Genomic DNA, 66,505 nt, shown 5'->3' with positions numbered 1-66,505 from the left:
ACCCCACCGAATCGAAGGAGATTCCCCTAGATTATAAATATATGTGAAACCGGAGCTAACCTTAAAAGACGCCTGTTGGTATAAGACATAATTTATCCTATACTTTCGGCGTTCACGGCAGACGACTTCTTATTCTTTTAATTTTTTGGTGATTTTAGTCAATGCACTTCGCATAACAATAGAAATAATCCCACCGTCCAATTTTTATGTCAGTGTTTTCAAGGAAACTTCCTACATGGCTATACCCAATAGAATTAGAGAACGTCGAAGTTATCTTACTCGACTGCAAACCTGAAGTATAAAATAGCCAAAGAATTAATATATCGGAGACCATTAATCTTGACCCCCCATTATGTACTGGGTTGACTAATCATATTCCAATCTGTCTCATTCGTGAATGTATACCAAGATACATTGTACTCCATGGTGCTGAATTGAAAGGGAAAGAACTTTCACTTTCATCCAAGTCCCAGAAAAAACAATATGACAAAGCATTTTGCAATTCTCATTTTTATGCTTAGCTTTCTCACCATCAGAACCAAATCGACCATTAAAACCAGCAGGCATCACTGTTCGAATTCGAGCACTTTCAGTTCGGAAAGCACCTACGAAGCCAACCTCAACCTTCTCCTTGCGTCCTGTCACGCCCCGAACCCCAACGGGTTCGTGACACCCCTTTGACGGTCGTATTGAACGCGACGTTCCAGGACTCGTCGCCGATCCAAACGAAACACCCAACGTCATACGCAAGCAGAAGCGAAATCTTAAACAACCCAGACAAAAGACAAAGACAGAGGGATAGCATAAAACAATAATTTCATAACAATGGAAATCAGTCAGACACTAGGCTCCTAGGGTTACATCCACCATCATCATAAAAAAGGGACCAGTGGTAGAATAGGCTAGCTAGCTGCACAAAAAGGGGCTCTACCAAAAAGCTTCTAAACCCGGCACTCAAATGCTCCTACGGTGCCTAATCTGAATCGAACCATGAAGACTCCGACTCCGTGTTAGAGTTGATTTCGATCAGCTCATCCTCGTGCTCGGACTCCATAGGCTCCTCCTCGGGTTCGGGCTCGGGCTCTGGTTCTTCAAATTCTTCCTCGAGCTCGAGGTTCGCAGGTGCTACGGGTTTTGGTACGGGCTCGGGGCTAGGGTTCTCCGGTGGATTGTCGGGGTCCGTCACCTCGCCATCGAGAGCATACTTGTCCTAGGGCTCCCAATTCACCGCATCCTCACTATCATGCTGTAGCCCCTCAAAACCACATATTGGCCTAGTAATCTCCAATCCGACACGATGAAACCAGGCCAAGTAAGTGTGGCGTTGCAAATCCTCTAAGCCTACATCTACCTGGAATGTAGTGAGGTGCCTAATATAAGTCTGATTGGGACCTACTGGATACTCGGTCTCCTCATGCACCGTATGCATAGGGACCCCAAAACGCCTAGCTGGCGGCATGCTCAAGGGCGGGGATCTGAAATGGTTGGCATTACAGCAATGAGAATAAATCTCAATAAACAGACGACTCAAACCCCACCTAGGCCAATGTGTACCCAGACAAGTCCCAACAACATAATTGAATTCATAAAACACACTTACCTCGCCTCACAACACACGTCACCTCTGCACGTTAGTCAAACACTATAGTGCAATAATAGCTCAAGAACATAACATAAACACTCGAGCGCCATATACACATACATTCACTCAATTTAACCAAACACATTTCGCATGTGTGTCCAACCAACTATCCATGACCCGCGTCAGCACGCCTCAGGTCCATTCTCACAGCCCGCGTCAACGTGCCTCAGGCCCAGCCCTCCGATCAATCTGGGCTTAGTCCCGCATAATCACGCCTCAGGACATTTCTCTCGACCCGCGTAACCACGCCTCAGGTCATTTCTTGCCTTTCTAGCCACACCCGCGTAATCACGCCTCAAGTTGGCAGCCCTCCGATCAATCCAGGCTTAGTCCCGCGTAACCACGCCTCAGGACATTTCTCTCGACCCGCGTAACCACGCCTCTGGTCATTTCTTGCCTTTCTAGCCACACCCGCGAAACCACGCCTCAAGTTGGCAGCCCTCCGATCAATCCGAGTTTAGTCCCGCGTAACCATGCCTCATGACATTTCTCTCGACCCGCGTAACCACGCCTCAGGTTGACAGCCCTCCGATCAAGCCGACATTCAAGTCGGCCACATTCGAACATCAATTTCACTCACAAACGCCACGACAAACCAGCCATTGAACCCACCATAATTCAGCCACTAATTAAGCCACACAATCACCACAATATAGTCCACAACCTACCACATTCTAATCACAACTCCATCCCTAACTTAGCCACTGATCCGACACTAATCAATCTCTAAACAAGTCTAATAATACCCAAAGTACTAAGTATGGATTAGGAAGTCACTTACCTAGGTCCAAAGCTAAGGGGGCCAAGCAAAAGCCAGCAAAGGCCTGTCCGAGCGGCGTCGAGCTCGGCGCGGCACGAGCACAGCAGCCGGCAAGGCGCTTGGCCACGGCCGGGCGCGGCCCTTGGCCACGGGTGAGGCGCTCGGCCACTGCGGGGCACTCGGCCGGGCGATGGGCGAAAAGCCGGACGAGCGAGCAAGCAAGCGGGCAAGCGGCTGGGACGGCTCGGGCACGGCTGGGCGAGCGACTGGGCGAGCTCGGCCATGGCCTGGGCAGTGGCCAGGTGAGTTGGGCGACTCGGCCACGAGCAAGGGCAGCGGCTGGGCTGCTCAGCCACGGCCGGGGCAGCGAGCTAGGTGAGCAGGGCAAGTGGCCGGCGATAGCCAGGCGAGCGGCGACTGCGGGGAGCTGGCGAGCGGCCGGGGGCAAGAGCGGCAGTCGGACGGCGGCCCTGCGAGCGACATACGGCGGTTGGACGCGCAGCGACGTCGGCGCACGGCGGAGGCGACTGGTCCGGACGGAGGGCAGAACTTGCTGGTGGCTTGGGCGGACCGGCGACGGGCGGTCTCGAGGCGACGGCAGACGAGCTGGCACGCGGCCATGCTGGCTGGCGACGGCGTCCAGTGGCTGGATGGCGGTGACGGCTGAGGTGGTGGCTGGTCGAGCGAGCAGCGGCACAAGGCGGGCGGCGAGTGGTGGTCGGCTGGTTGAGCGAGCAGAAGAAAGCAGAAGCAACCGCGAAGGAAAAGAAGAAGAAGAAGAAGAAGAAGAAAAGAAAAGGAGGAGAAAGAGAGAGAGTCTGCATGGGGGGAATGGGGGAGGGGACGTGCATAGCTAGGGGGAAGGGACGCGCGCGTAGGGGGACGCGGCAGAGAGAGAGAGAGTCAAACATTGCACTTGAGTGCAATCCAACGGCCCACGTTCAAATCCAAAATCGATCCGACGGTCCACGAAAAACCCTAATTTATAAATTGGGAAAAGGCCAAAATGCTAACTAAAACACACTATGAGTGAGGTCTACTAGTCTAAATCCGCACCCGATCCAAATTTCACTTTTCACCAATTCCGGGCAATATCGACGCTGGCCACAATAATATCGACACCGTCCAATTAAATTCGTCACGAAACTCCAAGAAATTCGACATCAAAGTTCGGGCTCTAAATAACGGCAAAATTCGATCGAGTGCGATTCTAGCGAAATCTCTAATTTAAAAAATAACCCAAGAGTGATCAGTTCCGGGTGAAATTTTACTATAGCACACTGACGAAATACACGTTTTATAAATCCCAAAAATAGGTCGAAATTCGGAATGTCACACGTCCCTTCCCTCTCACGCCAACTCGAGCGATGGATTCTTCAACAAGAGCAAAGGGAAGCCAAGCGACACCGATGCTGTGTACGGCAGCTTCCTGTGCAGGGGAGATGTCCCCATGGATGTGTGCGTGGAATGTGTGACAAATGCCAGTGTCAGTATCAAAGAGATTTGTCCTATGGCCAAAGTGTCTATCCTCTGGTTCGACGAGTGCATGTTACGGTATTCGGACCATGACTTCTTTTCAGCCACGGACAAAGCACCTCTTCTGAATGAGTATAATGCGGAGAATGTGAAAGAGCTCGCCGAGTTCATGAAGCTATTGAGCAAAACAATGGACCAGTTGGTAACTGCAGCCGCTGAACGACATCACAAGAAGTATGCTTACAAAGAGGCCGACCTCAAGTCAAGCCGCACTCCTCTATGTACATTTGTCCAGTGCAGGCCTGATATCTCGGCAGCTAACTGCGAGGATTGCCTCCAGAATGCAACTTCGAAACTCCTGACAATCCAAACCAGGAAAATCGGGGGCAGAGTCTTGCCCCCATGTTGCTTCGTCAGATTCGAGATGTACCCGTTCTACGAAAACCTCTCTAAAGGTAATGAACTCAATTTTTTTTACTAGTTATAACTCGTTTCTCTTTACTGTTTTGACCATGTTTGGTGGCACGTAAAACATTAATTGCCCATACCATATATTTGGTAGATGCTAAAGGTAATGCCAATATACTAATGAAGGCTTCAACTAATGAAACACAGTAGAAAAGAAAAGGCATTCTACATCAAGATTAGTAGTTGGGATAACCTCTGCAACTTTGGCGGTCGTGCTACCTTGCGTTGCTCTCTGCTTTACCCTCAAAAGAAAAAAGAACAAGAGAAACCATGACGAAGATCCTATTGGTAAGAAATGTCAAAGATCTACACCGCTTGCATCAGTCTTTTCACTTACAGTTTATTCGTATCGAAAAGTTGATGGCTTACTGCTACACACTAGGGAGTGAAATTTCGGAACTACATTGCCTGCAATTTGAAGTGTGCGCAATTGAAGCTGCCACAGCTTACTTCTCGAATCACAACAAATTAGGGGAAGGTGGGTTTGGTCCAGTTTACATGGTAAAAGTTTTAACATAGAGATATGACATATAGCACTACCTGGAGAGAATCTCTATTCATGTTCCGTCTTGACATTTTCATTCATGTTCTGTATTATGTAGGGAACACTTCCTTGTGGAAGAAAAATTGCAGCAAAACGGTTGTCTCAAAGCTCAAAACAAGGCGTGCAGGAATTCAAAAACAAAGTCGAATTGGCAGCCAAGCTTCAGCACAGAAACCTAGTGAGGCTATTAGGATTTGCCATGGAAAGAGAAGAAACGATACTGGTCTACGAGTACGTGCCTAATGGAAGCCTCGACCAGTTGCTCTTCGGTTCGCATCTCGCTCTTCATCTTCTTAAAAAATTACTTCGGTCCACTCAGTTTTGTTCCTTTTTTACAATCTTAGTCACCATCTAGAAACATGTCCCGGATTTAAGCAAAACTTTAGTAGTTACGTCTTGGGACATTCTTTAAACGAGTTGATGAAGGTTTCAAAAGAAAATTACATGTTACAATGACCACTTGTCAATTAGATTCATACATGAAGTAGAGCTTCTTCTGACACAAACATTTACAAAATCTGGCCAACACAGACCCTCGGCAAAGCATACAGTTGGATTGGTGTGCCCGCCACAAGATCATGGTTGGGGTGGGACGTGGTCTTCTTTACCTTCATGAAGATTCTCGGCTCCGAATTATCCATCGTGACCTCAAAGCTAGTGACATCCTTCTCGATGATGATATGAACCCGAAAATCTCGGACTTTGGTATGGCTAGGATTTTTTATGCTGAGCAGACTCAAGGAAGTACAAACAGATTCATCGGGACATAGTAAGTTCACATTCATATTACTTTGGTTCATAATAGGAACACCCCGCCAGATAATATGCAATAATTATGCTAACAGATTCGGCCTTCAATTAGATTTCCTAATGCATAGAGTATGTTGTGCCTTAACGTCTTGATCCTTAAGGAAACTATTCTCATTCACGAGAATCACAACTATGTCTTCCTCTTTGAACTGCTTTACAGTGGCTACATGTCTCCTGAATACGCAATGTATGGACAATTTTCAGTAAAATCCGATGTGTTCAGCTTCGGTGTGCTCATGCTAGAGATCATAACTGGCAAAACGAGTCAGTATTCTTACATATCAGATCACGATGCGGGCGTTCTAGACTATGTGAGTACAATTTGATCTTGCGATATCATTCACTTTTGGTAAATTAATGACGGTAACAACATATGTTCTAGGTTTGGGAACACTGGAGAATCGGAGCAGCTTTGGAAATTGTGGATCCGGCACTAAATAAATCTATCTCTGCAAGCGAAGTGATCAGATGTATTCACGGTGGCTTGCTTTGCATTCAGAACAATAGAGAAGCCCGACCTGCTATGGATACAATTGTTCTTATGCTCAGTAGTGCAGATTCCGTTAGCCTCCCCATGCCCGAGCAGCCTAAGTTCTTCATCCCAAGTGTGAAGCACAAGCAACAATCTCGAGATCGAAACTCAAATCAATCAAGCGAGAAGCTCAATAGCAGCAAGACAATGCCACAATGTTCGGTGATTACCAGTTGTCTAACTGATGTCGCTCCTCGATAGAAAGGGAAAAGGTCATGCAGCATCCTCGAAATTTACTGATCAATGTGCAATTCATGAGCCAAGAGGTCAGAAACGCATATCATACAAAGAATACAAACTCTCTTTTGCAAGGAACAAGATCTTTAAGCTAGAAATTACATAGTGTGTGGAAGTCCATCCTCAATGAGAGCAACCGGGACTATTTAGACAGTAACATTCGAAGAATAAAGTAGAGGACTCATTCTTCTGTCTTAAACTGTGAATGTTAGAGAAGCATACTTCTATCAACTCTTTAGTTTGGTATGGTTTATCTTCCTTTATTTATTCGAGACAATTGAAAGGATTGCACTTGTAAAAGCATAATTCTGTTATTCGTAATTAAAATAAGGATTTTTTTGTTCCATACTAGTAAATTTTATTAAGTACTAGCAAGTGTCAAGAACTGTCGATTAAAAAAGTTGATCGACAACTCTTTTTTCCAAATAACTTGTTAGGAATTTACTGACATTATTATGAAATTATCTAACTTTCTTTGGCAGTTTGGAAGAACCTAACTAGTACTGACATACCAATTTTTATTTGTATAGCTTACTAACACTTCAAATTTGTAACTCTTATATTAAATTGCCAACCTAAATTAGAATTACCTACCAACTTTTGATAGATTACGTTATCAACTAATTTTTAGTCGCCAACTCCTAGCTTACCAACATTAATATGGTTTTATCTTTAATTTACCATTTTTGTTGAGTAATTAACTTTATTTATCTTGATTAACAAACAACTTAAATTTACTAACTCTTTTTAGAGATTATCAATTTGAATTAATGTGACTTACTAACTTTGCTCCCATTAAGCTACCACGTACTATTGGGTTACCAACTCTTATTAAGTTGTTACTAACGTTTATTTATTTGGACAAATGCGCAAGAAATCCTACAATTTATCGAGAAAGTGCATTTAAATCCTAAAATTCCAAATAGTTAAAGCCCTAAAAATTGTCTAATAGTGCCACGAATGACCAACTTTAGCTCCGCTCAATTCTAGTGACGGAAAATTCTGAGGTGACATCCATTGAGGTCATGTGGCTGCTAGACGAAAAGGAACCTCGCTTTATGTCCTACTCTCACCATTGCCAAATCCAGCAGCCACAAGCACCCCGTAAAATGCTCGAACTCTTATCAACCGACGTTCCAATTTCGTCTTCTAAACGCCAACAAAAGTGTTGTCCCGTTCTCGAAACCGAATCCAGATCTCCCAAATTCGGCAAACTCTATGCATACCCATTTGGCTTCCCTTTACGACCCTGTTCTCTGATCCAAGATCCGAACTAAAAAAACCTCACACGGACCGAAACATTTCGCTTCGTCGCCCGACTTCAACTGGATCTCTATTCATCAATGCTGGAGGTGATTACTGTTCGTGGTTGGAGGTTCAATCAGAGGTATAAGTCATCTCTGGTGACTTAGTTATGCGTCAACATGGTCTACTGAGAGATTTTCTTGTCGACTCGTTTATGATCATTTTAGGAGATAACGTAGACCCTTGAACCGTTATAAAGGTTAGAATCAAGACACACGCTTTGTTGAATTGGATCACGATTGTCCCAGTGCAAGGCGTCAGGCCCACCACCATCACTAAATTTCCAATGGATTACGTTTTTTGACCTCGGTCGTTTGGTGATGCCCATGCATGCATGTGTTTCGCGCTCGCCGCCGTCATTTACTTTCTCGTTTTCCCGTTCGTGTTTACGTGTGTTGTCTTTTAGACGGAGGGGAGCCGCCGCTAAATTGGAACTTATGGTGAATCGTGGGCCCACCAATATATATTTTGGACTTTTCATTCGGCGCACCCATAATGTAAAAATACCGTTATACAAACAAAATGTTAAAATATGTTTCACGTTTGAGTACGAACGAAACCTTACCCGAGATAAAATTGTTATTTGTGGACGTACGAATATTTCATATTGGAGAAGGATTTCCTGATTTGTCTTGATATCAAATTGATGTGAAAAGAGATGTTGGCCAAGCAAATATAAAAGGGAAGCAAATCGGTCAAGAACAAATAAAAGGAAAGTCCAGCTTGGACTTGGATTGACCGAATTTGGGTTCTAAACATGTAAACATGGATCTCTTATTCCATGTTGACTCCGGCCTCTGAACCTTTTTTCTTCCTTTTCTGCTATTTATATATTCACATTATGGAGTCTTCAAAGGGCGCAAGTTGTCGATGAATGCCTTCAGAGAGAGTGCTTCTTCGTACGAGGATCTTTCTTCGTAGAATAGCATGCAAGATATAAGTGTTGAAATCAATTAAATTTTGTGGTAAGATATGTTAATTCCTTTGTGAGATTAAAATATTATTTCGTGAGTAATTTGGAACTAAATATTGCGTGAGTTATTGGGTGTAATTAGAGGCTATGAAATACCGAGAGTGTTTGAATGACTTGAGCGTGATTATAATCTCCGTTATATCGCTTGATCTATAATATAATTGTGTCCTGCTCTCCCCATGGACGTAAGTCTCTCAACCGAACCATGTAAATTTGGCGCTCGATTTATTATCTTGTTCTGTCTATTTTATTGTTCAGTCGCTTGCTTCCGCAACACAAAATAAGGTGCCGACGCGTATACAGTTTGTGATTTTGGTGAACAGATTCATTTCATGAGTAGATGAGAGTTTTCATTTCCTGACTCTTTGCATAAAAAAATATATTATGCTAGCAATTTACCATATAAATCTTATAATTTTCGCAGTTTACTTCTAAATAATTATTTCATGAGGAAAGACTTTTTGGCTCTACCATGTAACTAAAGCATTTGGGTTGATTGAGACAGATGACAATTTGAGAGGGGAGAAAATTAAGACCACCTCTCGAATTCCAAATCTCCTTAAGCCGCTCATTAAAGACTATTTGCCAAAAAGGTAGTCTGTTTGCCACTTTCTTATTTTTTAGAGCATTTCTTATCAATAAAGGTAATAACACCAATAATCCTTAAATTTTTGCTCATTGTTAAATGTAATTTCTAGACATTTTTTTTGCTTAATGTTGTCTATTGGTTCAATGTGATCCTTATGTTAAAACTATCGATAAATTTTGCTGAGGTGGACAAAATATTTCGTTAGTTTATGACTTATCATTATTTTTGTTCATTTTCATCCCCGTACTTTGCTTATTTGTTCAATTTTAGCCCATGAATTGCTTTCTTATTCTCTCTCTCTCTCTCTCTCTCTCTCTCTCTCTCTCTCTCTCTCTCTCTCTCTCTCTCAAGTGCGCTGTGTCAAAATTGGATTTAATTTCGATCAAATTGTTTATTAATTATGTCACAACAATTATAACCAAAGCATAAAAGTTAATTAAATGGATTACACAATGCATACCATTTTAAATATGAGTTCTTATATATAAAAATGATTACTTATGTTTACATGTTGTAAGTATCAATTCTAAATGTATCTAAACATGTCATGTAAATAAAAGGTACATTTTAGATTGTTTAAGTAAATGAGAACAAGCACGTTATAAATGGGTAAAAAGGTCAATTTATACTTGACATGTTTATTATTCATCATGATTAGGTTGTATACAAAGACATTGCCACATGTAGTGTGACGTCTTGTCGAGGGGTTGTGTCGAAAAATACTAATCCTATATAAGAGTCATCAAGGTTTATCTTGAAGAATATCGTGTCTCACCATGCTCAAGTGACGACTGTTAGAGAGAGGAACCAAAACATAACAGTTTAGAGATGAAATCGAACAAACAAATAAAATTTTAATACGAAATTGTCAATGGATTTCGTTAAATCTTTAATGGAAAGACCACGTTAACGACCTTTGAAAAAAATAGTTCAGATGACACAAAACTATGAGCAAAAGTTCAATGCTACTCATGTCATTAGCTTTTGCAAATGTAACGCTCCCACCTCGGGGTCATTAACGTGACGTCCCGTTCATTGTTATCTTTCTTTACACACAAGCGGAAGCATAATTTCGGGACAATCACATTCAGAACAACAGTGGAATTTAGACAAGCAGCATCATGAGCAAACCTTATATTTACAGTGCATGTAAACATATTTTAACAAGCCCTTCGGGCCATGGCAAACATCACATATTTCACACGCATATTCTAGAGGCTTATCCGTTCCTAGCCGACTGTGAATAGCAAAACTCGGCTTAGGTGATCCTATCCCCTCTACTTCATCTTCTCGCTTCTAACTCCATCCACATCTCCTCCCCGCTTCCCGTCCGCAAGGTCAATCTACACCCCACCCGTGGCATGCCTCGGAGCCAGCCTGCCCGCGCCGTAAAAAGGTCCATTGAACCCATGTAGGGGTCCAACCCATTCTCCGTCAGTGTAGCCATGCCATGCTACGTACGGGTGAGGCACCAAGTCCGTTAGGCCCTCATCGACTATCACATACATCGTGATCCGGCGGTAGGCTCGGCCTTCTTGGGCATCTATCACGGTGAGCACTTCGGCTCTCATTTCCACAGGGTTGCCGAACCGAGTCGGGGGAGACGCCATTCTTCGGACCTGAAAAGGAAACAACGGGGGATGAGTCGGGGAGACTCAGCAAGTAAACCTACTAATATCAAGCGAGGACGAGGGGATCGCCATTAACATAAGTCGGCTCTTACCGCACTCGCATCAATGGCAGATCAATAGCAAAGTTCATACAAAAGAACATCGCGCATGGCTATAACATGTGCACTTTACTAGCCAAATCTCGGTTCTATCTCAAGACAAACATGAAACATGAAACATGGTCAAATCAAGATAATGAACCAACTACAACCAACCAAACGACCGAGAAACGGTCCAAGCAAACCATGTCACAACGCATCACAACTTTATTTCTCGTTATTAGGAAGTTTATTTACTCAACGGTATAAAACAAGAACTAGAAAAGAACACGGGAGTCTCGGTGAATCTCGACTGATCTTCGTCACGTGTCTTGAGCTCGTGGAAGGTGGGATATCGATCTGTTCTTGGGCGTGAGCTTTCTTGTTTGGCCAAACAAAGAAGGGAAGATTCGGTGGGTCTCTCTTTCTTGGGCGTGAAACAACCAAACGAAGAAAGCGAGAAAGCGAAGGAGAGAAGGAGATGGCTGTGGTGTTTGGCGTGAGAAGAAAGGGAACTAAGTCTATTTATAGACAACCCAAACTTGCTCATCAAGTTGCTTTCCAACTTGCTCAAGAAGATACATGGCCATTAATGCATGTCATGATGATGGTGCCTCCAAAGTCCAACTAATTAAGGCTTGTCATCATGAATGGGGCTTCTAAGTCAAGGGCCAATTAATACTAGTCATGGTGAACCTTAATAAAGGAAGCTTGAAGGAGAAGCTTTGACCATGTCAAAGCCTTCTCTTCTCGTTTCTTCCCAACAAAACAAACACAGAGCCTATTTTGGCCTTCTAGAAATGTCGGTTCGGCTTACAATAACTCAGCACCACCGGGTTGCACAATAACAACTAATCGACATTTAAGCCGCAAACCCGCATCATAATCAATTCCATGATTTCCGAGGGTTTTCCGCGACAAAACACGTATAATAATCTCATTCAACCCGAGGTTCGGCGCGGGAATGTCCTCAAATATCACCAAAAGACATCAAGTTGAGATTCCAACATTCTTATATAAAAAATGATGAATCTTTGAAATCTGACCAAATCGGACAGTTTTGCACTGTTCACGAAATTGGACTTGAAAACATAGTAAATGGACTTCAAAAATTCTCAAATTTGAATATGTCATAAACAAGGCCTTAACAAACATTTTTCATGAAGAACACGAAATCTGAATCTTTCTGTACGCACAACTTTTTATAGCTCAAAAACAGACTAAAAACAATTCGCTGGAACATAATTCTTGTTTCTCAAAGTAAGTTCTTTCCAGAATCCAAATGATCTCGAAAAATTCCCAAATTTATATATTTTATAGAAAAAGAAGTTCTTAACAATTTTTGTGAATGAAACTTTTCCAAAATCGGCCCAGAAAAGCTTGTAGAAAATAAAAAAAGTGTGAACATCACCGAAATACCCATTCTTGGTAGTTTTACACGGTCCAAAAATTAGGCTGTCGTACTACTCATATCAAGTCCAAAAATTCTAAAATTAAAGTATGTAAAACTTCAAGATGTTTGGAGAAACTTTCAAGAAGGAAGTGTTTAGAAATTCGGATCACAAAAGTCTCCACAAAAATAACAAACGAAGGAGTACAAAGGATCCAAAATTGGATTTTCCAGAACAAGAGTAAAAATTGGTTCAAATTGAAAAACTACCAAACTTAAACTATAGCCATTTCTCAGGAATTGAAATTGAGGATGTTACAGCAAATATCTTCCTTATTTCTTTTTTTCTTTTCTTTTTTGGGTTGATTTGATGTTGGCAGGTCCCTTGCATTTGCACAGTTGTTTCTCTTTTTCCGTGGAATGATGCTTCGTCGGTGACTTTTGAAAGGAACCGAATCCAAATCTCCCAGATTCGGCAGAATCTATGCATACCTATTTGGCTTCCCTTTACGACCCTATTCTCAGATTCAAGATCCGAGTTCAAAAAACCTCACACGGACCGGAACATTTCGATTCGTCATCCAACTTCAATTAGATCTCTAATTCTCAATGCTGGAGGTGATTACTGTTCGTGATTGGAGGTTCAATCAGAGGTATAAGTCATCTCTGGAGACTTAGTTATGCGTCAACATGGTCTACTGTGAGATTCTCTTGTCGACTCGTTCATGATCATTTTAGGAGATAAGGTCGACCCTCGAACCGTTATAAAGGTTAGAATCAAGACACACGCTTTGTTGAATTGGGATCACGATTGTCCCAGTGCAAGGCTTCAGGCCCACCACCATCACTAAATTTCCAATGGATTACGTTTTTTGACCTCAATCGTTGGTGATGCACATGCGCACGTGTTTGGCGCTCCACGCCGTCATTTAGTTTCTCATTTTCCCGTTCGTGTTTACATGTTGTCTTTTGGACAGAGGGGAGTCGCTGCTAAATTGGAACTTATGGTGAATGGTGGGCCCACCAATATATATTGTGGACTTTTCATTCGGTGCATCGGCTATGTAAAAATACCGTTATACGAACAAAATGTTAAAATATGTTTCGCGTTTGAGTGCGAACGAAACCTGACCCGAGATAAAATTGTTATTTGTGGACGTACGAATATTTCATGTTGGAGAAGGATTTCCTAATTTGACTTGATAACAAATTGATGTGAAAAGAGATGTTGGCCAAGCAAATATAAAAGGGAAGCAAATCGGTCAAGAAAAAAAAAGAGGAAAGTCCAGCTTGGACTTGGAATGACCGAATTTGTGTTCTAAACATGTAAACATGAATTTCTTGTTCCATGTTGACTTCGGCCTCTGAACCTTTTTTCTTCCTTTTCTGCTATTTATATATATATTCACATTATGGAGTCTTCAAAGGGCGCAAGTTGTTGATGAATGCCTTCAGAGAGAGTGCTTCTTCGTACGAGGATCTTTCTTTGTAGAATAGCATGCTAAGATATAAGTGTTGAAATCAATTAAATCTTGTGGTAAGATATGTTAATTCTTTTGTGAGATTAAGAGATTATTTCGTGAGTAAATATGGGACTAAACATTGCGTGAGTTATTGAGTGTAATTGGAGGCTAGGAAACACCGAGAGTGTTTGAAGGACTCGAGTATGGTTATAATCTCCGTTATATCGCTTGATGTATAGTATAATTGTTTCCTGCTCTCCCCATGGACATAAGTCTCCCAATCGAATTACGTAAATCTGGTGCTTGATTTATTCTCTTGTTCTGTCTATTTTATTGTTCAGTCGCTTGCTTTCGCAAAACAAAATAAGGTGCCGACGCGTATACAGTTTGTGCAAGGCTTCAAGCCCACCGTCACCAAATTTCCAATGGATCATGCCCGTACATGTGTTTCGCACTCCACGCTGTCTTTTATTTTCTTGTTTTCTTGTTTTCTTGTTTGTGTTTACATGTTGTCTTTTGGATGGCGGCGAGTCGCCGCTAAATTGGAAGTTGTGGTGAATGGTGGGCCCACCAATATATTTTTTGGACTTTTGTTTCGGTACACCGATTATGTAAAAATATCATTACGCAAACAAAATAAGGCATTGAAGTATATACAGTTGATATGTTGGTGGACAGATTCGTTTCATGAGTAGAGAGTTTTTTTTTCCTCACTTTGTGTAAAAAATATTTTGTGCTAGCAGTGTCACCCACATATATCTTCTTATTTTCGCGGTTTATGTCTAAATAATTTACTTTTGAGGAAAGACTTTTGGATTGATTGGGACACATGACAATTTGAGAGAGGAAAAAGTTGTGATGACGTCTCGCATTCCAAATCTTCGTGAGCCACTCATTAAAGACCATTTGCCAAAAAGGTGGTCTATCTGCCCCTTTCTTATTCTTGAGAGCATTTTTTTGTCAATAAAGGTAACGACACCAATAGTCCTTAAATTTTTTCTCATTAATTAATGTCATTTCTGGACATTTTTTTAGAGAAAAACCATTAAAAACGCTAAATTTTATCTGCTGTGACACATTTATCTCAAACTTATTTTGTGATGCCAAAAACCCTAAACTTTTACCCAAGTGACACATTTAACTTCCGTTAGGGTTTTCTTAAAAAGTGTAGTTAAAATGACGACGTGGCATTGATGTGGCACCAAGTGAAAGCCACATCACAAAAGATTTCAAAAAAAAAAGAAACAAGTGGCATTGTTCATCGTCTTCTCCGGTGCTCTTTTCTCACTCCGCCTAGACCTCCAGCGGTGTTTGTCCGCCCTTGTTTGACCACCCACTAGACCTTGCCATGGTGGCCACTATGATGGATTTGTGGAGTATGATCAAGAAAAGTAATATTCAAGTGCAGAACATTTTACTACTAGTGGCATATATGTAATTTTCATTTTGAAGCGGAAAATAGAGCTTTTACTCCTACTAATAGTATACATGTAATTTCCATCATAACTATATATGCCCTAGACTCTTGTTATATATTGGGGCCATATCTTTTGAAGCTTGTAACGCTGATACTGGACTGATAGTCGAAAGATTGCTTAGTGCGACACCGTGGCTTTTCCCTATTGATTTTGAAAATTGTTTTCCACGAAAAAATTTGCTTATTTTCTTCTCTATTTTTTCTCTTTAAAGGTTTGCGTTCCTAACAAATGGTATCAAAGCCCAGTTTGGTGAAAAAGTGGGAGCAACGAAGATAGACGAAGGGAAGGTGAAGATCGATCAAATTGATGGTAAGGATTTTGGTTTTTGGAAGATGTTAATCGAGGATTTGTTGTATTAGAAGAACTTGCATCAGCCTTTGTCGAAAGAGAAAGGGAAAATGACACAAATAGTCCCTGAACTTTGGCCCAATGTGCAATTTGATCTCTAAACTTTTAATTTGTTCGATATAATCCCTGAACTTTAGCTTAATATTCAATATCGTCCCTAAACTTTAACCTAATATTCAATGTGGTCCCTAAACTTTTGGTACATGTTCAATTTAGTCCCCGAACTACATGAAAATGTTCAATGTAGTCCATGGACTTGAATTAATGGTAGGACTACATTGAACATTTTCATGAAGTTTAGGGACTAAATTAAATATGTACCAAAAGTTTAGGAACCACATTGAACATTAGGTTGAAGTTTAGGGACGACATTGAACAAATTAAAAGTTCAGGGACCAAACTGCACATTGGGCCAAAGTTCAAGGACTATTTGTGTCATTATCCCAAAGAGAAACCAAATTCGATGAAACAAGCAAAGTGGGAATTTTTAGATCGGCAAACTCTGGGCGTGATTCATCTCGCATTGTCATGGAACGTTGCCTTCAACATCGTCAATGAGTCAACAACGGTGGATTTGATGAAGGTGTTGTCCATCATGTACGAGAAGCCGTATGCATCAAACAAGGTATATTTAATGCGTTATCTTTTCAATCTGAAAGTGGACAAAGGAGCTTTTGTGACATATCACATCAACGAATTCAATGTGATCACGACCCAGTTGAGTTCGGTGGTTATCAAATTCAATAACAAGGTAAAAGATTTAATTTTATTATCTTCTCTACTTGACAGTTGGACTACAATTGTGACAGCAGTAAGCAGCTTGTTTGGTAAGAAAAAGTTTAAGCTTCAACAAATCCGAGATTTGATTCTTAGCAAGGATATTTGCAGAAGAGGGTCGGGTGAATTTTCGAGTGCTGCCTTAAATACCGAAGGCTGGAGAGAAGCAATCAATAAAGGCAGAACCAATACCTTGGTAGATCGAAGTCTAGAGGGAGAAGCAAATCAAGACCACGTGGTGAAATAATCTATTGGAATTGCGAAAAGAATGGCCATTTGAGACAAGATTGTAAAGCACCAAAGAAGAAATTTCAGTATCGAGATTGAAATCAAGAGGAAGAGAATGTTGGAAATATGGGATAAATTGATAGGTGAATTGGAAATGGGAAGTGGAAAAACACTAGTCCCACATCGGAAAAGAAAGAAGGCTATGTAGTGCTTTATATACAGTTACACTTATTTAAAGTGGTAACTATCATAGCACAAACTCTCTGCCTTGCGCGCAGGCGCAGGGGGGGTGCAAATCCGACGCCCGACAAGCTGAAACTTGAGCGCGCATCCCGCGTACACGATTGCAGGACCGAAAAGTGGGCCTCGCGACGAGCCCAATTTTGCCTTCTGATTTAATTTTTCAACTCAAACTGTTACGAATTTCATAACGTGCGGCAGATTTAATCAGCCGTTATTCCCATGCGTATTGATTTTATAACGGCAGATTTAATCGTCCGTTATTCGTATTGATTTTGTAACGACAAATTTAATCAGCCGTTATTATTCCCGAAATGCTCTCCCCTGCGTTCTATTTTATCGAAATCATTCTTCCTCTGTTTCACATTCTCTGCATTTGCACGGTTTTCGATAGTGTTCAGTTCCGCAATTTGTTCGAGTTCGCCGGAAGCTTTGAAGTGCTGATTACTTCTTAGCCGTCAACCGTTGTATCCTGGGAGACAGACGTTCACGAAACCTCGGACGCGTCCTGAAGGGAACGAATCTGTTTTAAGGAAACTGTGTTAAACACAGGCCTCGGTATTCATTTGTATCGATTCCAACTTTGTTATTGCTATTTCGTTTATTTGCGATTCTGTATTGTTTGTAATTTTTATACTAATGCCGATTTGAATTTCGCAACAATCTTAAAACAGATTCGTGGTTTTAAAATTCAAATGGCTACTGGAAACGAACTTGTGGATGTGGCTGCTGACAACATCACCAAAGACTCTGCCAATGCCTCAGCTGTCCAACTACCTAGCTCATCCTCTGTTCCTTCGGCGGTTTCTGTCCACCATGGTGAGAAACCTGAAAAGTTCGACGGATCGAACTTTAAAAGGTGGCAGCAAAAGATGCTGTTTTATTTAACAACCTTGAATCTTGCGAGATTCTTGACTGAGGAAGCTCCTAAGTTATCCGATGGAGAAACGGATAAGCAAGCCTTCAACGCTGTTGAAGCATGGAAGCACTCTGACTTCCTGTGTAGGAACTATGTCATGAATGGCTTACATGATTCACTGTACAATGTCTATTGTGAAAAAAAGACGGCAAAGGAGTTATGGGAAGCCTTGGACCGAAAATATAAAATAGAGGATGCCGGAGCAAAGAAATTTGTTGTCGGTCGATTCCTTGATTATAAGATGGTGGACTTTAAGACTGTGATCAGTCAAGTGCAAGAAATTCAAGTGATCTTGCTTGAAATTTAGGCTGAAGGAATGATCTTGAGTGAAACCTTCCAAGTGGCTGCTATTATTGAAAAGCTACCTCCTGGGTGGAAGGATTTCAAGAACTATCTCAAGCATAAGCGAAAGGAAATGAACCTGGAAGAGATGATTGTTAGACTTCGAATTAAAGAAGACAATAGAGGATCTGAATGCAAAGGGTTCAATCCTACTACAGCTAAGGCAAATGTTGTGGAGCTTAGACAAGGCCACAAGAACAAGAAGATTGCCAAGCCAAAGTTAGGACCAAAAGGAGGAGTTTCCAAGAACAAGTTTCAAGGAAAATGCTTCAATTGTGGCAAAATGGGGCATAGATCTGTGGATTGCAGACTTCCGAAGAAGAAGAATTATGAGGCAAATATGGTGAATGGCATTGCTCAAGACATGTCAAACATAAACCTTTCTGCAATGATTTCTGAAGTAAACTTAGTTGGGTCCAATCCGAAGGAATGGTGGATTGACACTGGTGCTACTAGGCACATATGCTCCAATAAGGACCTGTTCACAAATCTTGAACCAATTAATGGGGAAAAGGTTTTTATGGGAAACTCTGCCTCTTCTGTTGAAGGCCAAGGGAAGGTGTTGCTGAAGATGACCTCAGGAAAAGAGCTAACTCTAAACAATGTTCTTTATGTGCCAGAAATCCGAAAGAACCTGATTTCTGGGTCTCTGTTGAACAAGCATGGATTTCGTATGGTATTTGAGTCAGATAAAGTTATTTTGTCTAAATCCGGAATGTATGTGGGGAAGGGATATGTAACTGATGGGCTTTTTAAGCTCAATGTAATGACAATTATCAATAAAGATAATAAGTCTTCCGTTTATTTGCTTGAGTCTTCCAATTTATGGCATGGTAGACTAGGACACGTTAATTATGATACATTGCGTAAATTAATTAACTTAGAACATATACCTTCATTTCAAATTGATTCAAAACATAAATGTGAAATTTGTGTTGAGGCAAAATTAACGAGATCATCATTTCAAACAATTGAAAGAAACACCGAACCCCTTGAATTAATTCATAGTGATGTTTGCGATTTGAAATTCGTACAAACGAGAGGTGGTAATAAATATTTTATTACCTTTATCGATGATAACACTAAATACTGCTATGTGTATTTACTTAAAAGCAAAGATGAAGCCCTAGAGAAATTTATTCTCTATAAGAATGAAGTTGAAAATCAACTTAATAAGAGAATTAAAAGATTGAGAAGTGATAGAGGTGGCGAGTACGAAGTACCAATTGGTGAATTCTGTGCACAACACGGAATTATACATGAAATAACTGCGCCTTACTCTCCTCAATCAAATGGTGTTGCTAAACGTAAAAATCGCACATTGAAAGAAATGATGAACGCGATATTACTAAATTCAGGTTTGCCTCAAAATATGTGGGGAGAAGCTATATTGTCAAGCAATTACCTTTTAAATAAGGTACCTCGAAAGAAAGATGATAAAACCCCTTATGAGTTATGGAAAGGTAGAAGACCATCCTACAAACACTTACGAGTGTGGGGGTGTCTTGCAAAAGTGGCTGTTCCAACACCAAAGAAGACAAAGATAGGTCCTAAAACGGTGGACTATATCTTTATAGGCTATGCACATAACAGTAATGCATATCGATTTCTTGTGCATGAATCTAAAATTCCAGATATACACAAGAATACGATCATGGAATCTAGGAATGCATTATTCTTTGAAAATGTATTTCCTTGTAAATCCAATAATGGATCAAGTTCATCTAAACGAAAGAATGAAACTATGAATGAAGAAAGTCACGATTCGGCTCATGAAATTCATGACTCAGATCATGAACTAGAACCAAGACGTAGCAAAAGAGCAAGAGTGGAAAAATCTTTTGGAAATGATTTTCTAACTTATTTGTTAGAAAAGGAACCATTAAATTATGCAGAAGATGTGAATTCTTCTGAGGGACCTCTATGGAAAGAAGCAATAAAAAGTGAAGTTGATTCTATTTTGCAGAATCATACTTGGGAGCTAGTGAATCTTCCTCCTGGCTGTAAGCCTTTAAAGTCCAAATGGATTTTTAAAAAGAAAATGAAAGCAGATGGCTCTATTAATAAGTATAAAGCCAGACTTGTGATCAAAGGATACAATCAACGAGAAGGCTTAGATTACTTCGATACTTATTCTCCTGTGACGAGAATAACTTCCATTAGGATGATACTTGCAATTGCAGCATTGCGAAATCTAGAAATACATCAAATGGATGTAAAAACAGCTTTCCTAAATGGTGATTTGGATGAAGAAATCTACATGGAACAACCTGAGGGTTTTATAGTTCCAGGACAAGAAAGGAAAGTCTGTAAATTGGTGAAATCATTGTATGGCCTAAAACAAGCACCAAAGCAGTGGCATGAAAAGTTTGATAATACAATGATTACCAATGGTTTTAAGATCAATGAATGTGATAAATGTGTCTACATTAAAGTGACAACAAATGGCTATGTCATTTTGTGTCTTTACGTAGATGACATACTAATTATTGGTAGTGATGATAAAATGATCAAATCTACCAAGTGTATATTGAATTCAAGATTTGACATGAAAGATATGGGTCCTACTGATATGATTTTAGGAATTAAAATCACAAGAACATCAGAATGTCTTATTTTAAACTAGTCACACTATGTGGACAAGATTCTTAAAAAATTCAACATGAATGATTCTGGTATTGCTAGAACACCATTAGACAATAGACTTCATCTATCCAAGAATAGAGGAGAGGGTATTTCTCAAGTAGAGTACTCTAGAGTTATTGGAAATCTAATGTACTTAATGAGTTGTACTAGACCAGACATTGCCTATACGGTTAGTAAATTGAGTAAATATACAAGCAATCCGAGTGCTGACCACTGGAAAGCAATAGTGAGAGTATTTAGGTACTTACGATATACTCAAAATTATGACTTGCATTATACTAGATACCTAGCTGTTCTGGAAGGATATAGTGATGCGAATTAGATATCTTATATAAAAGGCTCAAAATCTACTAGTGGATATGTATTCACACTAGCAGGAGCAGCCGTATCTTGAAAATCCTGTAAACAAACTGTTATAGCCAGATCCACAATGGAATCTGAATTTATAGCTTTAGATAAATACGGTGAAGAGGCTGAATGGCTACGCCATTTCTTAGAGGATATTCCAAAATGGCAAAAACCTGTGCCACCAATAAGTATACATTGTGATAGTCAATCTGCGATTGGAAGAGCACAGAGTAATATGTATAATGGTAAGTCTAGACATATACGTCGTAGACATAATACCATTAAACAACTACTCTCAACAGGAATTATCTCTATTGACTATGTAAAGTCAAGGGATAATATTGCGGATCCACTAACCAAAGGGTTAAACAGAGAGTTAGTTGAGAAATTGACAAGAGGAATGGGACTGAAGCCCATGAAAGAATAAGTTTGTATAAAGGAAACCCAACCTAGTTGACTAGAGATCCCAAGATCTAGGTTCAAAGGGACAACCTAATTATATAAACTTAGTGATGTCATTGTGGCGGTTATCCCTAAAACCATTCCTATATAAAATATCAGTGATATTGTAAAGGAAAGGATAGCATTTTGCTTTAATGATTCTTAAGTGGAGTAAACAAATTACTCAAAATTAAGTAATCACCTATGTGAGAGAAAAGTGGGGCCGCTTCAAAGGAGAATTATTAGGGCTAAATTCTTTAGAAACTCTTGCAGAACCAGGTTGATGTTCATGGCCAAAACGAACATAACTATAAGAACTGAACAAACGTTTAGATGATTCCTGCGTGAAGTGTATGGTTCATTTACATAAGAAAGCTGGACAGTTCAAGGACATCGTGTCTACTGGACAACTAGTAAAGTAAATATACTTTCACAAGGAAAGGTTCAAAGGGTAACACCTACCTATCCTATGCAGGTTTCAATTGTTGAACACTATCACAGAGTTAAAACTAAAACAATTTTCATTCATGTGGGGAATTGTTGGAAATATGGGATAAATTGATGGGTGAATGAATGAGAAATTGATGCTCAAAGAATACCCTTGTGTTGGAAGTGGGAAGTGGAAAAACACTAGTCCCACATCGGAAAAGAAAGAAGGCTATTGAGTGCTTTATATACAGTTACACTTATTTGAAGTGGTAACTATCATAACACAAACTCTCTGCCTCGCGCGCAGGCGCAGGGGGGGTGCAAATCCGACGCCCGACAAGCTGAAACTTGGGCGCGAGCGCGCATCCCGCATACACGATTGCAGGATCGAAAAGTGGGCCTCGCGACGAGCCCAATTTTGCCTTCTGATTTAATTTTTCAACTCAAACTATTACGAATTTCATAACATGTGGCAGATTTAATTAGCCGTTATTCCCATGCGTATTGATTTTATAACGGCAGATTTAATCGTCCGTTATTCGTATTGATTTTGTAACGACAGATTTAATCGGCCGTTATTATTCCCGAAATGCTCTCCCCTGCGTTCTATTTTATCGAAATCATTCTTCCTCTGTTTCACATTCTCTGCATTTGCACGGTTTTCGATAGTGTTCAGTTCCGCAATTTGTTCGAGTTCGCCGGAAGCTTTGAAGTGCTGATTACTTCTTAGCCGTCAACCGTTGTATCCTAGGAGACAGACGTTCACGAAACCTTGGACGTGTCCTGAAGGGAACGAATCTGTTTTAAGGAAACTGTGTCAAACACAGGCCTCGGTATTCATTTGTATCGATTTCAACTTTGTTATTGCTATTTCGTTTATTTGCGATTCTGTATTGTTTGTAATTTTTATACTAATGCCGATTTGAATTTCGCAACAGAGAAATCCGTGAATGCAACTCTTGAAAAGATGCTTGATAATGATGCTTTAATTTTAAGTATTGACAATCCAATTGAGTCTTGGATTCTAGAAGCAGGTGTGTCGTTTCACTCTCCTTCATGCAAAAAATTAATGCATAATTTTGTTACTGGAAAGTTTGGAAATGTTTATTTTGCTGATGATGAACCTTTGGATATTATAAAGAAGGGTGATGTTCACAACAAAACTACTAACGGGTATCAATGGAAGTTGTATGATGTTAGATATATTCTAAGACTTAAGAGAAATCTAATTTCTATAAGTCAATTAGACAACACAAGATTCAAAACTATTTTTGGGAACAACTCTTGGAAAATAGTTAGAGGTGCTTTAGCTATAGCACAGGGAACAAAGTCAGGAACGTTGTACATGACCGAAAGCAATAGAGAAACCGCAACAGTTGCTGAATTGAAAGCAGATTCCAAATTGTGGCACTACAGGCTTAGACACATGAGTGAAAAGGGGATGAAGTTGTTATCATCTAAGGAAAACTACTTGGTCTGAAGTCCATATATATTGGTCTATGTGAAGATTGTGTTTTGGGCAAGGAGAAATGTGTCAGTTTTTCAAAGATTGGGAGAGAATCAAAGAAAGGAAAATTAGAGTTGGTGCATACAAATGTGTGGGGGCTAGCTCCTATGCTTTCCCTTGGAGGCACACACTACTATGTCACGTTTATTAACAATTCCACCAGGAAGGTATGGGTTTATTTTCTGAAAAATAAATCTAATGTGTTTGCTATTTTGAAGAGATGGAAAGTTGAAGTGGAGAATGAGACTGGCCTAAAGATTGAATGTCTAAGGTTCAATAATGGTGGTGAGTATGGTAGCAAAGAGTTCCAGCGATTTTATGCAAATAATGGAATTAGAGCACTGTTCCCAACAAACCGTAGCAAAACGGAGTTGTTGAAAGGATGAACAAAACTCTAAATGAGCTTGCAAGAAGTATGAGGAAGCATGCATGATTACCCAAGATGTTATAGGCGGATGCAATTAACATGACAACATATCTGATTAACAGAGGACCTTTAATTGCACTTGATTTCAAGCTACCAAAAGAAGAATGGAGTTGGAGAAAGGGAAATCTCTCGCATTTGAAAGCTTTTTGTTGTGTTTCGTGTATCCACGTAGATTCTGAAAATAGAGATAAGCTTGATGCAAAAGCTAAAAAAATGTTTTTTTATTAGATATGGTTCTAATTATTTTGGCTATCGGTTCTAGGATAAACAAAATAAAATATTGATAAGAACTGATGATGTTACATTCAACGAAAACATGTTGTACAAAGACAGAATTATGGCAGTATCTAGGTTGAATAAACAAACAGTAGAGGCTAGAGAGACAGAACTGGATGGCGTTTCCAAGAGTGTTCTAGTTAGGAAATGTTGAAACTGTACCCGATTGATGTTGTCGACTGCCACAGTGAGGATATCCACCTCGGCTGTTGTCAACCACCGGCAATCTTTGATGCGTACACCCTCCCTCTCACACTCCCTCTCCCTCTCCCTCTCTAATGATCCCAATTAAGGATGTGTTTCGCTGGAATTGAATCGACGACTAAATATCTTTCGATATATTCAAAATGATGTTTCGCTGGAATTTAATTGACGATGAGATATCTTTCGAATATATATGGATCAATGTGTGAATCTACTAAAGATATGAAGCGTCATCCGTTGAATTTGGACAAAAAAATAAATGGCAAGAAATAGGAAAGTGCGAAAACTTTAGGCAATCGCGAACACTATCATTTTGAGTGATGAAGGTCGGCCAGGAACAGTTTCAAAGGTTAAAATCAAAGGCAAAAAGCTTTGTTGAATTGGGGATGTCCAATGTCTCCGTGCAAGGCTTCAGGCCCACCACCAAAACCAAATTTCCAATGAATTACGTCTAGACCCAGTTTGAACTCGGCCGTCGGTGTTGCCCATGCATGTGTTTCGCGCTCCACGCCGTCATTTATTTTCTCGTTTTCCCGTTCGTGTTCACGTGTTGGACGGAGGCGAGCCGCTGCAAAATTGGAACTTATGGTGACCAGTGGGCCCACCAATATATATTTTGGACTTTTTACACGGTGCGCCGACCGTGTAAAATGTGAAAATATGTTGCACAAACAAAATAAGGCATTACAGTTTTGTGATTTTAGTGAACAGATACAATTTCCTAACTTTTTGTGTAAAATATATTTTGTGCTAACAGTGTCACCCACGCATGTCTTATTATTTTCGCATTTTACTTGTAAACAATTTAATTTTGAGAAAAGACTTTTGGCTTTAATAATGTAACGAAGCATGGGTTGATCGGACACATGACAATTTGAGAGAGGAAAAAGTTGAGATGAACTCTCGAATTCCAAATCTCCGTGTGAACCGCTCGTTAAAGACAATTTGCCAAATAGGTAGTCTATATAAGATTTCCCAGCGCGACGTTGGGTTGACTAATTATTTTCCCTATTGTCCCCTTAAAGCTCTCATTCTTCACTATATGCATGGTGCTGAAATCAAAGGGAAAGAGCTGCCACTTTCAGCCAGGTCCCTCCAAAAAAAATATGACAAAGCTTTTTGCAATCCTCATTTTCATGCTTAGCTTTCTCACCCTCCGAACCGAATCAACCATTACTATCAGCGAGCATTACTGCTCGAATTCGAGCAATTACACTATGAATAGCACCTACGAGGCGAACCTCAACCTTCTCCTCGAGTCACTCCCCTCTCACACCAACTCGAGCAACGGATTCTTCAACACGAACACGAGCACGGGGGATCCAAGCGACGCCGACGCTGTGTATGGCCGATTCCTATGCAGGGGAGATGTCCCCAAGGAAGTGTGCATGGAATGTGTGAAAGCTGCTAGTGTCAGTATCAAAGAGAAATGTCCTATGGTCAAAGCGTCCATCCTCTGGTACGACGAGTGTATGTTGCAGTATTCTTACCGTCACTTCTTTCTAGCCACGGACAAAGTGCCTATTCTGCGAAGTTATAATCCGCGGAATGTGCACGAGCCCGCCAAGTTCATGAAGCTGTTGGAAAAAACAATGAAGCAACTGAGGACTCGGGCCGCTAAAAGATTCGATAAGAAGTATGCTTCCAAAGAGGTCCCCTTCAAAGAATTAAGCCGCGCTACTCTATATACGTTTGCCCAGTGCAGGCCTGATCTGTCGGCGGCTCTCTGCGAGGATTGCCTGCAGAATGTGACTTCGATTCTCCTGGCAAATCAAACCGGGAAAATCGGGGGCAGAATCTTGCTTCCGAGTTGCTTCGCCAGGTTCGAGATAAACCCGTTCTACTTCGGTAATGAACTCAGCATTTTTTGTTCCACCAGTTCTAACGCGTTTCAATTTACTGATTTGACCAAGTATGGTGGCACGTAAAATATTTAATTGCCGGTGCCATATATTTGCCAGATGCTGAACGTAATGCCATTATACTAATGAAGCATTCAACTAATTGAATTACAGTCGAAAAGAAGAGGCATTCTTCATCAAGATTAATTATCGGGATCACTTCTGCTACTTTGGCGGTCGTGCTACTTTGCGTCCCGCTCTGGTTTGCCCTCAAAAGAGAAAGGAACAAGAGAAACAATGTCGACGAAGATCCGATTGGTGAGAAATGGGGAAAATTGCACCACTAATCGTAAACGTTATGTATGGAATGCAATGAAGTCCGAAGCCTTTCAATTCATTTAATCAAGTCTTAAACCTTTATTAAAAGTGCAATCGAGTCTAAATCTTTAATTGCTCCAATTAAATCCTTAGCCCTTATTAGAAAATAAAATTAAGTTATGAAATTATGTGGAAAAGTACAACTTAAAGATGCCACACAAGCACTTTTTGAGTAACACGTAGCTCATTTCAGCTACTATTCATACAAAAAAATTAGATTGCACTTTTGGAAGAGGGTTTAGAAATCGATTGAATCAATTGAAAGATTTAAGACTCAATTGCATTCCGTACAAAAGGTTTAGGACTTCCTATGCAACTTTCCCATGAAAAATGTCATAGATCTACTTTGCTAGCATTAGTCTATAGTTTATTCGAATTGTGAAGTTGATGGCTTATTGCTACACAGTTGGTAGCGAAATTTCGGAACTATATTCCCTGCAATTTGATGTGGGCGGAATTAAAGCTGCCACAGCTTACTTCTCAGATCACAACAAATTAGGGGAAGGCGGATTCGGTCCAGTTTATAGGGTAAGAAGTTTTTAACATAGAGATATGATATGAAGCACTACCTAGAGATTCAATCTCTATGCATGTTCTGCCTTAGCATGACATTTTCGTTCATATTCTGTCCTTTGTAGGGTACGCTCCCTTGTGGTAGGAAAATTGCGGCAAAAAGGTTGTCTCAAAGCTCGAAGCAAGGCGTGCAGGAATTCAAAAACGAAGTCGAATTGGTAGCCAAGCTTCAGCACCGAAACCTAGTGAGGCTACTAGGATATGCCATGGAAAGAGAAGAAACGATACTAGTCTATGAATACGTGCCCAACGGAAGCCTCGACCAGTTGCTCTTTGGTTCACGCCTCTCTCTTCATCTTCTTTAAAAAAGATTCCATTCCTCACAGCTTAGTTCTTTCTTTCCAATTCCAGTCACCATCTAAAAAAATGTCCCAGGTTTACGCAAAAATTCAATAGTTATGTCTTGGGACATTCTTCATACAATTTGATGACGGTTTCAAAAGAAAATGAAATGGGACGATTACTTGTCAATTAGATTCAGACATGGAGTTGGGCTTCTTCTGACTCTAAAATTTACAAATTTTGGCTCACACAGACCCTCAGCAAAGCATACAGTTGGATTGGTCAGCACGCCATAAGATCATGGTTGGGGTGGCACGTGGTCTTCTTTACCTTCATGAAGATTCTCGGCTCCGAATTATCCATCGTGACCTCAAAGCTAGCAACATTTTGCTCGATGACAATATGAACCCGAAAATCTCGGACTTTGGTATGGCTAGGATTTTTGGTGCTGAGCAGACTCAAGGAAGTACAAACAGAATCGTCGGAACTTAGTAAGTCCAATTTCATATTACTTCGGCTCGTGGTAGGAACCCCCCACTGGATAATTTGCAATAATTATGCTAACAGATTTGGACTTCAATTGGATTTTCTAATGCATAGATTATATTGAGCCTCAACATCTTGATCTTTAAGCGAACTATGCTCATTCACAAGAATCACGACTATGTCTTCCTCTTTGAATTGGTTCCCAGTGGCTACATGTCTCCTGAATATGCCATGTACGGGCAATTCTCAGTAAAATCGGACGTGTTCAGTTTCGGTGTGCTAATGCTCGAGATCATAACTGGCAAGAAGAATCAGTATTCTTACATATCAGATGACAATGCAGGCCTTCTCGACTATGTGAGTACAGTTTGATCCTACAATTTCATTTGTTTTTTGTAAATTAATGACAATCCCAACATATGTTCTAGGTTTGGGAACACTGGAGAATTGGAGCACCATTGGAAATCGTGGATCCGACATTCAGTGAATCTTACTCGGCAAATGAAGTGATCCGATGTATTCACATTGGCTTGCTCTGCGTTCAGAATGACAAAGAAGCCCGACCTACCATGGATACAGTTGTTCTTATGCTTAGTAGCGCTAATTCTGTTAGCCTTCCCATGCCTGAGCAACCTACATTCTTCATCCCAAGTGTGACGCACAAACAGCAATGTCAAGATCGAAATTCGAATCGATCCAGCAAGATAATGCCGCAATGTTCAGTTATCAGCGGCTATATTACTGATGTGGCTCCTCGATAGAGAGTGGGAAAAGATCATGGAGCACACTCGAAATCCACTGATCAATGTACAATTCATGAGCCAAGAGGTCAATACCAAGTATCATTCAAAGAATGCAAGCTCTCTTTTAAAAGGGACAAGATTTTTAAGCTCCAAATTACAGGGTGTGTTGAAGTCCATTCTCTGTGAGAGCAATCGCAACTATTTAGATTGCAACAAATCGAAGAATAAAGTAGATAACTCATTCTTCTGTCTTTAATTATGAATGTTACAGAAGCATATTTCTCTCAACTCTTTAGTTTATTATGGTTTATCTCTTTTTTTTCCCTTCAAGACAATAGAAAGGATAGCTCTTCTAACAGCAGAATTCCATTTTTCCGTTTATAAGATAAATATCTTTTTCCATACTAGTATATTTTATTAAGTGGTGTCCCGACCCATTATTCCGTTTTTCCCTCTTCCGGGGGGAAAGGAAAGAAGAATCTCAAAGACCGGCTAATGGCCCTTGATTAGATGTGGGCTCTCCCAAGCCCATATTTCGTGCGACGTTGGGTTCATTTTAAGTTTTGATTGAGCCTAAAGAATTCTACGTGAGACGTCGCCACTAGTCTTTCGGAGTCAACTAGAAACCAAGCGAGACACCTAAGTTTGTCTCACTTTCTACACAATTAGAGAGAACTAGGTTCAGGGACTTGATTATGTTAATGATCTAATTAGCACCCTTTCAGTATCTCTAATTTAGTGAGATTGTTCATCTAAATGATCAAGCATTCTTTGTTATCAATTATGAGCCCTAAAGGTCTTTTGATGTCACTAAGTGTTCATGCATTGGGTTTATTATGATCCTAAGGGTTATCCTAACCATTCTAAAAGAAAAGAACAACCAATTTATCGAAATTGCGGGAATTAAACACCAAATTATTGAAGCTTGAAGTAAAAGTGCAGAAATGAAAACCCGATACTAGTCGAGCAAAGAATATTACATCTTCTAAGCCTTGGGACATGAAACCCTCTTAGCTTGATGCTAGAGACAAATTCTAATCCTAGATTAAAGTGAGCCTAAATTCTACTCATTTTATGAAGGAAGACTAAGCTAATCATTCATTAAGAGAATGATCCTAAGTCTAAATTGGTTTTTATTCTAACTAACCCATATTAACCAAATGCTAAGTTGTTTGATTACTAACTCCTGCGTTTATTAGCTAAACTAGCCTAGATAGTTCTAAGCTAGGCTAATAAACCTAATGCTACCAACCAACTTGGACCGCCACCTCCTGGCTTCCGGCCACCGGACGCCCTCAGCAATTATATCCACCGTCGGAACGTGCAATCACTCACCTTGAGCAATTAACAATTCCACCTAATCAACCATGAATCAAGAATTTCGAGTTTGGTTTGGTAGTTTGACGTTAATCATGCCATTCGATTGCCATCAATCTCGTAATCAACTAGGGGGTTAATTAATTAATGCTAAGTAATTATCAACGCCCACTTGCATTTCAAAAAGCAGTAGGCTAAGTCATTAGCACCTAATTAAGGTCTAATCCCCTTTCCTAAACTACCTGCCAATGAATCATGCTTCGCTAATTAAAATTAAGAACAAGAAATCATCATTCAATCATAAACAAGGTAAATTAAGTACGCAATTAGACTAATTAGCCTTAGAAATTACAAAATCAATTAGTTGACCAAAAGGGAAATTTCTCTATTTTCTCATGTTCCAATATATTAAGTTTTAACCCAATTGAAGGCCTTAACGAACTCCGATTTGAGTAATTCCATTTCTAATTTAAGCTTATGATGTATAGTTCAACTTTCATTTAAATCACTTTTCCTAAATATGGCCCAATTAATACAGTATATTCAATTAAACCCGACCACTCTGGATTCTGCCCTATTTCGACCCAAATCTTCAAATATTCGGGAAAAATAGTAAACGAGCTCCAAATGGTGCCAAAATTGGCAACACCTAGCTCAAGACGCGCTTTACAACCTTTTTTAAATTTTTTATAAAAAAAAGCCCTCCCACTATGAGTAATTATGCAATTTATGCCCTCCCACTATGAGTAATTATGCAATTTACTTTGAGGACTCAATCCAAAAACATTTTTTCAGGCCAATTCCGACTTTGGCCTTGTTGATTCAAATTGACCGACCAATCTGCTTTGAATTTCATGAGGCCAATTCCGACTTCGTGTGTGTGAAAAGTAAAATAAATCTGCTTATCCCGTAAAAAGTACGAATTCAAATTAGGGCATGCAAACACATAAGTCAAGCTCCAAATTTTAGAATATTCAAAATGAATATAAAACAAGAGATAACATTATTTAGTTAGATGAATTTTTAAATAGGAATGAAATTTTTCTCATTTGAACGAAATAAATTGAGCACAACAATTATGGAAATATAATCAGAGCTCAATATTTTACACCAAATAATCATGGAAACATAACCGATAGCGAAAATGACCAAAACGGTCCTTAATCTGTTGCAATTGTGCCAATTCAGTCTTAAATCTTTTTTTGGGTCAATCATAAATCTTTTGCATTTATATCAATTCAGTCCATCCAGTCAATTTTGGCCGGCCGGCGCTGACGTGGACGCTGCGCCTCCGGCCGACGCTAACGTGGTAATTTTTATTTTTTAAAAAAAAATTTCGAATTTTTTTGCCCTTTTTTACTTTTTTTTTTTTTTGGCTTTCCTTCTTCCCCTGGCCGGCCGAACCGGCCAGGGGCTAGGGCCGACGAGGTCACCTTGCCTGCCACTAGTCTGGCGAGAGGGGTGAGCTCACCCAGCCATGGCAAGGACGACGACCTCGCCATCGCGGGCGAGGGCGAGCTCACCTTGCCGTCGCTAGGCGAGGTTGTCGCCCTCTCCATGGCCGACCTCGCGATGGCAAGGTCGCTCAGCCATGGCCAGATTTGGGCAAGCTCGATCTCACCTAGATTTGGTAAGGTTGAGCCTCGCCATGGCCGTGGGCGAGGTCGGCCATGTTGAGGCTTGACCTCATCGACACTGGCTAGGGTGAGCTCGCCCAGCCATGGCGAGGACGACGACCTCGCCATCGTGGGCAAGGTTGGCCATGGCGAGGGCGAGCTTGACCTCGCCCTAATTTGGCGAGGTCGACGGCAAGGTTGAGCCTCGCCATGGCCGACCTCGCCCACGGCCATGGCGAGGCTCGACCTCGCTAGATCTTGCCCAGATCTGGCCTTGGCTAGGAGACCTAGCCCTCGCCACGGCGAGGGCCATGGCCGACCTCGCCAGACAAGTGGCCGGCGAGGTGACCTCGCCGACCCTAGCCCCTGGCCGGTCCGGCAACCAGCCAAGGGAAGAAGGAAAGCAAAAAATAAAAAATAAAAAAAAGGGAAAAAAATAAAAAAATGTTTCGAAATTTTTTTTAAAAGAAAATAAAAATTGCCACGTCAATGTCGGCCGGACGGTCGACGTCCACGTCAGTGCTGGCCAGCCAAAATTGATCAGATGGACTAAATTGGTAGAAATGCAAAAGGTTTAGGACTGAATTGGCATAATTATAATAGGTTTATGACTGTTTTGATAATTTTCCCTAATCAGCACATATGCATATTTATGTTCTCTCCCCCATATTGTCATAATCAAAAGCGTTAGTAGTGAAAAGAGAATCACGTAAAGAATATGCAATTTAGCTCATGTTCAGAAGAAACCTTTCTTTTTTGGAGGATAAACATGAAATTTTGGTTATCTTACCCAAACATGCATGTTCAGAAGAAACCTTTCTTTTTAAGAAATTCTCACTTGAGATCCTTCTTTAATTGCATCATGATATTTGTAGATTTGCTATCAATCTCGCTTTGTACAAATCCCTGCAATAAACTCATTTCTTCTTTGTTATGCACGTACTTTGATCATTTCCTTTTTGTTAGAAATAAAACAGGACATCCAGAACGATTCTTTCGGATAACCTCATCTTAACAGAGCATTTAAAGAAAGAAAACCATGCTAATAATATGCATAACCTAGAGCCTAGCAATATTTTCTCTTTAAAAAAATCTCACTTTGCAGCACATGACATGATCAGAGAGAATAAAATTAATCCTTGATTAGTCGTCCAACCATTTGAATTTTTTTTTTCTAAAGAAGATATGAAACATTCTCTTTTATTTTATAAAGCTCCATCTTTGGACCCACTGAGTTGCATCAGACTTTTTTTCCTTAAATGATATTTTGGCATAATTAGCTATGTAAAATTATACAACTAGACAAATCAAGGTAAATAAAGTCTGAATTAGACAAAAGCATAAAATGGAGGTACAAATTGTCAAATACAAATGGAATACTCAGCAAACTAATTATAAACATCTATTGGTGCAAATGTGCATCTTGAACCATAGAATCCCCATATTACGAATCAAATCACATAAAATATATCACTCCAATTTTTATTTTCATTGAGTTTCTGCTTTGTATCATTCAAATTCCTATAATTTCCAGGTAAAACAAAGCATGAATTTTAGTTGATAACAACTTGAAATTTTAAGTTACCTGAGAGGTTTGTAAGATTGAAGCTCTTCATGCTTCTTGAAACTTTTACTGACTTTTCAAGAAACGTTGTCATCTATTGCCACGTCAATGTTGAATCCTGTCGCAAGTTCTTCGCAAAACCCTTTGATGCAAAGATTTCTCTCCCATCTCATTAAATATATTTCTCATCTCAACGTTCTGAGAAAGAGAAAACGCTAATGCAAATATTCCATAATATATCTTACATAGCAACTTATTACCTCAAGGCAACATATTATCTCGAGAAAACTTGGAGTTGGCAATGTATTCTTAAGGTAAGACTTGCTCTAACACCTATTATCTCGAGGCAAACATATTGTTGCAAAGAGATACACAAGGAATTCAGACAGGAGGGACCGACCGTGGAATGGGATCAATTAATTTGGACCAGAGGTATTAGCAAACATAATTTTATCGGCTGGCTTCTTTGTAGAGATAGGCTACCGATAGCAGTAGCCCTATCACGATGGTTGTCTTCAATTGATACTAAGTGTAATATTTGTATGACCGGTATAGAAAACAGAAACCATTTATTATTTGAGTGCACTTGGAAAGGTAGTGTATGGCGTAGTATCCTGGCACAACATGGAATTTGGTGTTCTGCAGAAGGTTGGAATCTAGAACTTCAATGGATGATCGGGACCACCAAAGGCAAAAACTTGGAGGCGAGACTCCTCAAACTGTCTTTCTTAGCAACTATCTATTACATATGGATGGAACAAAACCGCAGACGGTTTCAAAACAAGTCGATTGAAGCTCATCTTCTATTGACTATGATTCAAAAGGTTGTAAGAGGTAGGGCGTCAGTCTACGAACAATGTAAGCCTTTCTAGGCAAATGTTTTATTGGCTACTGTATGGAGGCTTCCTTCCATCATCTTCTCGTATAATTAGTCTCTTTTGAAATGTTAAGGGTTTTCCCTAAGCCTTCGTACCTCATCTGATTAATGATATACACATATTTACACCAATATATATATATATATATATATATATATATATATATATATATATATATATATATATATCTTACGTAGCAACCATTCAGAGAAGTGCTTTCCTTACCAACTGCTCTTTTTCTTTATTCCCAGCAAGAAAGAGTAGTCTCAAATTTTCTTTTGGTACCCAGACAAGCTTGGGTCGTTTCTTATTAGAGGAGGCATGGAATCTCCAATTAATTTTTTTTTATTCTGTTATTATAATAAGGAGTATTTTCCAAAACTAGTATATTTTATCAAGTACTAGGAAGTGTCAAGAATAGTTGATAAAAAATCTATCGTTAACTTTTCTCCAAGTAATTTCTTAGCAAATTACTGGCATTATTATGAAATTATTAACTTTCTTTGATAATTTGAAAATACTTGTACTAACATACCAATTTATATTTGTATAAATTACTAACACTTCGATTATAACTCTTAAATAAAATTAGCAACCCAAATTAGAGTAACTTATCAACTTTTGTTATATTACTTCACCAACCAATTTTGAGTCATCAACTGTTAAGTAACTTTTGTTAGATTACTTCATAAAATACTCTACCAAATCAGAGACGCGCTGGTTCCAATTTTGGCTTCCCTTCACAACCCTGTTCTCAGATCCAAGATCCGAGCTCAAAAAACCTCACACGGACCGAAACATTTCGCTTCGTCGTCCGACTTCGACTAGATCCCTAATCCTCAATGCTGGAGGTGATTACTGTTCGCGGTTGCAGGTTCAATCAAAGGTAAAAGTCATCTCTGGAGACTTCTCGTTGCGCGTCAACAGGGTCTACTGAGAGATTCTCTTGTCGACTTGCTCAAGATCATTTTAGGAGATAAGGTTGGCCCTCGAACCCTTTCAAAATGTTAAAAGCAAGACAAAACGCTTTGTTGAATTGGGGATGTCGATTGCCTTTGTGCGCAAGGCTTCAGGCCCACCACCATCACTAAATTTCCAAATCAAAGTACGTTTAGACCCTGCTCGACCTCGGTCTTTGGTGTGGCCCATGCATGTGTTTCGCGCACCACGCCGTCATTTGTTTTCTCGTCTTCCTGTTTGTGTTTACATGCTGTCTTTTGGACGGAGGCGAGTCGCTGCTACGTTGGAACTAATGGGGCAATGGTGGGCCCACTATTATATATTTCGGACTTTTTACTCGGTGCACCGGCTATGCAAAAATATCATTACACGTATGAAATAAGGCGTTGACTCGTATCCAGTTTGTGATTTTGGTGAACAGATTCATTCCCTGAGTAGATGAGACTTTTCATTTCGTGACTTTTTGTATAAAGAATATTTTGTGCTGGCAGTGTCACCCATATATATTTTATAATTTTCGCAGATTACTTCTAAATAATTTACCATTGAGAAAAGACTTTTGGCTCTAACATGTAACAAAGCATATGGGTTGATTGGGACACATGACAATTTGAGAGGGGAAAAAGTTCAGATGACCTCTCGAATTCCAAATCTCCGTGGTGAGCCGCTCATTATAGACCATTTGCCAAAAAGGTAGTCTATCTGCCACTTTCTTATATTTGAAAGCATTTCTTGTCAATTAAGGTAATGGCATCAATAATCTTTAAATTTTTCTCGGTGTTCAATGTCATTTATGGAAATTTTTTTGTTTCATGTTGTCTACAAAGTGGTTCAATGTAGTCTTTCCATAAAAATTACTAACAGACTCTGCTAACGTGGATGGAACATCGAGTTGTTTATGACTCATAACCATTTTTATTCAATTTTGTCTTCCTACTTTGTTTATTTGTTCAATTTTAGTTCATGAACTGCTTTCTTATTCTTTCTCTCAAGCGAGCTATGTCAAATTTGGATTTAATTCCGACACAAATTATCTATTAATTATGTCACAACATTATAACCAAAACGTAAAAGTTAATTAAATGGATTCCACAACACATACCATTTCGGATATGAGTTCTTATATAAAAAAATTATTACTTGTGTTTACACGTTGTAAGTATTAATTCTAAATGTATCTAAACATGTCATGTAAATATAAGGAACATTTTAAATTGTTTAACTAAACGAGACCTAGCACGTTATAAACAGGTAAAAGGGTCAATCCATACATGACATGTTTATTATTCATCACGATTAGGTTTTATACAGACAAATTACCTCGTGTAGCGTGATGTCTTGTCGAGGAGTTTGTCAGAAAATACTAATCCCAGATAAGAGTCGTCAAGGTTTATCTTGAAGAATATTTGATGACTCGAGAAAGTGAAGGCTGTTAAACAGAAGAACCAAAATTTAATATTTTAGAGAAGAAATTGAACAAACAAATAAGTTTCAAGTATGAAATTGAACAAAAAAAAATGGCAACGCGGAACTTTAACGGACTCGTCAATGAATTTCATTAAATCTTTACGGAAGGATCACATTAAATAAAACTTCAAAAGTTAATAAACGAGTTGGAAAAAAAAATAGTTTGGATGACGTGAACAAATGTTCATAAACATGGGGCTAACTCCAAAAACAAAACAAATCGAATGACAATTCTGACCGTAACTTTTTTCGACTCGTAAAAAAGTACAAACTTTAGGTCGAGTTACGTGGCCCCAACCTTTTTTGTCTCGTAAAAAAACACCAACTTGAGGTTGAGTGACAATTCTGACCCCAATTTTTTTTTGTCTCATAAAAAATCACCAACTTTCACCCTTATCCCAAATTGAGCCCCCCCGTTGACTTTCTGTCTGAAATCACCCTTGTTTGAGAAAAAAAGGTTATGGTTTTGAGCTTGGCATATCTCATCCGTGGCGTCTGTCGACGGGTGATGGTCTACAACTTCATAATACGATAAAATGACGAAGTCTGGCTAGAAAGATTCAATCTGGAAATCTTTTTTACTTCCCAGTAAAGTGAAGGAGAAGGGGATGAACAGTTTCACCGTTATTCTTCAAGTTATGGCTCAGAAAAGAAGATAATGAATAGTGCTTTTAATCCAGTCAACAAGCCACGTGGATTTATTGCTGAGGTGAAACAGTCAAGTTGGATAATCAATGGTTCTAAGTCAAGGGGTGCCAGATTTGAGATTTAAGTGAAAGTTGATGATTTTTTTATGATACAGAAAAAAGTGAGGATCAAAATTGTTACTCGACTTAAAATTTATGCTTTTTAACGAAATAAAAAAAAATATTGAGATCAGAATTGTGACTCGATCTAAAATTGATTTTTATTTTTTTGAATTAGGCCCATAAACATAAACATGTCATTAGCTTTTGCAAAAGTCTTTGCTTTTCTTTTTTAGGTTGATTTGACGTTGGCAGGTTCCTTGCATTTGCAAAGTGTTTTGTCTTTTTCAATGGAATGATGCTTTATCTGTGACTTTTTGAAAGAAACTTGTGGAAATGTAGAAGAGGCATTCTTTAAAATGTAGAATGGAAGTGACCATCAATACCATGACTCCTAGACGACATCTCGGTCATTAAAATCGGTAAAGCAAAGTTACAAAGTTCATCTCCCTCGGAAATTATTCAACATAACTTTTAAGTTACCAGTACTTATCGTATGTGAATACAATGAAGGACGACGTGATTGACAAAAGCTGCTTTCCGAGGTATGATCGGTAGAACAAGAAGTCAAGTTTTCCTTCCACATTGACCTAGTCGCCTCTAAATCCATCTTTACGTAATGATCAAGGAAATAGATGAAGACTTTACCACAGATAACAGGAGACCCTTACTTGATCTTTGTTGGCCGATAAATGTGAATGCTGGAACATTTTATTGTGGAAAAAAATGAGTTTGTTTAGGAGTTTATTTTGGGTTAATACCCCGAAAAACTCGAAACTGATACTCCTGTAATAAATTTATTCATATTTAATTTTCATTAAATTTTACTGTCAAATTACTACATTTGATGACACGTGACAGTTGACGAATGTATTAATTTGGGGTTTCACCCTCCGATTGTCACAGGTATACCATTTATTAATCCAATTTAATGGTAACTAACGGAATGTAAATTTGTCACAAGTGTACTAGTTTGAAAATTTTAGTGGTCATAAAATTAGTTTGAGGTAAATTTGTCATAGGTGTACCAGTTTTGGATTTTTGGTAGTTTTAACCTTTTATTTTTTAGGGTTTGCTAATTTCAATTCTTGCGGATGACACAATTTGTGTTTTATTCAATGTGAAATATAGAAAATCTTCCAAAATATACAGATATTGACATTTAGAACTAATGTAGTATTCATTAGACATAATGTACTTTCTTTTTCTATTGCTAAGGATTTTGTTAACGGGTGCACTTGTTGACAAGCAATTAAGGAAAGTTTACAATTTTCGGTGTACTTTTTTTGGGAAAATTATCATAAAGTCATAAACTTATTGTACTTTTGCCAATTCAATCCTAAACATTTTAAATATTTGAATTGAGTCTTAAACATTTTCACGTTTTTCAATTTTGTCCATTCGGCCTATTTTGGTCGGAATTCGCTGACGTGGACGCCAATTGTCCTACTTGGCATGACCAACGCTAACTTGGACAATTTTTAATAATATTTTAATATTTTTTGAATTTTTTATTTTATTATTTTTTCTTTTTTGTCTTTTCTATTTTCTTTTCTTTTTTTTATTTTATTTTCTTATCTTTGGTATTTTAAACCTCTGGCATACAAGGTCCTTGGACGGCCTTGATGGCCATAGGTGAGGGCTTCGGGCCCTTGCCCAAATCGAGGCGAGGGCCTCCTCACCCTCACTCGTGACCAGCTAGGGTCGCTAGCCCTTGCCCAACCCAGGCGAGGGTTGGCCAGCAAGGTGATCGGCTAGAGATTTTAAAAAACACAAAGAAAAGAAAACGAAAAAGAAAAAGAAAAGAAAAAAGAAAAAAAGAAAAAGAAAATAAATAAATAATTCAAAAAATATTAAAATATTATTTAAAATTGTCCACGTTAGTGCTGGTCGTACGCCGGCCGTGCTACATAACACGGTTGGCGTCATGTCAGTGATTTCCGGTCAAAATTGGTCAAATGGAATCATTTGGTAAAACGTGAAAATGTTTAGAACGTAATTGGCTCAATTAAAAGATTTAGGACTGAATTAGCAAAAGTGCAATAGGTTTATAACTTTTTGGATAATTTTGCCCACTGTTTTTATTATGATATGTTTTATCATTATCTTGAAAGTTCAATTATTCCTAAGTAGACATGGTTTACCATCTAATGGGATAACTCAAGTAGAAAATTCCTAACCTACTTGTCCTATAACTTTTTCTTTTGAAAAATACACAAAATTGGCCTTATTTTTCACATCAACTCCACTTGACTCCCTCTTTTTCTAAAATCACTTATGTGCACCTTAAGTGCTGGCTTTTGACGCCAATTTGTACCTGACACTAGTTGCCATTCACCTCTCTTGTTGTCAACCACCAGCAACTTCGATGCGTACGCCCTCCATCCCACGGTCCCTCTCCCTCTCTAATGATCCCAATTAAGGTTGTATTTCGCCGAAATTGATTCGACGGATTATATAGATGTTTCATCATAATTTAATCGATAATGAAATATCTTTCGATATATATATACATATATATAATAAAATATCTTTCGATATATCGATGTGTAAATCAACATATGATATGAAAGGTCATTTGTTATATTTGGACAGGAAAGTAAATGACAATAAATTTGAAGGTACGAAAACCAGAGACAATTGCGGCCAGCCATTTATATTGCAAAAATGTAAAGATAAAGATAAATTTGCAAAGAACGTTGAATTCTGTGATTGATTGGAGGTCTTTTACAAAGAGCGTTCTTGAATTAGTGTAGAAGTGTCTCTCCCTTTTTCAAGTTGCTGCCAGGTGGTGTTGGGTTCCCGTGGGGGAGACAGCAAGAGCAAGCCTGCGACGAATTGAAAGCATATTTAATCATGTACCTATTTTGGCAAAGCCGGACACCACGAAGCCCCTCCACATCTACTCGGCAACTATTAATCAGGCCGTCGGTGCAGGGCTTGCGCAGGAATAGGCAGGAAAGCAAGTCCTATGATTACTTGCGTAAGACTCTTGAGGATGCCGAGTGTTACGATTGATGCGGAAACTATAACGAAATTAAAGCCGAGAAGAATAAAGAACACACAGATTTACGTGAAAAACCCTTACAGGAAAAATCACGGGAAGAAGAGAAGCAAAATCCACCACAAAAATTCAAGGATTACAAAAAAGTGATTCAAAAAATAAGATTTTTTTTGTCTTAACTTATTAACCTAATAATTCGAGAAAAATAATATTTACACTGCTCTCAAGCTCTAATGTTGGTACAAGCCCATAAAAAAATTCAAGACATACTCAATACCAAGAAATGCTATTCTCATTGGAAGAGATGTTGGCCTTTGCACTAGCCGTGTCATCTTGAGTCGTACTATCAAACAACTAACTAAGATTAAGGCACTAATTGACCAGCCCCTGCGTGCAATTCTTTATTAAACCAAACGCTTCCAGAAGGCTGATTAAGGAACAGGCGTTGGCTGAATCCACGAACCATTTTGGAGGCTGAGAAACTGGTTCGGAACTTTTGACCCTGATCTAAAGTCCTTACATTTCTATCCTCCATCGAGCACTAGCTTACGCATCGGAGGGCCGATTCAAGTTAGAGATCCGCACGACCTAACCTGTGTTCGCGGTCACAGGTTCAATCAGAGGCGAAAAAGTCATCTTCCGGGACCGAGTTGTGCATCAACATGGTCTATCGAGAGATTCTCGAGGCAACTCGTTCGAGATCGTATCGGGAGACAAGACCGGCCCTCGAAGCGGTTTGAAGGTTAAAATTCCAGACGGACGCTGTCGTTGATTGGGATGTCGATCGTGCCTGCGCAATTCCACACGCCCACCGTTACTAAGTTTCCATGGACTTATGTGTAGACCCAATTTGATCGCGTTCGTTGACGTTGGGCACGCACGTGTTTCGCGCTCCACGCCGTCATTCAATTTTCTCGTCGTCCTGCTTGTGTTTGCGTGTCGTCTCTTGGACGGAGGCAAGTGGCCGTGGCATTAGAAACTCATGGTGAATGGTGGGCCCACTATGATATACTTTTGGATTTTTGTACAATATGCACATCGTGTGAAAAATTGAAAAGAGAAATAATTAAGTGATAGTCATTAATTTACCGTGAGATTAATAGCTGGACCATAAAAAATAATTAAAAACTATTGTGAAGTCCACTCTTTTAATAATTTATGACTCACAATATGTTATTACTCTCACAGTAATTCAAAGACTGTTATGCTAGTAAAATCCGATTGAAAATATCCTCAGCGTATATAATTTGTTATTCTAGTGAATGCATTCATTAAAACAGTTTATTCTTGAAGAGAAACACGTAACTAAAGCATTTGGGGTGATTGGGATACGTATCGAGAGGGGAAAAAAGTTGAGACAACCCTCTTGAGTTCTTGACTATAAAATAAAGGTAACTACGTAAATAATTCTTAATTTTTTGCATATTGTTCAATGTTATATCTAGATTATATTTTGTTCATTGTCATCTTTGAACTTTTGATGCATTAATCTAATTAACATTCGCTTGAGTTCTATAACTTTCAATTGATCACTTGATAACTTTTTTAAAATGTTCATCCAAGTACTAGAAATCTGACATGGCATGATACTTGTGGTGAACATTTTGAAAAAGTTAAGATACTCAAGTGATCGATTGAAAAGTTATAGGGTACTCAAGTGATTGAAAAAAAAAGTTATGTCATTCAAGTAAGCGCCGTACATAAGTTATGGTACTTAAGCGATCGATAAAAAAAGTTATGGCTCTCTGTACAAAAGTTATGACATTTATGGTGTCAAATTCCCAATGTTAATTAGTATTTTTTTTTTAATATAAGCAAACTACAATATAGATCAAGCTGCTTATAAAGTACAATATATAAGCAAAAGACAATAAAGACCATGCTGGTTATATCAATGTTTCCCCCCGAAGGGAGAACGGGCCCCCTGGTTTCTCATCATTGATCATTGCTACAAGCATGGCTTTGAATGAACACACCCAGCGACGGCTCACGCGGGACATTTGACTGTTTTTCTCTCGAGAAGCCGCGGTTGAAAGTGGATGATATACCGAGTCAAATAGACTCTTGGTCCTTTACCCTATATAAAGATCCATGTTGTGGCCTGACAATCGAATGGAAAGAACAAATCCCACTCGTTCACCACAAACAACAAACACACGCACAACAAGAGAAAGGGAGAGAGAGATGCCGATGACTCTTTTTCTACTTCCTTTCATGCTCAGCCTTTTCACCATCAAAGCTGCTGCATCCACCCTCACCACGAGCAGACATTACTGCTCCAACTCAAGCACCTTCACTCCCAATAGCACCTACCACACCAACCTCAACCATGTTCTCCATGATCTCGTCTCTGATGCGTCTGGCAATAAAAGGTTCTTCTTCAATTCGAGCGAAGTGAGCTCGAGCGAGGCCGTCTATGGCGGCTTTATGTGCAAAGACGATGTCTCAAAGAAAGAGTGCGAAGAATGCGTCAAGAACGCGAGCCTCGAGATAACCCGTGTGTGCCACATGACCAAATTCTCCGTCCTGTGGTACCATCAGTGCATGTTGTGTTACTCCGACGCGAAAATTTCCTCGACCATGGAGGCGAAAACTTGGTTGGACAGATATAATGAAGAGAACATAGAAAAGCTGGATGACTTCATGAAGCTACTGAACAGGACGATGGTTCATGCAGCAAGAAAGGCTGCTCAGCATCCTCCTAGGAAGTATGGCTATCGCGACGCCAAGTATACTCCGGAGAAAAAAAAACACAGATTCTGGAGCAGCTCAAAAGGTAAGGTAGAGCCTCATAGTTGATTTTTCAAACGTTCACCATATTTGTTACTTTTCTAAGATTACAAAAGATTTTGTCTTGTCTGCTTTTTTGAGATATTATTAAGGCAGCAACAGATTTTTATTTTTTCGATTCGACTACAATTAAAGCCTCTACATATTAGATTACTCACAGCTCGTTTTAGTTAATTACAGTCAATTTAACTGTCTAAAACAGCTTTCGAATCGTGTTGGCAATGACTCGTTCTTATGTATGTGCTGGAAGATGAAATTTTTCTGACTAGTAGGAACCAAACCATCATGTCTATCAATAAAACTATTCACTCCGATTACAAATGCAGGGGAAGTGCACCTTCCAATGATAATATTTGCTGCAATCCTCACCGCAACCATAGGATCAACGCTACTATTTTACAAAATAGTGTGGCATCTTTTAAGGGGAAGAAGAAGAAGAAGAGTTCTAAGAAGGAACGGTGAAAGTCGTATCGAAGAAGATTCGATTGGTAACTTGACGAAACAATGCTATTGCATGCATACGATTTAATAGATTCCATTTCACTAGAGTCTAAAGATATCTGCACTATTTAACTGCCAGTTAGGAGGCAAATTTCTGAACTCCATTCCCTGCAATTTGATCTGCAAACAATAGAAGCCGCCACAAATAAGTTCTCGAACGACAACAAGTTAGGGGAAGGTGGATTTGGCCCGGTTTACAAGGTAATAAAATTGTTTAATCAGATCATTCACCTTTGAGTTATCAAGAAGCCGATACTTGCCAATTTTCATATATGATCATAATGTAGTATAATATTGTGATTTACAGTGAAGCCTCTAGAAGCTCCATACCATCTTTCTCATCCACATTAGTGAAATACGAAATACTCTGAGATTATGCATCTGGTTCTCCTATTTCATTGCCCTTTTAATCTCATGTTAGTGAAAAATCGTAATACAATAAGATGCGTCTGCTTTGGGAAGATTTTGAATTTGTATGTCTGTTCTGTTATCAGGGTACACTACCCGGTGGCCAAGAAATTGCAGCAAAGAGGCTATCTAGGAGCTCTGGACAAGGAGTCACGGAATTCAAAACTGAGGTTGAACTAGTAGCCAAGCTTCAACACAGAAACCTAGTGAAGCTACTGGGATTCTCCATGGAAAGAGATGAAACAATACTAATCTATGAAAACGTGCCCAACAGGAGCCTCGATCGCTTGTTATTTGGTTTGCCTCTCTTTTATCTCGTTTTCACCAACTTAATACGCCAGCATTGCAGTCTAAATTATATACTTCACTCAGAGAATGAGAAGCAAATATAATTCGGGCTAAATGAAGACAAAACAGAGATATTAGTGATAGCAGGACAACGGAATAGAAACCACATCCTGTTATTATTCTGCCTAGATATCTCCATCATTTCATTTCTACATACAACTTCAAAGATCAAACATTAGTAAAGAAGTAGATATGAAAAGAAACGAATCATGTGATAATGGAACACTGATCCAAAGTTGACAAAAACAACTCTATGTGATGATCTGGGCATGAGCATTACGCAAGTAAGAGTTGATGCAACTTACAGGTTATTTTTTTACTGATGTGTAGATCCGGAGCTCAGTGGACAGCTGGGTTGGTCAGCACGTTACAAGGTAATATTAGGGGTGGCGCGTGGACTGCTGTACCTTCATGAAGATTCTAGGCTTCGAATTATTCACCGTGATCTCAAAGCCAGCAACATTCTGCTAGATGCTGACATGAACCCAAAAATCTCAGATTTTGGCATGGCCCGGATCTTTGGTACTGATCAGACTCAAGCAAGTACGAATAGAATCGTAGGGACATAGTAAGTTCAACATCTGTAATCTGACTTGTTGGAAGCGAACAGGGTGCCATTAGCATTGAACTTGGGGCATTTTCTTGACAAGCAAAAAAGGCTGACTCGTTCTAATTTGTTTCGAGTAGTTTATATCCATAGTGAAACTTTCTAGGTTGTCCTCTCATTTCTGTGTTTGTTCTCCATGCAGTGGCTACATGTCTCCTGAGTATCTGATGTTTGGACACTTCTCGGTAAAATCTGACGTCTTCAGCTATGGTGTGTTAATGCTAGAGATTATAACTGGCAAAAAGAACAGCCAATTCTTCGCGCTGGACTCTGATGAGGGCCTGCTAGGCTACGTGAGTATCTTACTACAGCACTTTTTTTTTTTGGCAAACATCACTTTTAATAGGAGTAAAACAGTAATTTGAACAAAATTAACTGATATAACTAATTTTTTAGGTTTGGAAGCACTGGACTAACAGAACGCTGTCGGAAGTGGTGGAACCAGCTTTAAGTAGTGCTTACCCCATGAACGAAGTGATCAGATGCATGCACATTGGCCTGCTGTGCGTGCAAGACAACATGGAAGACCGACCTACCATGGATGCAGTTATTCTCATGTTAAACGGCGAGTCTATTAGCATCCCAGTTCCTCAAAGACCTTCATTCTTCTTCCCAAGTAAGAAGTACAAACTGGCACCTTGTGTTCTTAACTCAGATCAATCTACCAGCAAAGTTGACCAATCTAATAGCAAGATAACGCCGTCGTGGTTTGCGAGTGACAGTGGTTCTGTTGATCGAGGTCCATGTAGCCAAGATTTTGAGGCTATCGTTCAGATCAATTCTGTTTAGATTTTACCGTATAAATCGTGTGGGTACACTTTATAGCTGTATGAAAATCGATATATCTTCATTGCCAGGATTCCGGCTTATTTTTTCTAGTAGGGGGAATAACAGAATGGCACAGGAATGAGCAATTACATTTGCTCAGAAGAATTAGGCAATTAGATTGTGATTAACATTTAGACTTTATAATATGGTACAATTGTGACAAGGAGACTCGAGTTATAACAGGAACTTGGTTTTTCCATATCGTATGTGGCTAGAAAAATTTTCGAGTCATACCCACAGAATGGCGCTGCCTATTCTGGTGTCTGATTCATTTCTTCTTCAGTTCTTTGTTACGTATTAGCACAGTCGAGACTCTGAAAATCAAAGTTTATCCATGATTTCGAAATTTGCTAATTAAAAACAGATACATTACAACAAGAGTTCATACAAAAAATTGATAGCCTCTACAAGAATACCGACATTTGTTACGTATTGCAGCAATGCTCAAGCATTGTCGTGCAATATTGTTACTAAGGCTGCGCATGACAACGATTTTGTGCTTAAGCATTCGCTCGTAAATGATTCTTTTTGATTTTGTGCCTGGAATTGATTCCGAGCATTTTAAGGCGTTTGTTAACGGCCCAAAATTCCATCCCTGGAATAGAAAAAGAACGTAAAATGCGTTTGGTAACGCCACAAAATTTCTTTTTATTAATAATATTTTTAAATATTTTAATATTTCTTTCTTTTTTTTCTTTTCTTTTTTTCTTTTCGTCCTTCTTGGTCATAGCCTGCTCGCCGGCCATGATCGATAAAATATTTTTTTATTAATAATATTTTTATTAAAAGTATTTTTTCTTTTTTTTTGCCATGGCCTGGTATCCGGCCATGACCGGTAAAATTTTTTTTTTATTAATAATATTTTTTATTAAAAATATATATATATTTTTTTTATTAAAAATATATATATATATATTTTTTGGCCATGGCCGGTAAAATATTTTTTTTATTAATAATTTTTTTTATTAAAAATATACATTTTTATTTTTTCCTGCCATGGCCTGGTCGCCGGCCATGGCTGGTAAAATATTTTTTTTTATTAAAAATATATATTTTTATTTTTTTTGGCCATGGCCTAGTTGCCGGCCATGGTTGGTAAAATATTTTTTTTATTAATAATATTTTTATTAAAAATATATTTTTTTCTTTTTTTTTGCCATGGCCTGATCGCCGGCCATGGCCTGTAAAATATTTTTTTATTAATAAATTTTTTTATTAAATTTTTTTTATTAAAAATATACATTTTTATTTTTTTTTGCCATGGCCTGGTCGCTGGCCATGGCCGGTAAAATATTTTTTTATTAATAATTTTTTTATTAAAAATATATATTTTTTCTTTTTTTGCCATGGCCTGGTCACCGGCCATGGCAGGTAAAATATTTTTTTTATTAATAATTATTTTATTAAAATATTTTTATTAAAAATATATTTTTTTCTTTTTTATGGCCATGGCCTGGTCGCCGGCCATGGCCGGTAAAATATTTTTTAGGCCGGTAAAATATTTTTTATTAATAATATTTTTTATTAAAATATTTTATTCTCGTCAGATCCGACGAGGGCGGTCCTCGGGCCGGACATTAGAAGCTAAATTAAAAACCAAGAAAAGGCAGAAGAAAAAAAAATTGATTCTCAAAATTATTCCTAGAATCAAGAAGCTACTTTTTTTTTATTCTTGATTTTGCTCCAAAACTGATTCTGGGAACAATTTTTGACAAAATTGTGCCCATAATCAAAAAATTAAACAAACGCATTTCTGTTCTCAAACTGATTCTGAGAACAAAAGAACAGAATCAAACACTGTTCGGCAAATTGTCATGCGCAGCCTAAAGCTGTTATATCGCTCAATCACAACCTTATAAAGTTTACTACTTAGGGTCACGCATGAACTCAAAGTCTCAGTATTCAGGATTCCCGATAGCCATGCAATAAACTGTACCATGGAGGAGAAGCACCACAACCAAGAGCTTTTCAAGAGTGTGTTCTGGGACCTGTCTTCGGTACTTAAGAACTGTTAAATGTGTAACCTTACCATCACTTTCCAAACAACAATAGTGTTGCGAAAAGCAAGCCATCTAATAATAAAATAAACACCGTCTTCAGTCGATGTGGCTTATGTCCACGGAGAAAGCAACACGGAATTCCACTTAGAAAAGAGATTACAACTACCCACTCGAGACACTCAAAGCACTCGAAGTTTTCATAGCCCCAGTCACGCTTGATAATCCCACACAGCGTTTAGCCCTCATAATTCCTCGCAATACAATTTCACAATCTCATAAATGAATTCACAAATCTTACCAATGATCTCGAATTGTTTCATAGTCTAATTCACGAAGAGATAACATCATGGATACTCATTACAAAGAAAACTCACTTCTTATTCATAGAAGAGAATTTGATTTAAAATAGAAAACTTCTTTTTAGGAAACCTACTCGAATTTGGAGACGCATTCAAATCAAGAAAATACTTGGATTGGGTTTCTTTCATAGGCTCAAAGTCAAAACATATTATAACAAATAGCAATTTACAAGGCTCCAAATCTTTACTTTCACCATTCTTCTAAATTGAATTTCCCAATGCCTCTTCTTCTACGAGAGGAAGAGGAAAAGAGAGCGGCAAGGTTGATAAGTAAAATAGCATTTCTAAGTTAGAAAGGTCTAACTACAAGACTATTAGACAAACTTGTAAGATAATTATGAAATTAAATAGAGAGGTCATGAATTGAAAACTTATGAATAGTACCGAAAGATGACATTGAACACTTAAGAATAGTTGAAAAACTATATTGAACAAATTGAAAATTTAAAAACTAGATTAAGCATTTTGGAATAGTTTAAAAACCATATTGAACAAATAAAAAGTCCAAATATGACATTGCGTATTGAGCCAAAATTAAGAACTATTAGTATTGTTTTCCCTACATGTTATGTCTTTGACATTTCTTTATCGAAGGCAAACAGTAGTTTCAAAAGAAAAAGTTTGTATCCTCTTGTTGTTTGTCTAGTGAAAGTTTTTCACTTGTGAATTACATCCAAGAAGTATTAATGTTCATGCCAAATACTCTTGTGGTAAGATGTTAATTTCTTTGTGTGATGGAGAGATTATTTCGTGAGAAATTTATAAGCTAAACACTGTGTGAGTTATTGGGGTTGAGAAATACTGCGAACGTTTGAGTGACTTGATTATAGTCGCAATCTCCATAGCATTGCTTGATCTATAGTGGGATTCTATACTGCTCTTCCCATGGATATAGGTCACCTCCACCGAACCACGTAAATCTGGTACTCGATTTATTTTTTTTATTTTGTCTATTTTATTGTTCAATCGTTTGCTTCCGCAACAATTAGTATTAGAGCTATGCTTGACTGATTTGAAGCAAATCGACAGCAAGAAGAAGGAAAAGTGGGAATCGATAAATTTGATGGGAAAGATTTTGATTTTTGGAAGATGTAGATTGAGGAATATATGTATGAGAAGCCCACTACGATTAATAAGGTCTACTTGATGCGATGTCTGTTTAATTTGAAGATAAATCAAGGTGCGTCAGTTACTGATCATATTAATGAACTTAATGTGATTATTAGTCAATTAAGTTCAGTTGAGATTAACTTTGAAGATGAGATACGTACTTTGATTCTATTATCCTCATTAAGTGATGGTTAGAACACTACTCTTACTACTGTTAATAATTCCTCTAGGTCAACAAACTTGACGTTTGATGACATTCGCAATTTGATTTGAGTGAGAACATCCATAGAAGACAATTCAGTAAACTTGTGTCAACTGCTTTAGTAGCTAAAAGTACAGGAAGAATTAGTACTCGTGTTAGCTAAAGTAGTATAACTAAACAAATGTAGTCAGTTTAGGACCGGCGGAGAAGGATTTCTTGATTTGTCTTGATATCAACTTGATGTGACAGGGATGCTGGCCAACCAATTATAAAAATGAAGCAAATCGGTCAAGAAATAAAAGGAAAAAAGAAACGGAAAGTCCAACTTTGACTTAGATTGATCGAATTTGGGTTCTGAACAAGGATTTCCTATTCCATGTTGACTTCGGCCTCTGAACCTTTTTTCCCTTTTATGTATATATATATAAAAGTACATCCAAAGTTCTAAAAGTTATTACGAAAAGTGCAATTGAGTTGTCGAACTTGCAAAAAGTGTAATTAAATTTTAAAATTTATCAAATTGATTAACTCAAGTTCTTTCATGAATTATGTCGAATTTGGCTAACAAAAAATGCTGACGTAGCTTTCTTTTATTATTTTCTCTATCCTACGTAGCGATGGCATGGTTAAAACGATGTTATTTTGGTCCAAATTTAATTTTTAATAAAAAATTTATTTAAATTAAATTTGAAAAATAAGCTAATTATAAAAAATAAAAAAGGGGACAAACTAGGTGGGGAGGACCCTTGCCGACGCTATCGCAACATTGCTGGGAATGGCTGGCGAGGGTGGGGGATTGCCAGGGGGAGTCGTCGGGCCCTCCCCGCTTGGTTTGTCGCTTCTCTATTTTTTTTAAAAATATTTAGCTTATTTTTCAAATTTAATTTACTAAATATGTTTTATTAAAAATTAGATTTGGATCAAAACGATGTCATTTTAGCCACATCATTATCACGTAGGATAGAGAAAATACTAATAAAAAAAAGCTACATCATTATTTTTCGTGAGACAAATTGGACGGAGTTAACATAGTGACTCAATTGAACTAATTTGACAAATGTTAGGATTTGATTGCACTTTTTTCAAGTTTCAAGGTTCAATTGCAATTTCATGAAAAAATTTTGAACTTTTAGTGCACATATCACTTGTGTGTGTGTGTAGATTTGGATCAAAACGATGTCATTTTAGCCACATCATTATCACGTAGGATAGAGAAAATACTAATAAAAAAAAAGCTACATCATTATTTTTCATGAGACAAATTGGATGGAGTTAACATAATGATTTAATTGAACCAATTTGACAAATTTTAGGATTTGATTGCACTTTTTTCAAGTTTCAAGGTTCAATTGCAATTTTGTGAAAAATTTTAGAACTTTCAGTGCACATATCACTTGTGTGTGTGTGTGCGCACGCGCATGCATGTGTGCGTGTGCGTGTGCGTGTGCATGGGTGCGTGTGCGTGTGCGTGTGTTCACATATGGAGTTTTTAAGGGGCGTCGTTGTTGATGAAAGTGGCAAAGTGGGTCTTTGGGAATTCATGTCCAGTGAAAGTCTTTCACTCGTGAATTACATCCTAGAAGAATTAGTGTTCGAGCCAAATAATCTTGTGACATGATTTGTTAATTCTTCTATAAAATTGAGAGATTATTTCGTGAGAAATTGGCTGTGTGAGTAATTGGGTGTAACTGGCCAAATCTATGCATACCCATTTGGCTTCCCTAAACGATCCGTTCTCAGATCCAAGATCCGAGCTAAAAAAACATCAGGGGAGATCATGAAGAGAGAGTCCAAGTCCGAGTCTGTTAACATATCTAGTTGGACTGACCTTTACTCAAATGCATAAGTCAATGAGTTATGGGCCAACTAAGATATATTAACTTCTCTACACCACACTAATTATCTTATATGTGATTTCTCTAGTACAACTCTCACGTGCATCTTAACAATCTCCCCATCACATGTGTGAGCTCCCCCTTAATTCAGGTATATTTATCTGCATCATATGAAGTCATGAACTGCATTGTTAAACCAATGCCTACTGCTTGAAAATTATGCCTAACTTCATTCACCAAACACGGCTTTGATACTAATTTGTTAGGACCGCAATAGTAGAAACTTGATACCTTTTGCCCGGGCAGATCACGAAGAGGGAGCCCAAGTCCGAGCCTGTTAACATATCCAGTTGGACCCGCCTGCACTCAAAAATTTAAGCCAATGAGTTATGAGCTAACTAAAATATATTAACTGCTGTACACTACACCAATTATTTGATATGAGATTTCTCTAACACAACTCACACGTGTATCCTAATAGCGGGTTCGAAGGTCAGCCAATTTGGGCAAAAAACTCACGCGCCTGGTCGCGGTTGGGGGTTCAATTAGAGGTAGAAGTCAGCTTTAGGGGACTTGAGTTGTGCAATAGCATGGTCTCTAGAGAGATTCGTTCAAGATAAGATTAGGAGATAAGATGGACCGTCGAACCGGTTCAAAGGTTATACAATCAACACGAACGCTTTGTTGAATTGGGTTTGTCGATTGTTTCCGTGCAAAAGCCACACGCCAACCATCAGTAAGTTTCCAATGAATTGTGTGTAGAGACCCAGTTTGACCTCGGTCGTAGGCGATGCCCATGCGTGTGTTTCCCGTTCCACGCCGTCATTCGTTTTTCTCGTTTTCATGTGTTTCCCGTTTTCATGTTTGTGTTTACATGTCTTTTGGACGAAGGTGAGTCACTGTTTGTGTTCACATGTTGTCATTTGGGTTGCTTGGGACACATGACAATTTGAGAGATGAAAAAATTGAGACGGCCTTGAATTCAAAATTTCCGGGATAATTGCCCACGTCAGTTATCGGAAAATTGGCCAAAAGGAAAAAAGCTAGAAAATTCAGAAAATTAAAAAAAAATACGAAAATTGTTCTTGGTTCCAAGATGGGAACCGCCCACCGGAACCATACTCACCTCTAGTCAATGTCGCCTGTATCATGTTGGATAGTCGGCGCTAACTGAACATCCATATAAGAATATCCCGGCCACAATTGACCAAAATGATTATACCGGTAAATCGTTAAAATGTTTAAGACTAAATTGGTAAAATTGACAAGTGTAAAACTGAATTGGCCACCATATAATAGAATTAAAACTTTTGGGATAATTTTCCACAACCTTAAGCCGCCCATTAAAGACCATTTTCCAAAAAGGTAGTCTATTTGCGACTTTCTTTTTTTTTAGAGCATTTCTTGTCAATAAAAGTAACGACACCAATAATCCTTAAATTTTTTCATTGTTCGAAGTCATTTCTAAACATTTTTTTTTGTTTAATGTTGTAGCAAAAATAGTCAATGTGGTCCTTCCGTTAAAATTATTAGCAGACTCTGCTTACATGGACGGAATATATTATTAGTTTGTGACTTATCATCATTTTATTCAAATTCGTCCCCATACTTTGCTTATCTGTTCAATTTTTGTATGTGGTCCTTCCGTTAAAATTATTAACAGACTCTGCTAATATGGGCGGAATATATTATTAGTTTGTGACTTATCATCATCTTATTCAAATTCGTCCCCATACTTTGCTTATCTGTTCAATTTTTGTCCATGAACTGCTCTCTCTCTCTCTCTCTCTCTCTCTCTCTCTCTCTCTCTCTCTCTCTCTCTCAAATAAAATGTTTATTAATCATCCCACAACATTATAACCCAAAATAACACGTTAACTAAATGGATACACAACACATACCATTTAACATATAAATTCTTATACTTAAAAGTGATTAATTACTTGTGTTTACATGTCGTAAGTATTAATCTTGAATGTGTCTAAACATGTCATAAATATAAGGAACATTTAATTTAGTTTAAATAAACGAGACCAAGCGCGTTATAAAGGGGTAAGTGGTTCTACATGACAAGTTAATTACTTATCATGATTAAGTGTGATAGAAGCACATTAACACGTGTAGTGTGATTTCTTATTGAGGGGTTGTGTCAAAAAGTACTAGTCCTAAATAAGAGTCATCAAGGTTTGTCTCTAAGAATATATGAAGACTCTCACCATGCTCGAGTGAAGGCCATTAGAGAAAGAATCAAAATATAATAGTTTAAAGACGAAATTAAACAAACAAATAAAGTTCAAGTACCAAATTGAACAAAAAAATGACAAGTCAGTAACCTTCACAGCCCCATCAATAAATTTCGTAAATCTTCAACGGAAGGACCATATTAAACAATGGTTAATACTACGAAGAGAATAATGCATAGTTGTTTCTCTTTTCCCATGTAGCACATTTTATGCTTTTCATTACCACGGAATGATGCATTGTCGGTGATTTTGAAAGACACTTGTCGTGGATATAGTAGTTGTTGTGCCTTTTTTTAGAAGAGAATAATGCATATGATTCAGTATATGTTCTTTAATTGGTGAAAATGAAAGCGACCTTCAATATCTTAACTCTTAGAGTGCGTTTCTTTTGCGGAAAATGAACGATTTAAAAAATATTTTCCTAAAAATGATCGTTTGTATCGCTTGCAAAATATAATAAACGAAAAATATTTTCATCGTTCATAAAACTATTTAGACATAAATTTTTATCAATAATGAAAAATTTTAATTGAATAATTATTTCAAGTGATATAGATACCCATTTTTAGGAAAATATCTTCCGAATCATTCGTTTTCCGTCAAACAAACGTAGCCTTAAACAACCCCACGGTTTCTAAAACCGGTATTGCAAAGTTAGAGAGCTCATCACCCTTGGAAATTATTCAACATAACTTTTAACCTATACGAAATAAAGAGCTGACTGCAGAGAGTTCATCACCCTAGCATGAATAGGGTTTGAACTTTGTTGGCTGGTAATAGGTCACCGGAGAATGCGTTGAGTTCAATAGTTAAATGTGAATGCCGGAATATTTGAAGCACTGGCTTTTCCATGACATTAAAGCGCGACGTAAAGAAAAAGGCAACTCAACTTTGATATTGGCTTGTGGATAGATAAAAAAAAAGAGGTTGGTTTTCTTTTTGGTCAAGAAAAAAGAGTTATTTAGGAGTATACTTTTACAAAGTTTTTCTTTTCAATTCTTGCGGATCGCGTAATTCTCATCTTATTTATTGTGAAATACTTGATTCTCCAAAATATACAAGTATTGACACTTAGTTGACATTTTGAATTATCAAGGATTATGTTAACAAGTGCACTTGTAAAGAAAGTAATTAAGGAAAGATCACAATTTTTTAGTGCACTATTCCTTTCGTGTTATGTGTCCTAACTATGTTAAAATTTGAACTATTCCTACTTAAGCATGCTTACCTAATGTCCCGAGGACACTTGATAACAAGACCCTTATATGTATTACTGATGGGATATAATAAAATAACTCAAGTAGAAATTTTCCTAACCTTCTTGTCCGATAATATTTTTTGAAAGATACTCAAAATCATCCTTGCTCTTCACATCAATACCCAACTCCTTTATTCTAAAATCACTCGTGTAACCCTAAGTTTTGGCTCTAGACACCAATTTGTACTTGACATTAGTGACCGTTACACGTTTCATATCCAAAACCTAATCCCAGGTGTCAATGACCTCGATGCACTTGCCTTCGTATGGCCTTCGACCACCTCGGGTGAAGGTAACAGGCTTCTTCAAGGCCATGGACAGCCTCAGATCCAGGTCCATGAACGACCTCAATCGAGGTCATCTATGGTGACTCGCAACCTTAGATTGAGGTCACGCGCAGCATTGAGACAAGGGTGGCTCCGTTTGGGAACCACTTTGCCAAGGGACTTTGGGCATCCAAAGTCCCTTGAGCTAAATTTTGGTGTTTGGTAATTGTTTTTTGAAGACCCATTGAGCCAAAGTCGGCCTTCAAAAGGCCAAAAGCCCAAGGCACCCTAGGAGTTGCCTTGGGCATTTCAGTATTTTCGGCATGCTACAGTGCCGGTAAGTGACAAAAAATTTCTTCCAAAACTAACCTCGTCTAATTTTTTATTTTCCGGATTTAGCCTTGTCTGCTACTGTTCATCATCTTCTTCGCTTGCACCTCGGCCGGCGTAGCTGTGAGGGGACAGTGACCACCGGAGGGGGGCCGGTGTGGTCGCGCAACCCAGCGACCGTCGCCTGGGCTCGCACGACCGCTGCAAGGGGCCGCACGACCGCCGCAAGGGGCTACGCGACCCAGATCCGGCAACCCAGGCGAGGGCCGCCTGAGGTCGCGCGATCTAAACGACCTTCGAGGGCCGTCGGTGACCCAAATCCGGCGCCGGGCGGCGCGGCCTCAAATCTGGGTCGCCAGCGGCCCTCCCCTGGGTTTCGCGACCCTCGTCGAGGGTCGCTCGAGCCCAGGCGGCCCTCGCCGGCGATCACCGGGGCTGCCCGAGCTCGTTTGGCCTCAGACAACGGTCGCCCGGCGCCAGATCTGGGTCGCCGGCGGCTGCCTACCCTTCGCCGGCTCTGGCAAAGGGTTTTAACTTTTCTTTAATAAAAAATAAAAGAAGAACTTTGCAAGTATAATTTTTCCAAACACTATTTTACCCAAAGTTGCTTTGCAAGGGACTTTTAAGTTACAACTTACCAAACACAATTTGCATTTTGAACCTAAAGACTTTCCCCAAAAGTGTTTTCAAACACAGCCAATATCCACGGTGGTCGAACGGATAGAATCAGCTGGGAGGGAGAGAGAGAGAGAGAGAGAGAGAGGGGGCGGAGGGGTTTGAAAGCGGTGGGAGGGGACGGGCAGTAGAGAACGGTGGGGCAATTGTTGGCGGCGGCGGGTGGTGGTGGGTAGAGACATGTAACATTTTATCTTGCCATGCAAAGGGGTGGTTTAAGAAATACAGAATCCGAAGTGGGATTGATACCGATGGCAATTTGTACATTTCAAGCCAAGCTGGTTATGTCATTTTCGCCTCCCTAAGTGGGGAAGGGACCCCCTTGGTTTCTATCCGAGTAATAGCATCAAGCATGGCTTTCAAGAAACAAAGCTTTTCGGAAAGAAATAGGCAAACGACAAAGCCCAAGTCATAGTCCTCCACAAACACACTTAACCACGGCTCCCGCGGGACTAACTTTTTTTTTAACTTTTTCAGAATCCGCGATTGAAGGTGGATGATGTACAGAGTCACATAGACTCTTACTCCTTTGCTATATTTAAACATCCCTGTTGTGGCCTCGGAATTGAATGCAAAGAACAAACCGCACCTGTTAATCATAACCCACACGCACAACAAGAGAGAGAGAGAGAGAGAGAGAGAGAGAGAGAGAGAGAGAGAGAAAAGGATGCCAATCATACGTTTTCTACTTCCTTTCATGCTCAGCTTTTTCACCATCAAAGCTGCTGAATCCACCCTCACCATAAGCAGCCATTACTGCTCAAACTCAAGCACCTTCTCTCCCAATAGCACCTACCACGCCAACCTCAATCGCGTTCTCGATGTTCTCGTCAGAGACGCAGGTGCCGACGCTGGTAACGGGTTCAACTTCACTTCGATCGATGGCAGCTCGAGCGAGGCCGTCTACGGCAGCTTCATGTGCAGAGGCGATGTCTCGAGGAAAGAGTGCGCGGACTGTGTCAAGATTGCCGCGCTTGAGATAACCCAGAAATGCCGGATGACGAAAGTCTCCTTCCTGTGGTACGATCAGTGCATGTTGCGCTACTCTGACACAAATTTCACCAGGAAGATGGAGCTGGAACCTCTGTTGGGTGGATACAATGAAGAGAACATAGAACAGCCAGATGAATTCATGAAGCTACTGAACGAGACGGCGGATCATGCGGCTAGAGAGGCTGCTCAGCATCCTGCTAGGATGTATGGCCATCGTGGCGCCAAGTTTGATCAGGAGAAAACATTGTACACGTTCGCACAGTGTGTGCCTTATCTTTCCAAAAACGATTGTTGGAAGTGCCTTCGCAACGCCACATCAAGCCTCTTAAGCCTACCAAAGGGGAAAATCGGGGGCCGAGTGTTGCTTCCGAGTTGCTTTGTCAGGTTCGAGATTTACCCGTTTTATGGGAGCAGCTCAAAAGGTAAGGTAGAACCTCGTGGTTGATTTTTCAAAAGTTCATCATCATGCTTGTTACTACTTTTAAGATTACGACAGAATTTATGTTGTCCGCTTAAGCTGTGTCTTTGCTCTTCGAGGAGTTATTAGAGTTTTTCGGCCAGCAAAAGAATTTTTTTCTTTTCAATTCTACCACAGCTAAAATCTTTACAGTTGGATTATTCAACGCTCGTTTCAGTTAAGTACAGTCATTTCAACTGTCTGCTTCAGCTTTTGAATGGAGTTGGGGAATATCTTGTCTCTTGTATGTGCTGGAACATGAAGTTTTCATGACTAGAATGAGCCATACTTTCATGTATGTAAATGAAACTATTAACTCCGGCAACAAATGCAGGGAAAGTGCACTTTCCATTGAAAATATCTGCTGCAATCCTCACGGGAGCCGTAGGATCGACACTACTTTTATGCACGATAGTTTTACTACGAGGAAGAAGAAGAAGAGTTTTAAGAAGGGAGAACGAAAGTTCTATAGAAGAAGATCCGATTGGTAACTCAACGAAGCAAATTTCTGAACTCAATTCCCTGCAATTTGATCTGCGAACAATCGAAGCCGCCACAAATAAGTTCTCAAACAACAACAAGTTAGGGGAAGGTGGATTTGGCCCCGTTTACAAGGTAATTAAGATGCCCAATCAGATCATTCATCTTTTGACTTATCAAGAAGCTGATGCTTGCTAATTCTTAAATATAATCATAATGTAGTATCATATTGTGGTTTACAATGAAGGTTCTCAAAGATCCAGAGCATTTTTCTCATCCACATAAGTTAAATAGTAAAAACTCCGAGATTATGCAACTAGTTCTCCTATCTTGATGCCCTTCTAATCTCATAGTAGTAAAAAAGTATAACAAAGTGAAGAAGCAATAAGATGGGACTGTTTTGGGCAAATTTCGAGTTTTGATGTCTTCTGTTATCAGGGTACTCTACCCAATGGTCAAGAAATTGCAGCAAAGAGGCTATCTAGGGGCTCTGGACAGGGAGTCGAAGAATTCAAGACCGAGGTTGAATTAGTAGCCAAGCTTCAACACAGAAACCTAGTGAGGCTACTGGGATTCTCCTTGGAAAGAGATGAAACAATACTAGTCTATGAATACGTGCCCAACGGGAGCCTCGATCACTTGTTATTTGGTTTGCCTCTCTTTTATCTCCTTTTCACCAAGTCAACACACCAGCATTTCAGTCTAAATGATTTATTTCACTCAGAGAAAATGAGAAGCAAATATTATTCTGGCTAAATGAAAAACCATAGGTATTAGTGATAGCAGGACAACGTAATGCAAACAAACATTCTGTTGTTATTCTGCTAAGTTGTTTTCTTCATTTCTTTTCTGCATCGACGAATGCAACTTTAAACATCGAACATTAGTTAAGAAGTAGATATGGAAAGCAATGAATCACATCATAATGAGAACACTGATCAAAAGTTGATGAAAGCAACTATATGTGATGATCTGGGCATGAGCATTATGCAAGTACGAGTTGATACACCTTACAGATTATTTTGACTGATGTACAGATCCCGAGCTTAGTGGACAACTGGATTGGTCAGCACGTTACAAGATCATGGTAGGAGTGGCGCGTGGACTGCTATACCTTCATGAAGATTCTCGGCTTCGAATTATTCATCGTGATCTCAAAGCCAGCAACATTCTGCTAGATGCTGACATGAACCCAAAAATCTCAGATTTTGGTATGGCCCGGATCTTCAACACCGATCAGACTCAAGCAAGCACAAATAGAATCGTTGGAACGTAGTAAGTTCAACGTCTGCTAATCTGACTCGTTATTAAAAAAGAAGAGTGTGCCATTAGCATTGAAGGTCATTCGTCCTAATTTGTTCAAGCATTTTATATCCATACTGAAAATTTGTAGGTTATCCTCTCATTGATGTGTTAACATATATTGTGCTCAATGCAGTGGCTACATGTCTCCTGAGTATCTAATGTTCGGACACTTCTCAGCAAAATCCGACGTCTTCAGCTACGGTGTGTTAATGCTAGAGATTATAACTGGCAAAAAGAACAGCCAATTCTTCGCATCGGACTGCGAGGAGGGCCTGCTAGGCTATGTGAGTATCTTAATAGGGCATTCTTTTTTCGGCTAACATCACTATAATAGAAGTACAACTGTAATTTGAACGAAATTAATTAATATTAACTAATCTTCTAGGTCTGGAAGCACTGGAGCAACAAAACACCGTCGGAAGTAGCGGACCAAGCTTTAAGTAATGCTTACTCTGTGAACGAAGTGATCAGATGCATGCACATCGGCTTGCTCTGCGTGCAGGACGACACAGAAGACCGACCCACCATGGATTCAGTCGTTCTCATGTTAAACAGCGAGTCTATTAGCATCCCAGCGCCTCAAAGACCTTCATTCTTCTTCCCAAGTAAGAAGAACAAACCGGCACCTTGTGTCCTGAACTCAGATCAATCTACCAGCAAAGTGGACCAGTCTAATGGCAAGATAACATCGTTGTGGTCTGCGACTGATAGTGGCTCTGCTGAACCAGAACCGCGGTAGGTGAGACTTCTAGGCTATCATTTAGATCAACTTATTGTTTAGATTTTACCAGATAATTTGTGTGTGCGCACTTCACTGTTGCATGAAGATTGATATATCTTCATTGCCGGAACTCTGGCTTTACTCTTTCTAGTAGGACCAGAACAGGATGCCGCATGTATAAACAACTCCAATAGCTCTGAAGAGTTTAGCCATTAGATTGGGATTAGCATGTAGGCTTTATAATATGGTACATTGTGACAAGGACACTGGAGTTTTTAACAGGAATTTCGGTATTTCAGGCTTCAAATTTGGTATATGGCTAGAAAAATTTTCAAGTCGTCCGCTCAAACCGGCACTGCCCATCCTGGTGTCGGATTCATTTGTTCTCTGTCGCATATTAGCATAGTCGAGACTCTGGAAATAAATTTTATTTCATGGTTTTGAAATTTGCTGATTAGAAACAGATATACTACAGCAAGAGTCCACATCCATGTGTTCAAGATTTAGATGTTCCTACACCCATGTGCACAAAATTGATAGCCTCTAGAAGCCAGAACCCTTTCTCCTTAACGCGTAATTGATCAGGAGAAAGGGTATGGAGAAAACTTTAAAGAGCATAGTAAAAGTTAAAGCTTTTTCTCTACTCAGAAAAAAGAAAGAAAAGGAAAGGCTCTACTTTGCCAGGACCAGATAAAAAGGCCACTTGAGCAGACTCTCGAAGCGACGTATCCGAACGGAATACAACGAAGACAGAAAGGGGTCCACATCCCCCCCCCCCCCCCCCTCACAAAGGAATCTACTTTTGTTGCATATTGCAGCAATACTCGAGCAGTGTTGTGCAAAAAAGTTAACAAAGTTGTCACATCACTCAATCACAACCTCCCAAAGTATACTAATTAGGGTCACACACGAGCTCAAGGTCTCACTTTTTGGGATTCACGTTTATCATGCCATAAAGTGTGCCTGCAAGGAGAAGCACCACAACCAAGAGCTCTTCAAGAGCAAGAGTCCACCAACTCGTCTTCAATACTTAAGAATCGTTAAATGTGTACCCTTCACATCATTTGCCCAACAGCAATAGCAATTTCAAAGGCCCCAAACCTTTACTTTCACCATTCTTTGGAACCAGTTTTCACTATTCCTCTTTTTTTGGGAGGAAGAAGAGGAGAACAATAAGCTTGATAACTCAAATAGCCTTTCTAATTTAGAAAGGTCTGATGCTTTTGAAAACTTATGCCCCACTGAAAGACTATTAGAAAAACTTGTAAGATATGCCCAAAAAAAAGGTACTGCAAGGGCCGTCGTATATTGCTAGTTCTAAAGTGAGGAACGAGTGTCGATTGTAATTGAGAACGTAATATGAAGCAAAATTGTGCCGAGTCTCTAGACGGTATGCATGTCTACTTGTGGGGTCACAGGCCACTTCAAATTCTTTTCAAGACTATCAGGATAATATTAGTGGAGACTTTTCTGTGCAACAAGCAACCAATAAAGATAAGCATGGCCCACTAGAGCTTGAAAACTTGATTGAGCACTAAAGCAACCAGCGGGACCTGCGGACCTACAATCGGGAAGTTTCATACCTGACTGCTGTTCGCCAAAAAGAAAGAATATGTTCCTAACAAAACAATATTCTAAACAATGCTCCTATAACACCTTCCTCTTTGGGCTGGCTGTGGGGCAGAGCAGAGCCAACCTTCGCATGATATTTTAACATAGGAAGGACAATGTTAAAATGACTGGAATCTTATATCATTAGCAAACTCCGTGGAACACCTCTCCTTCAAGACCAACTGCGGGCAACAACTTGTCTTCTCCAGATACCTATTGGCACCTGCAAAAGCAGCCGATACAACAAATTAAATATTGGTCAGCTGACACTACCAACAAGCTCTTGATCCTGGTAATACTCAGTATAACATCAGTAAATTGAAAACTGCAAAAGTAGTATCAGGTGATAGGTCCTTACAGCCGGGAAGCCACCATAATCCCCAGGCTCTTTTATGTCCTTGGTGACACAGCTGTTTGCAGCTAGACGCACCTGCATTTTCAAATCATATTTGATTGTGACTGAGGCTCTTTACACATACACAGGCTAACTACGTTGACTTGATTAAGTTGTTACAAGAAACAAGATACTGCAGTGATTCATTTATGTGATCCAATACTGGGATATTAGAGTTTACTGCAAATCAACCTCAGCAAAAGTTGCATAATAAGCAACTCAATGGCAATAACTTAGAACCTATGATTACACCTACATGAAAATGGATATCGTACACAATCCAATTTCAACTCTAACTAATATCCGTCCTTTTAAGTTTCGAACCAATCAGAATGGTAAGGTAATTCTAGGGGGTTAACAGGACCAGAACTGAGCATAGTGTTTGGTCAAACAAATTTAACCAACCAGTTGCAACCCATTGTTAAACATTGGCCAAGACATGACAAATTTGAAGTTTGCAATGATTGAAATACTAGAGGATATGGTGTTCAACGAACATCACATGATTCAATCACATTAATGTGATGGCAATTTTTCTGTCATAAGAAAGATCAAAAGCAAAAGCACCTGCTTAGATCATTACAATTTACACATTATCACAATGAAGTCATTTAGCAATATTACTTCACCAGAAAATTATAAAAAGTGGATACCTTTGATGTAATAGATACATGATCGCGAACAGCTGCCCTTCCACCTAGAGTCACATAATCTCCTAAACTGAGACGAGGAAGAAGTCAAAAGTCGTACTTATGACTGCAAATTAATAACTCAGCTTCTCCAAAACAAAAAATTAATCAGAATATAAACTTAAATGAGTTGTGACTTGAGAAAAATGCAGAAAAGTCGTTCACAATTTCCAAGATTATAAAACTTGTCAGTGAAAACAGCATACGTTGCTGAACCAGCAATTCCAACTTGGCCACAGAGTATGCAACTTTTCCCAATAACTGCATTGTGACCAATCTGAAAAGCCACAAAAAGTTCATATCATAAATCAACCAGTTTTATGGAAACATTGTAGTCAGAAAAAAAAAACCCACCTGAACTAAATTATCTATCTTTGACCAATCCCCAATGACCGTGTCTCTCCAACTACACATGTATATAGTTCGCATGATCAGTCTTAAATCTTATACTGGCAAAATGGATTTTCTTGGAATCATGATATCTCAACAGTTCATTTGGAGTGCAACACACCTGCCTCTATCAATACATGTATTTGCACCAATCTCCACATTATCCCCTATCCTAGCATTCAGCATCTGTCAATGGAAAAGGAGAAGAAAAACAGATCACATGTCGTTGTACTCGATGCACCGGCTGGAACAATCCCAAGATTCCAAACAGGAATTGGGCCTTGGTCCTCCAGTTTGCTCACTGAACAGTTATGCAGAAACCTAGATTGGACCAAATAACCATGGCTGGACAAGATTAAATATATTATAGGCAAGAAACAAGAACTAATCAAACTCATCATAAACAAAAGTGCAAGACAAACTTGAGGTTTCTTCAACATGTTTCCAGACTCATCCACAAGAAATCCAAATCCTGCTAACAAAATGACACCAAACTTCAGGGAAGTGAAAAAAAATGACAACCAGTAACCCTTATGTCAAGAAGAGCAAGTTGTGTCCACTCACTATGTTAGAAGAAACTTAGGTTGAAAATCTTAGATGCAAGACCTTATTTATGGGATCAAACAAGGTATATCTTAGAAAAATGTTTATAATACCACATAGCAGCCGGCAGCAAGTTTGCAAACAGACGTTTGTTCAGCAATAGTAGCATCCATACAAGCCAATGCAAAAGTTACGCTATCATGTCATCACAAAGGAAGCATGTAACGATTACCAACATAAGCCCAGAGATAACAAGATGTTTAGAATATTGGTCATGTCAAATTAGCACACTGATTTTATGATAAAATAGGCTGAGACACTATCAATGAAAAGTTAAGCAAAAATGACAGAGCCATTTTAACAAGAATCGAAAACACTCAAAATATTGATGAGAAAAGCCAATAAAGGAGAAAAATTGTCCAGCCTACCATCTTGACCAACGCATACTCCATTGTGGATTATGCATGATCCACCAACAGTGCAATTACCCAGTGAAACATTGTACCTGTTAAAGATGTGATTATCAAGTAACGACAATTGATTCTTCACAGTTCAACCAGAAGGATGCTATTATACATCATAAAAAAAATTCAAACAACATTTCTTCAACGTAGTTGACCTAATTGCAAAGAGCCACCTCAAAAAACACACCTAACCATTATGTAGAGGGAAGCATAGGCATCCATTGCAATACACAGCATCCAGACAACATACCAACCTCAACCTAAAGGTCTAGCCAAGCCAAGTATAAACAGAAATACATACAGTCATACGAACGGGCAAGTACTTGAATCCAGACAGATGCAATATACAGCCAAGCAGTAATCCAATATAGAGAAGGAAGTAAATGTTACCCAATCTTCGTTGACTGGCCAACTGTAACATCAGGTCCAATAACTGTTCCTGATCCCACACGTACATGTGCACACAGCACTGCTTTTGGATGTACGACAGCACCCACTTCAATGAGTGCAGTAGGATCAATGCAAGCAGACTCATGGAAAGTTCCACCTCCGTTTGGCCATCTCTGAAATTCCTGGTAACTTGTCCCATCACTACCCTCTAACCTTTCATTCAGGGGATTGCAAAAGTAGGCTCAGTGTCTTATCACACTAGAAAGAGACTGTGCTAGTCCTACATCTGCCAACATACTTCATATTCCACATCAAATGCTAAGGTGCACTTAGTATCAGACACAGTACAAGAATGAAAATCAAGCTTAATGGCTTTTAAGAGGTGTTAATATATAAAACACATGCTCCAACATTTTTAGCTTAAACTTTAGAGTAACATAAACAATAAGATCCTACGTAGAAAGTTTCAATTTTCCCATTCTCCTTCCGCATCCCTTCCTCATATACAGTGGGCGATGACCACTATTTCATGCATCGTTGGCGCACGTCATGCATCCGCTTTGCCAAGACATTAGATGACATATCGTCAAACGTCCTCGGGTCATTCTATATCAACCAAAACTTCCAAACTTCTCAGAATCAATCAGCCAAACATTAGCTAACATGGCATTAGAGCTCAAAGCCCAATATCACTAAAACAAATTGCCAGGACTTGATCTTCTTTTCAAATGTAACTCTACTCAGAGCCGCATTTCGTCGAACAGGTGAGCCGCATTACACTCGACTGAGACCAACCTGGGGGCACTTGCATCAGCTGCACATGTGGACACGCTCCGAGCGCTTCCCATAGCGAACGCAGCCAAAAGATTCAATTTTTCCGGGCGCTTCGTCTTCAAAAGAAGGTGGGGAGCACCCAAAGCAGCGAGCTTTCTCAGATGAATCGCCATCCACACTACGAACAGAGCAAGAGGGCGTAGATGGGTGTCGCCCAAGTAGCGAGCAAGATCTCGTTTTGTACGGCGGGATGTGAGCAGGCTCGGAGTTGCGGCAGGCGACGACCCAGATGCTAAACTACGGAACTGTCCTGCATTTGGACATGAAACGGTCGGAACAAGGAGAAGAAAGTTCAAGGAAACCGCAGGCTTGTCGTGCGAGGGACAAGGAGGACAAAGGTCAACGGGCGACTGACATATAGAAGTTTGGCGGGACATGGAATTATTCATATTTAAAAAACTAAAAAAAAAATCAATTTCATGAACAGATAATCAACTAGAATGTTTGTATGGGATGGATTGCACACATGAGAAAAGTTTATAAAAAAAAAAAGGTACATAGCTTTATTCTTAAAATTTGTTTCAAAAGTAGAAAAAAAAAGTTTAATAATTTATTTCGTATGTCACAAAATTCTATCTTGACTTGAGAAAATAGTAGATTAGGCAGGAAGAAATTGGACATATAAAGAAATACCTATAAGTCAAATTTGTAGAGAAAAAACCCACCTGCCATTATTTGAAAAATGATTTTCGATTTTTTAGAGAGGAAATAATTTTCCTAAATTAAAATTTTGGTAGGAAAACATTTCCTACTGACGAGGAAAATATTTTTCGTTGACTCATTTTTCTAAGCGATTCAAACGCCGGAAAATAAGGAAAATATTTTTCCAAAAATGAAACAAATAAAGTAAATTTCAAATATTGTTTAACAAATGAAAAATGACCGATAAATTGTTTGTTCGGGTTAAGTCACTAACACTTATATTAGATTACCGGTATTCATTTGATCATCTATTATTTACAAATCGCTGATAGTGCCAATAAATTATCAACGAGTACTAGCATATCTTAGCAAAGCATTAAAGCTACCAACTAGTTTACAAATTAACCGATCTTAATCTAAGGATGCGTTTGTTTAGGGAAAAACTCCATGACGAAGGAAAATACTTTTCG

The 66,505-nt window shown here is 39.1% G+C and overlaps 5 protein-coding genes across 8 annotated transcripts; 4 read left to right on the top strand and 1 right to left on the bottom strand.

Annotated features, from left to right (window-relative positions):
• The first annotated feature begins 2,592 nt into the window (after positions 1–2,592).
• Positions 2,593–6,433, top strand: LOC115677772 (cysteine-rich receptor-like protein kinase 5). Its single transcript, XM_056303747.1, has 7 exons — positions 2,593–2,704; positions 3,719–4,333; positions 4,729–4,847; positions 4,949–5,159; positions 5,422–5,659; positions 5,861–6,011; positions 6,083–6,433. Exons 1-7 carry the CDS (start codon positions 2,593–2,595, stop codon positions 6,431–6,433), a joined length of 1,797 nt encoding a protein of 598 aa, XP_056159722.1.
• Positions 6,434–25,613: 19,180 nt separating this feature from the next.
• On the top strand, positions 25,614–27,604 carry LOC115677766 (cysteine-rich receptor-like protein kinase 25). The gene is made up of 4 exons (XM_056303787.1): positions 25,614–26,355; positions 26,523–26,666; positions 27,133–27,254; positions 27,365–27,604. The coding sequence occupies exons 1-4, from the start codon at positions 25,614–25,616 to the stop codon at positions 27,602–27,604; spliced, it is 1,248 nt and encodes a 415-aa protein (XP_056159762.1).
• Positions 27,605–42,482: 14,878 nt separating this feature from the next.
• Positions 42,483–46,109, top strand: LOC115677796 (cysteine-rich receptor-like protein kinase 19). The gene is made up of 7 exons (XM_056303786.1): positions 42,483–43,138; positions 43,479–43,640; positions 43,733–43,854; positions 44,148–44,358; positions 44,740–44,977; positions 45,159–45,309; positions 45,413–46,109. Exons 1-7 carry the CDS (start codon positions 42,547–42,549, stop codon positions 45,803–45,805), a joined length of 1,869 nt encoding a protein of 622 aa, XP_056159761.1. The 5' UTR covers positions 42,483–42,546; the 3' UTR covers positions 45,806–46,109.
• A 10,442-nt stretch (positions 46,110–56,551) lies between these two features.
• LOC115677765 (cysteine-rich receptor-like protein kinase 25) lies at positions 56,552–60,420 on the top strand. Its single transcript, XM_030600989.2, has 6 exons — positions 56,552–57,537; positions 57,907–58,187; positions 58,491–58,701; positions 59,090–59,327; positions 59,491–59,641; positions 59,743–60,420. Exons 1-6 carry the CDS (start codon positions 56,790–56,792, stop codon positions 60,094–60,096), a joined length of 1,983 nt encoding a protein of 660 aa, XP_030456849.1. The 5' UTR covers positions 56,552–56,789; the 3' UTR covers positions 60,097–60,420.
• A 1,171-nt stretch (positions 60,421–61,591) lies between these two features.
• LOC115677771 (probable UDP-3-O-acylglucosamine N-acyltransferase 2, mitochondrial) lies at positions 61,592–65,941 on the bottom strand. 4 transcript variants are annotated; one of them, XM_056303813.1, is made up of 10 exons: positions 65,355–65,887; positions 64,560–64,760; positions 64,134–64,210; positions 63,585–63,634; positions 63,284–63,348; positions 63,127–63,178; positions 62,979–63,049; positions 62,737–62,803; positions 62,048–62,119; positions 61,592–61,912 (listed from the first exon to the last, which is right to left on the bottom strand). In XM_056303813.1, the coding sequence occupies exons 1-10, from the start codon at positions 65,780–65,782 to the stop codon at positions 61,862–61,864; spliced, it is 1,134 nt and encodes a 377-aa protein (XP_056159788.1). In that variant the 5' UTR covers positions 65,783–65,887; the 3' UTR covers positions 61,592–61,861. The 4 variants fall into 4 exon arrangements, with proteins under 4 accessions (XP_056159788.1, XP_056159791.1, XP_030456855.2 ...); XM_056303816.1 differs by having other exon boundaries at positions 64,560–64,767; positions 65,355–65,876; XM_030600995.2 differs by having other exon boundaries at positions 64,560–64,772; positions 65,355–65,864.
• Between the last annotated feature and the right edge of the window lie 564 nt (positions 65,942–66,505).

Source organism: Syzygium oleosum, unplaced genomic scaffold (assembly GCF_021117445.2).
Source record: "Syzygium oleosum isolate NSW1041296 unplaced genomic scaffold, Sole_v2.1 Sole_v2.29, whole genome shotgun sequence".
NCBI lineage: Eukaryota > Viridiplantae > Streptophyta > Magnoliopsida > Myrtales > Myrtaceae > Syzygium > Syzygium oleosum.
The sequence above is the reverse complement of the archived record's forward strand: the minus strand, read 5'-3'. Positions and strand labels throughout refer to the sequence as shown.

Coding starts and splice junctions, on each gene's coding strand:
- LOC115677766 (XM_056303787.1), top strand. CDS start 25,614: ATGACAAAGCTTTTTGCAATCCTCATTTTCATGCTTAGCTTTCTCACC. Junction 26,356..26,522: donor GATAAACCCGTTCTACTTCG/GTAATGAACTCA, acceptor ATTGAATTACAG/TCGAAAAGAAGAGGCATTCT. Junction 26,667..27,132: donor TGTCGACGAAGATCCGATTG/GTGAGAAATGGG, acceptor ATTGCTACACAG/TTGGTAGCGAAATTTCGGAA.
- LOC115677765 (XM_030600989.2), top strand. CDS start 56,790: ATGCCAATCATACGTTTTCTACTTCCTTTCATGCTCAGCTTTTTCACC. Junction 58,188..58,490: donor GATTTGGCCCCGTTTACAAG/GTAATTAAGATG, acceptor TTCTGTTATCAG/GGTACTCTACCCAATGGTCA. Junction 59,642..59,742: donor AGGAGGGCCTGCTAGGCTAT/GTGAGTATCTTA, acceptor CTAATCTTCTAG/GTCTGGAAGCACTGGAGCAA.
- LOC115677772 (XM_056303747.1), top strand. CDS start 2,593: ATGGGCGAAAAGCCGGACGAGCGAGCAAGCAAGCGGGCAAGCGGCTGG. Junction 5,660..5,860: donor AACAGATTCATCGGGACATA/GTAAGTTCACAT, acceptor ACTGCTTTACAG/TGGCTACATGTCTCCTGAAT. Junction 6,012..6,082: donor ATGCGGGCGTTCTAGACTAT/GTGAGTACAATT, acceptor CATATGTTCTAG/GTTTGGGAACACTGGAGAAT.
- LOC115677796 (XM_056303786.1), top strand. CDS start 42,547: ATGCCGATGACTCTTTTTCTACTTCCTTTCATGCTCAGCCTTTTCACC. Junction 43,641..43,732: donor TATCGAAGAAGATTCGATTG/GTAACTTGACGA, acceptor TTTAACTGCCAG/TTAGGAGGCAAATTTCTGAA. Junction 45,310..45,412: donor ATGAGGGCCTGCTAGGCTAC/GTGAGTATCTTA, acceptor CTAATTTTTTAG/GTTTGGAAGCACTGGACTAA.
- LOC115677771 (XM_030600995.2), bottom strand. CDS start 65,782: ATGAATAATTCCATGTCCCGCCAAACTTCTATATGTCAGTCGCCCGTT. Junction 64,773..65,354: donor GCTGATGCAAGTGCCCCCAG/GTTGGTCTCAGT, acceptor CCTGAATGAAAG/GTTAGAGGGTAGTGATGGGA. Junction 63,635..64,133: donor AGTATGCGTTGGTCAAGATG/GTAGGCTGGACA, acceptor TTTTGTTAGCAG/GATTTGGATTTCTTGTGGAT.